At 36.9% G+C, this 72,089-nt stretch overlaps 1 pseudogene; it reads right to left on the reverse strand.

Moving 5' to 3' along the window:
- Positions 1 to 16,836: 16,836 nt before the first annotated feature.
- Positions 16,837 to 16,936, reverse strand: LOC122126674 (annotated as a pseudogene).
- Positions 16,937 to 72,089: the final 55,153 nt, after the last annotated feature.

Here is a 72,089-nt window from a genome sequence, read left to right on the forward strand (position 1 = left end):
CTAGCTTGGGCAAAACAGTCTTTGAGACACTATAATTAACCAGCCAAAAGATGCATTAGAATAATGTGTCAAGTGATGGAATACTAGTTATGAGCAAGATTGCTGAAGAAGAGCTTGAAGTTTTTGCATACATATATACATACAAATACTCACATACACACAGATGCACTTATATGTTCAAACACACATATGGAACAACTCTCAGATTCTGTAGAAAAGTTAGAAAATATGTCCTGAGTAAAAATAAAATCAATTGATAATTTTTAATATTAGAAAGTCCTCAAGTGAAATTTCCCCCAAAAGCTTGAGAATATTACATAGGTGGGAAAAGAGATAGTAAGAAAGTCAAGTCATCATTAATAAAGGGATTGGCTCCAGGGAGGAATGAATCAGAGACCCCTTCAGGTGCATCTGAAAATGTTCATATCCTGTGTCAACTGTTAGAACATCTTTGAAAATAGTACATAAACAGTCTGAGCCATCACTCCAGTGGAAAATATTATTTGAGAAGTTCAGAATTGCTAGTCTGTATGTAGATTAAATAAATCAAAAAACTATTGTAGGACAATGTGATACAAGCCATGAATTCTAGCACTCAGACTAAGACAGGTGATTAGAGAGTGGAATGACATAGTGATACTTTCAGTGGAATAGGTAGTATAATTTTGTCTCAATAAAACAAACCAAGAAAGGAATAAAAAATAAGCCAGAAAGGAATACACAGTTGGAAGTTTGGGCTAATTTTGTCAATATATTTTGAGAAGTCAAGTTTCCTATTGAAATGCAACTCATATATAATCCTCGGTTGTGTTTAAATATCTTCATTACAGAACATTACTAGATGCAAAAGAGCTCATGATTCCCAACCAAGAATTTGAAAAAGCAACCATCATTCTGTTAGATTGCAAACAAATGATGAAGGATTACAAAAGCTTAAGCCTAGAGAAATAAGAAAGTTCATTTACTGTAGGGCTTTGTAGACCTGGCTAAATAAGAATTTAGATTTAAAATAAATATTTTTGTTTGTAACTTAATATTCTATAGGTTACTAAGAAATTGTTTTTAAGTAGAAGATTTAATTTACAAATTCACAAATGATTCTGGCTTTCCATTTGCCTAAAATATTCTTTCAAGTAAGGTATAATTAGAACTTAGTTAAGAGTTAATTTCAACAGTTCATAAGTAACATGATAATGTGAATAATCTAGATAAAGTTGACAACAAATTGATGCTATTAATTTATAAATTTACCAAAAGAGCAACTTTTTGAGACTTTGGTGTAACATGCTATGAAGAGAGTAATTGTGTGACATCTTAACTTCTAGGCCTGGGCACTGTCCCTGACCCTGTTTCTGCTCAAGGCTACTGCTCTACCACTTGAACCTCACTGCCACTTGTGTCAGGCTTTTCGTGAGCAGTTTATTGGAGGTAAGAATCTAATGAACCGTCCTTCCTGGGTGGGATTTGAACCAGAGTCTTCAGATCTTAATATTCAGACATTCAGATCTCCTGAATATCTATGATAGATAAAATGTATAACTATAAATAATATTTGCAAGTGTTCTGATCACAAGGATAACACTGGGTGGAAAATGATGCAGCAAAGTTTAGTGTAGTGTTCTTTCCACAATACGAAGGGCATCACATTAGCAGAAGTGTAGTATTTTTCACAATAGTTATATGCTTGTCATGTTGTAAATTTAAGGAATTTTAAGGTGCACATTACAAGTTGGAAATTGTTGGGCTAGGATGACTTTATGGCATAAAACTTGGGATCGATGGTAAAAGAAATAATGGCTTACTTTGATGAACTCTTGAGGAATTAATATAGATACTTCATAGTTTTACCTTCTACCAGACTGTGGCTATTTTTCCTGTTGAATTTAAATATGTAACTCCCCATTGAAAACTGCACTTATTGCAGAATTAAATAAAATGCAAACAGGTACTTTTTTGAATGTCTCTAGTGTGGCATGTTCAGAATTTGAAAATGAGTAGTTAGTAGTCATAGGAATGTTGAAGAACACATATACTCTGTCCTCTTAACAATTATTCCGTTTTAAAAGTTAGGAGTTTCAACAGAATTGAACTATTTTTGTTTTTGTATGAGACAATACTAAAAAAATGTTTTTTTTTTTCAAAATAATGGCAAATATATTCTGAAAATATTATATAGTTTGATAATATTCAAGTTGATGACCCTCTGATAAAGAGGTAATTAATTCAAATTAGCAGCCAAAATGTTCATTTCTTAGAAAGGTAATACACATAGAATAATATTTACTATACCAATACAGTGAAATTATATTTTATATAGCTCATTTTTAATTTAATTTTATTGTTAAGGTTATATATAGAAGGGGTTGCAGTAATTATAAGGTAGTGAATACATAACATGTGTAACTTTTTACCCGCTCCCTCATTTTTCTCACAGTTTTCCTTCAGCCCAATACCCCTCATAAGTTGTAATGAAAATTTCCAACATGTTGTTTTGTGAGTATTGCTATTGCATTTGGTTTGCCCTTTGTTCTTTGTCTTGCCATTTTGTTGTTCCTCTTCCCTTGCCAAATTAAGATAAATGTATATACAATACACAGGATATTGAAATCAAATATAACAGGGATAAACCAAAGGGAAAACACAAAAGAAAAAAGAAATCACATAGTACATTAAAAACAACAACCACAAACAGAAAACTCTGTTCCCATATCCAGGAGTACATTTTCCTCATCATCATCTTATATGGTCATACATACATAGTTATTGAGCAATTCTGCTCAACTGCTAGGACTATCCTAGACATTTCCTACTTATTACGAATGAGGAAAACACGGAATCTGTTTCTTTGTGTCTTGTTTATTTTATTTCGTGGGATTTTTCCAAGACTTTCCAGTTCCATATGAATTTGAAGTATAGAATTGCACCATGCATCCATAAACCACATTTTGTCAATTCGTTCATCTGCTGAGTGGCATATTGGTATAAACATGACTGCATGTAAGTATCACTTAGGGTCATTCAAAAATGAGAGATGCCACTTCCCCAGACATTGTAAAAGCATGATTTCTAAGTAAGATAGGATTTTATGGTGGTACGAGTTTTGAGAAATCTGGATGAGTCTCATGTACATCTTGCACTGAATTAGTCAGGAAGATATCCAATATCATAGAGGATAAAAATGGTAGTGTCAAAAATATTTCCCTTGAGAAAGATATAGGAGGCTGCCAGAAGTATAAAGTAGTTCAGATAATTTTGAAGACTTTAGAAATGCAAGCTTAAGTATGTCTCTTTAATAATAATTATGTAAGTGGAAGGGTAAAAGAAGGGGACGAGAAGAAAATAACTGACAGCTGATCATTGTCCCAAGATAGAGTAAAAAAGACATAATCTATAACTTTCAAGTTAAAGAGAGACCAATAGAATACATCCCATTTAATTTAGGTACAGGCAAAATAATTACTTGGCTTTTTCCTACTTTAATGGAAGACTTATAAGAAAAGTTATGTGATTGCCATTGCTTCAACCTGAATACTAACTGTGATGAGCCCTTTTTTTCTCACTTTGCATTTGGAAAATATTCCTAGGTAATGATGATATGGCTGATTAGAGTCAGAGTTATGGGTTTGTTCTTGTACATTTATCCCAGAAGAGGTTAAATCAATCCCCCCCCCCCAAGATATCCAAGTACATTGTCTGAATCTGTACTTTGAACACAACCTCACACCTGAGCACATTATTTGAAAATATACTTCAGCATTTCTTGGCACATTCTACTTTGTGCCCTTGTCTTCTTTGCACATTCCTTTTGAGTTCATAGTTGCTCTATTTCCATTTCATCTGTAAAAAATGCTAAGAAAATTGTTCAACTACTACTTCTTCTTTGACATGCCCAGTCTATGTATGAAGGTATATTGTCCATGTTAAGCAATAGGGTAGTGCTCACTCTCTGAGGAAAAAAGTTCCATAATATGACCCTGTTTTCACATTAGAGTGTGTAGAATTTACAGCATTTTAAGACAAACCATGATATTAGAATTGAAAGGCTCCTTATGGACACTTTCTGGGAGCTCATTAGTTTTCCCAAGAGAAATATAAATATCCACAAAATCTGGATTAATATTTTTAATGTTGCCACTGTGCATGCATCCATATTAAAAATTTGCACAAATAAAGAAACAAAAAAACTAAACCATAACAGGTAGATTGACTATGTGCTTATAACAAATTATGGAATAGATTTTGGAAGTATTGCAAATTCCTAACCAGTATGAATTAACTTCCTCTCTCCCCACCACTACACACAAATATTTAAGAGTGTGAACAGAATTATTTCAAATAACATACTGTAAATGTTACTGCAATATCATGTGTATATCTAAAATTCCCTTGAAAGTCATAGATTCTACATTCTATTGAAATATTAGTTATTTTATTCTAGGAAACTTTTGGAACAATAGACTGTATATCTTTGAAATGAAAAAGGTCAAAAATAGTAGCATAAAAGTTTTAGAGGAAGTCTGTCTTCAGCAATATATATATATATATATATAGATATAGATATATAATATGAAGAAAGACATACATTTTAGAGATTATTTGTCATCAGAAATATATACATATATCTGAATTTATGTGTAGAACGATGTACATTATAGTGAAACAAAAATCTTAAAACATAATTAAAATTTAAAAAGTACATCAAACCAAGTGCCAGTGACTCACGCCTATAATTTGAGCTATTCTGGGGAATGAGATCTTAGAATTGAGTTCAAAACTAGCCCAGACAGGAAAGTATTTTTTAGGGGTCTGGGAAGGTGGCTTAGTGGTAGAGCGCTTGCCTTGCATGCCAGAGGCCCTGGGTTCGATTCCTCAGCACCACATAAGCAAAAAGAAAAAAAGCTGGAAGTGGCGCTGTGGCTCATGTGGTCGAGCTCTAGCCTTGAGCTGAAGAGCTGAGGGACAGCGCCCAGGCCAGAGTTCAGACTCCACGACTGGACAACCCCCCCTCGCAAAAAAGTACTTGTTAGATTCTTATCTCCATTTAACCACTAAAAACAGGAGTTACCTCTGTGCCTCAAGTTGTAGAATGCTGGCTTTGAGCATAGAAAGGCTTAGGGATAATGCCCAGTCCTTGCAAACAACAACAATAATATATATATCACATTAATTTCAAGAAAAGCACCTTTTAACTGCTGTGCACATTTCTTAGAAACATGAATACATGATCCTGGAAAATGTTAAGTAAAAACTATAGAATATTTACGTTTATGTTAAAGACAAGACTATTTAATTTAAGATATTTAGGTAATGATTAGGAATTAAGAATAATGATAATATATTGGGACTGGACTTTTATTCTATTTTACTATAGTAATAAAATGATATTTGTAATGATTGTATAAAAATACTCTTGTTTGGTATTTGAGCTATATTAAGTAATTAACATTTTAAATTGATTTCCATAGGAAAACATCATTTTCTTAATGGTATCAATTCTTTTGATTTTTTTTTCTTTTCTTTTCTTTTTTTCCTTTTCCTCACTTTTTTTTAAATTTTATTTTTATTGTGAACATACTGTACAGAGGGGTTAAAATTACATGGGCAAGATAATGAGTATATTTCTTATCAAGCATTGCAGCTTCCTCCTTTGTTTACCCTTCACATCCATTCCCAGGGTATCAATTCTTGAGTAATGTCAAAACAATTAAAAAAATTAGTCCAAGGCTGGTTTGCTCTAAGACTATATTTGTTTTCTTGTTCTAGTTTTTGTATGTTGGTAGAAATTAAAATCCAAAAATTCAATGGATATTGGTATTCAGGAACATATTCATAGGTACTAATATTGGAGTCTCTTAAGAGGAATTGTTTTATTTCATTTGTTATTTTCACAAATAAATTAAGATGATTATGTATTTTGTTTGTTTTTACTGCTATTGGCTCTTACCTTAAGAATAATTTTTTTCCTTGCAACGTAGAGAATACAATTGGATTAAGGAAGTAACATATGACATTCATAGAATGCAGATGCATAGATTTGGGTCATCTGTCATTTGCTAAAAATTTCTTCCAGAAAAGGTTATCAATTACTTATAAGTGATGCATAATTCCTAGATGTTACAGGTATCACATACACTTATTGATTGAGTTATCTCTGTATAAACTCAAAAAAACCGACCAAACAAACTCAAAATACACAGAAATCACTTCTTTTTTTTAAACGCTGTAGTTTACAAAGAATTTTTAGCCAACACTGAAAACATCTTTTTAGGTATTCTGCAATTTGTGTGAAGTGTTTTTAACAATAATTTTCTTTTTTTGCTGACATAAATTCACATCAATATATAATCTCCTTTTATTGTATACATTTTAGTGCTTTGGAAGTAAATTGTACAATAATAGGTTTTCCGAGCCTAATTTTCACAAACTTGCATTTCTTCGAATAGAAATGCTGTAAATTTTAGAACAGACATTAACATAGATATAAAATTCACTTACAGCATACATCCTCTATAGTGTGTCTTTTCAAATTTGTTTTGGGGGATTATTTCCAGGGTCTCACACATATTATTCAAGTGCACTGTCAATGAACTACATTCCCTGTCCAAACAAGTTTTTTACTTCTCTTTAATACATACATAGAAGTGTAATGGCTGGATCATATACAATTCTCTTTGGCCGTTTGAAGACTTGCAATCTTGCTTGCTAAAATGATCGCAGTATTATACAAATCATTCTCCTATGTAGAGTTTATCATTTTCTCCACAAATGCATTACTATATTTTGTGTCATCTTTTTATATTAGGGTCATACTAGTGAGTTTTCTTTGTCTTTTATCTTAGAAACTAAAGAGGAACTTATTTCATATCCTCCTCCTATTGACTATTAATTTATATATGTTCTTCAAAGAAATATCTTATTCATGTAAAAATTTATATAGAATTAGAAGATATAAAAATACTTAAGATTCAGAAATATTGTAGCATTATCATTGTAGCATTAACAAATATGTACCCTGTATCTGTTGGATATGTTTTCACTTCGGTTATAGTATCCTTTGAATTATGAAAAGCTATCACTTGATATAATTCAGTTTTTTTTAAATTTTATTTTATTTTATTTGAAAACATACTGTACAGAGGGGTTACAATTACATGGGCAGGATAATGCATACATTTCTTACCAAGCATTGCAGCCTCCTCCTTTGTTTACCCTTCACCTCCCTTCCCAGCCTCCCCCCTCCCCCCCCACCATATCATACCCCCCCTCTCCCCCCCTCCGACATTGTAAAGCTGGTTTTGACATGACATTTTGTACTTCTCATTGTTGGAACAGGTCCACCTGAATCCTTAAACGACTTGTTTGTCCCCATCTCCTCCACATGTTATACTGACATCAAATATAGTGAAAGCGGGGGTTACAATGTGGGGGAGGGACATACAAAGCAACCAAGAAATAATCTTATAAATGCATTAGAAACACATGCATGAAAGAAACAAAAACATTAAAATACATATTTGAGGGTTCGTTTTCCTAACATCACCTTCTCTGACTTTTTCAGCTTGACTCATACCTATACTAGATATTGCAAATAAGGGAAACCATAATTTAGTTTATACTTACAATTTTTTAGCCACTAATGCTTTCCATGTCAAATTTTTAGAAACCCTTACTGATGCAATGTCATGAAATTTTACATTTATGTTTTATAGGTTTTCACACCTCACATTTAGTTTGATAATCATTTTTTATTTTAAATGTTTGTATAAGGATGGAAGTAGGATGGGTGCCTGAGGCTCATATCTGTAACCCTAGCTACTGAGGAGTCTGAGATCTGAGGATCACAGTTTAAAGCCATCCCGGGCAGAAACGTCCAGAGAATCTTATATCCAATAAACCTCTAGAAAACCAGATCTGATGCTATGACTCAAGCGGTAGGGCACTCACATTGAGCGGAAGCGCACACAGACAGCGCTTAAGCCCAGAGTTGAAGCCCCATGAATGACAAAAATACAAAACAAAACAAAAAAGGATTGAGGTAGTAGTCTAAGATCATTCTTTAAATCTCGAGAGACAATAGTGTCAATACACCCATTTAAGATTTTATTTTTATTTCATAAAGTCATAGGGTAGTTTTCAAAATCTATTTGTCATAAAAGTAAGAATTTATTTTGACAAACCTGTTACATTCTTCTATGTATCTGCTCTTATAGTAGAACTATTTTATCTTCACTACTAAACATGGTAATAAGATTCAAAGCTAGTATGAAGGCGGAAGCTACACCATTTTACAAGATTGTTCTGACTGACCTGTATTCCTTGAATTTACATACGACTTTATGGAGCAGGTGGACCAATATTCTGCAGAGATATCTAGATGTTTGATAGTCACTCATATTTTGTACCTTGGAAAAACACAAGACCCCAGATAGTATACATAGAGAAATGTCTTTAGAGAATACTGGAAACAAATAAAATTTAGGAATGACTTAAGATTTAGATAATGCTGTAGCATAATAAATCTGAATGATAACAACTTGAGCTGTACAACAGAGGAGAGTGAGGGTGAAAGAATGATGGACCACATAGGAGCTATATGTCATTGCTATTGTGTTTCAAAACCAGAAAGACTTCAGAGAAGAGGAGAAAAGTAAAGTGTCCTGAGTCAAGTTTCTTTTTAATCCATCTAATAGTTTGGACCAAAAGTCAGTGAAAAATGGGAAAAAATAAAATAGAAAATAAAGCATTGTATATACCTGTTACAATGTAAGGAAATTTAATAGGAATATGATAATTAATTCCCAAAGAAATAAGTGAAAGAATAGCTAAACTCTAAAGGGAGAAAGAATGAAGAGAGAAAAGAAGCAAAGTAAAACCTTTATCAATAAAAAACAAAAGAGTTTGGAAGTGGAAAGGCAGTGGGAATATTCTAAATAACAATAAAAATTGCTAGCGTGGATAGAATATGGATCACGTTTTATCATATATAATTTTGAAAAAACATACTAGGAATGAGAGTTTCAAAGTCATGATTTAAAACACTATTTCGATTATAACTAGGCAGTATAGCCCAGTGGTAAAATATTGGCCTAGCATATGTGAAGCAATGATGTGATCTCCCAAACATTACAAAGTACACACGAAGCACACACACACACAAACCACATAAACACACACATACACACCACATACACACATTTGGAATATTGATATTATTATATTAAACGCAGGAAATTATCACAAATAGTAGAAGTATGTTAATATATGAAATCTTAATATTGCTCGTACAATTTAAAAGTTTAGTAGAAATAAAATAATCACAATATACTTGGATTTTAATAGATTAAGTAAATTGAAAATTAAGAAAAGACATGAGAATCTTTGCAAATAAGCTTAAATAATAAAAATTTTGAAACATGTGTCCTTTTATTTTGAAAAAAGATTGATGTTACTGGTGTTTTAACTCAAGATTTAGAATATGATAGCGAGGTGCCCTATATAACACTCGTGATGGCTATATCTCTAATCATTTCATTCTGAATTGTTTTATAATAAGGTCATAGAGTTTCTCAGTATCTGTCAAATTACAAACCCTATTTACACTTCCCACCATAGCTAGAAAACCAATGCCACAAATCACAATGCCGAGCTCAAACATTTTTTTTTAATTCAAGTAAAATATTTCCTAAAAGTGGCCAAGTAATGAAGCCTTTCTTAATAAAGTATATGCTTCTTGAAAATACAGTAAGGATTTGTTACCTGGACAAATATGTTTATAACTATAAGAAAATAAATTTATTGAAAATCAATAGCCATGTAAAAATTAAGAAAACAATTTTTAAATAGTCACATGCTAAATATTATAAAAGCAAAATACATGTGTCTGAATAATTTACATGTGTAACATCATGAAAAAATAAATTAACTAATCCTACAACTCTGAAAAAAATGAATTACCCTAAAGAAACAAAAGAAATTATTTAAGCCCAAAATTTGAAAATAAAATGAAGTGTATTCTTTAGTTGACTTAATTAAGTGTAAACCCTCTGTATATCGATTTTATAATAAAAGTGCGTTAACAAAGAAAGCAAAAGTACCCATGGATCAATATCAACAGCAAAAGCATCAGTAGTTCTTCTTTTGAGTGTACAAAAAAATCGATGGAAGAGCTAACAATGTTCCTTCCCTATCCAATGTACTCATTACTTTACCTTATTTATGTCACTGTAACCCCTGTGTACATTACCATTAAAATAAAATTAAATTGAAATGAAAAATAAACCAAATGATATACCAATTAAGAATTCTTAGAAGCCATTGATTAAAATCTGTAAAAAAAAAACTGCCCTAAATACCCAAGGAATATACTTTGATGATACTATTTAAATACTTCAACTTCAGCAGAAAAGCAAAAAGTTTAAAAACTGTTACAAAGGAAAGTAATAAATCAGAATATATTACTATTAATAATAATCATAAGATGAATTTATAGTGGTAGTCATATATGTAAGAAATGATGCAATTTGCCATTAATTTGCACTTAATAAGTGAGAAAGAATTTTTTAGGTCTTTTTAAATTATCATAAGATTAATGAAGAAACTGTTCTGTCACATCATATGAAAGTCAGATGAAGCTGATGTTAGAGCAAAGAACAGATTGTACTAAGTTTTTGAATGTTCATGTATATACTTATTTTGGTTGTGGGAAATTGTGGGTATTTCAACTTGGGGTATATTTTTCTTGCTAGGCTGGCGTCATATCAGTGGTTAATTTTAGGATAGGGGTTTCCTTTCCACAAGAACATGCACCTGATCTGTCCTTTTAGCCTTCTCATCATCAATGGCATCCGAGATGAACACCAATTTGTCCAGCCTGCTACCTTGACTGGCCTGGATCCACAGTCCTTCCAATCGTAGTAACTAGATAGTGAAGGATGGTGGAAATGATCCTATGCACCCAGCTATAGATTGAGAAGGAATTCTATTAAACTTTTGGCCTGGGTTCTGTTCTCAAGCCTCCTGAGTAGTTAAGAGTACAGATAGGAGCCCCTGGTGCCAAGCAGTAACAGTATTTTTAAAGCAAATATATATATATATATTAATATATATATTAATATATATACATATGACTTAGGCTTGTGATTACCTCAGGAAATGAATAAAAGAGCAGTGAATCATAGAGGACAGGCAGAATTTTAACTAGGTACTCAGAGGCTGAATAAGCTTAACTAGCTACTCAGGAGTCTGAAATCTCATGACCACTGTTCAAAGCCAGTCCAATCATGAAAATACAAGCGATTATCTTAAAAAAAAAAAAACAAAACAAAGAAGTGGCTTAGGTGGTAGACCACTATCCTTGGGCACAGAAGCTGAGGAATAGTTCCCAGGCACTATCAAGCCTCAAGAATGATGAATGCATGCATGAGCACATGCACGTGTGTGTTTGCATACTCACATGCGCATGAACACACACACACACACACACAAATGAGTATTTCAATGTGAAGTTCTTTATTTTTTTTACCTTTGCTGTACTTTATTTCCCTGTATTAGCTCACAATTTAACAAAATCAGCTAAGGACATATTTACGTAAAATTCATCATGTTTCTCTAAAATCTACACTCTTTTTGGAAGCCTGCTTTTATTTGACCCAAAAGTAAATTGTTCAGGAAGTCAATTCACTCTCAAGTCTATAGTATTAGATGATTGCTTAGGTTCTTCCTAGCAATATGATTTTGTGAAATCCTGCATCAAGCAATATATTTCTTTCACTAGAAGGGAAGCCTCTGTCAAACAATTAATAATAGGTTTTTCTCCTCCTGGCATGCATCTGTAGTTATATTATCTTTATATATTTCATGATCTGTGTATGACAAAGACTACCGTGAAAGTAAAAACACCCTTCTCAGTGCTTAGCATTTGTATACCATTTATAGATATGAAGGTGTTTAAATGTTACTGAAATTGCTTTGAAATAAATAAAGTTCACCCTGACTATCTTGAGAAAGAAGAATTGGGTTCTCAGCCTTTAGGTAAGAACATCAGGGAAAGAAACAAAAGGAAAAGTGAGGAACAACTCAACACATACATTCAAATGAAAGAAAACAAGACAAGAAAACACAAATTAATTCATTACTCAGGAACCTGCAGGAAATGCAAAGATTTTTTAAAAATCAGCTATGACAAGCTTATGAAAATCCTGACTACATGGGAGTGCACTGATGTGAGAACAGTGGCTAAAGCCCAGACTAGACAGAAAAAACTGTACAGAATACCATGTACTTGTTATTCTAAATTCCAGGAAGAATAACATAAAGTGGACTGAGGCCAAGATCATACACAAGTAGGAAGCCAGTTTCTATCTGAAAAATTATCAGGATAATTTAGGGCTGGGCACATGACAAAGTGGTAAGAACACCCATTCAGGGGGCACAAGACACTGAATTCAAACTGTAATCTTAGGGGTATTAAAGAAAAAAGCTATGATTTTAAATAATTGGAATAATTGTAACACTTGAGTATTTCAGTGGAGAAAAATCCGTTAGAGAGATAGAATGAACCCATGTTCCAATGCTACTTTAGTGATAATGTTTAGTGGTACTTCAGACAAAACAGAGTTACTTTGCAAATGGGTATGGGTGTGCATTTGGGTGATGGAAATACTCTACTTACACAGGCGTAAATTAAATAGATTTTTTTGGGTAGATTGTAGTTCTTGAACTAAGAGCCTGGGTGATGTCCCTGAAATTTTTCTCTCAAGGCTACCACTCTATTACCTTGAGCTACAGTTCCAATTCTTATTTTCTGTTGGTTGTTTGGAGATAAGAGGCTCATGGGCTTTCCTGCCCAGGATGGTTTTAAACCATATTCATCAGATCTCAGCCTCCCGAGTAACCAGGATTCCAGGCATGAACCATCGATGTTTTTAATAATTTAGTAAATTGTATAGTTACAGAAGTTATAAATTATCATTGTAACCTGTGTAATATATGTATGTATATATCAATACATATGGATAGAAATAGTTTAACATATTTTTGTATCTACAGTACATATATGAAATCAACCTTCATTATAAAATAAAATGGAAACAAAAGTTAATGAGGAGCAAAACAAAGGGAATTGTTACAAGTTTCTTTTTGTTGAATGAAATATGTATCAGTTTGGAAAAAAGCCATCTCTATTTTAACAAAATGGATAATTGCTATTAATTCCAATCCATTTATTTGCCCATATTGTGCATCTTCACACATGAGTGTCAAAATCAAACCACAATTTTTGTCTGTATTTAACTCACCTGTTATAATTTAGGGGATAGATGAAGTAATCAAATAAAGATTAAAATATTAGTAAGTGAGGCTATGAGTTAGAGCTGAAAAAGATTTTAAATATGATAATAGCTAATTAAAATGTATATTTCTTACTTTTACTCTGTTGTTATGTCTCTCATTCCCACATTAGGAAAGTACATACAAGGTTCTCACTAAATTTATGTAAGTATTAAAAATATATTGAAAGAATATGGGCATAGTGTGGTTTTAGCTTATTGGGACATGTATGGGAGAGTGTGTTTTTGAAGACTTGCAATACGTTGTGATGGAGATGAAAGGAAGGATGTGCTTATTCTAGAAAACTCGCTAGAGGATTGCTCCCAGAAAGATAGTGATGAATTCTTCCAAAAGGTTACAGTAAAATCACTTTCGCAACCTTGTTCATTACTGCACTATTCACCACAGCCAAGTTATGCAAACAGACAAGATGCCTTTTGGCAGAGGGATGGTTGGAGAAATTGTGTCATATATACAAAATTGGATTGCACCTATCTATTATGAGCATTGATACATTATTTGCAAAGAAAGAGATAGATCTAAAAATATGTTAACTAAACGAAATCAGAGCCAGACACACAAAGGACCCGTGTTCTGTCGCATATTTGGAAGTCAGAATTTTATGCAAGTTAAACAACAGTATTAACCAAAATTTTCATTTTTCAGAGCAGTATTTAAAAGGTGTAATTTCTTATAAAATTGAACTTTTAATCCAACAAAATGAATACCAGGAAACTATCACTTGGAAGATGTGAGGGAAAGTCAAAGGGAAGGAATAAAGAGAGTTATGGAGTAAGAGTGAAGACATTATATTCAATGCAAATAATAAATTCCAGTTCCATCTCTTTTAACAAATAAAAAATAAAATTGTTTGCTCTGTAAATGGATCAGAAGCATGGATTTTTTGGCTAGCTAGGTCATTGCACATCTGTATCTCTCTTCCTCTCTCTCTTTCATGAGTCTCATAGACAATATGGTTGCTCCATAATTATCCTAATTTATTTTGCTTTTATATTTTTGGTTGCATCATTTCACTGTCTGCTCTGCCATTTCCCAAATCAGCACCACATAAACAGAACCACAGAAGTGGTTCTGTGGCTCAAGTGGTAGAGCGCTTGCCTTGATTTGAAGAGCTCAAGGACAGTGCCCAAGCCCAGAGTTCAGGCCCTACAACTAATTTTTTTTAAAAAGACTCTAAATCCTTGATAATTCTAGGAACCGATCTGACTGAAATCAGTTGAATCACAATTTTCCTGCACAATGAAAGAAAAGGTCCAGGCTAGGAAAGCAGCTAGAGAAGGCAAGCAGATTGTATCTGTGACAAAACTTTGTGGAAAATCGTACAGAGGATTACTTACTGGAGATCCACTTGCACTGGAAGCATGATGCTGAACTATTGCTTGCTGATTCTGAACTATTGCTTTGATCATTATATTCTCCAAGAAGAAAAAATGAAATTTAATTGATATCAAAGGACTACTAATACATTTTGACTTCTCATTAAGCATCTTCAATCATCAAAATCACCTGAAGACAATACATAGGCCTAGTTTTTTATTTTTAATTTTGGTCCAGTTGTGGAGCCTGAACTCTGGCCTGGGCGCTGTCCCTCAGCTCTTCAGCTCAAGGCTAGAGCTCGACCACTTGAGCCACAGCGCCACTTCCGGCTTTTTTTCTTTTTGCTTATGTGGTACTGAGGAATCGAACCCAGGGCCTCTGGCATGCAAGGCAAGTGCTCTACCACTGAGCCACCTTCCCAGCCCAGGCCTACTTTTTAGATGAAAACAAGTGTTTTTAAAAAAACAAGGATTTAGGTAGTCATACAAAGGACTTCTATTTAACTACTGCATTGTACATTTTTTTCTAATGTTGGTAACCAATAAATAATGGATCTATTAGAAAGCTCTTAAAGCTCATATATTGAATAGTAACTTCTCTTACACTATATCTTGGTATTTCCCAAATCATTTATGTAGAAGGCATTGTTTCCTATTTTCTCCTTCCTAGAATAAGCTACATATGAAGACACCAATGGTCCTCATTTTCAGTCTGTGCGTTTGCATACGGAGGAAAATCTTTCCTCTGCTCTCTATCAATTCAGTACTCTCCAGTTAGAATGATTTAAAATAGTAAAAATGGAAAAAGAGAAAATAAATCATGGTGAAAAAACATATGCAGAAAATTCACCGGATTTTTCTGACCATTTCAACCAACGTGAACTATTGGGGAAATACATGGATACCTCATTCCCACTGGTACTCAAATTCTCTGGTTAGGCAATTCTCATGAAGACAAGGAACAAGATGAAAACGTGAGGAAGGTATCAATTGCAAGAAAATAATGGAGAAGAATCCATGCAAATTTCTTCTTTCGGATGCCGAAATTAATGGGCTTACTACAGTGACGAGACTACTTTCCAAAAAGGCCATTCATATGTATACTAGAAATGAGGTAAATACACCCCTCTTCATCGGGAAGCCTAGAGTGGACATTTAGACATTGTCCATGAGTTGGTAGCTCAAGGCAGATATTCATGCAAAAATTCTGAATGGCTTGGCACCCCTGCACAGTGCATATATGTGGAATAATACCAGAATGGATTCTTTCATACTTCATCATGATGCAGATACCAATCCCCAAACTGAAGGCCTCTTTACCCCCTTGAATATTGTTGCTGGGGATAGAAATAGCAAAGATATGCTGTATCTCCTTCTGTTGAACCATGACATCAAACCGGGTCTGAAAAACAACTTGGAAGAAACCTCATCTAATATTGCCAAAAGGATAAGTATGTATCACTACCTCTTTGAAGTTGTGGAAGGCTGTACAAATTGTTCTCCTACGTAGTAATGGTTTGGTTAAGTTTCTTAAATTTCAAAAGTGCCAGTCCATCCTTTGTGGCCCTACAAAATATTTTCATAATACAAAACAACAGCAATATCTTAATTTAAAAATTTATGGATTCCATGGTATTCTTCCACGTGAATTGCCTGACTTTGATGTCAAAATGTATTCAAGAGTTGTTTGTATGCATCTATAATGATTTCTGCAGAGTTTGTGATTTTTTAATTTTATCTTATCTGTTGAAATGAATAGTATAGAAATTAAAGATATTCCTGGTGCTTGTCTGAAAAAACTATCTATGATTGTATAAAGTCCATAATCTATTTCATTGTCTTCTAGATATAATACTTTGAAGTCTACATTGTTTTATAATATACAGGTTCATTAATAAATGTGTCCTTTCAAATTACATTCCATATAGAAAAGGTTTAAGATTCCTTTTTACCTAGGTCCTTATATTATTTTATTTCTTTGGGATAAAAAGATAATGTTATCTAATTTCAAGTATTGTAAAGGTTATGCTATGTAAGGACCTTTCGAAGGTGAAGATTTAATACACTGATGTCAAACTAACCTTTAATTCTATGAATTACAGGTTTTGTTACACTTGTATTTTTGTAATCTACTTTTTAATAACTGTTTTTCATTTCTTGCATTTGAAGAATGAAAAATATGGAATACTTCACAAATTTTCATACCATCATTGTGCAAGTGCCATGTTAATCTCTGTATTGTTGTCATTTGTGTAGACCTGCTGCTGAAGCATGGAGTATCCTCTTAATTTAAGTAGTTAACGATGCAATCTTTATACAGGCATATATCCTTGGTTGCCTATTTGTAACAAGGAACCCTTATTGTTACTAAAAATGCTATTGATCTTATTTCTCTAAATTTCTGTGTATTGTTTGGTCGATTGCTCACATTTGAAATTTTTTGTCAATGATTATTTTGTCGTTTTCATTTTAAATTTGATCATATTTTGAAGCCTTTATAGCTAAGTCCAAAGGTAATGGCTTTTCAAGTACTTATTTATCAACTGAGTTAGCTTTGTGGAGCTAATGAATTCAAAGTAAGCCTTGCTTAAGAGCTTCTTCTAAACTTCTGCAGCTTAAAATTTCCTAAATGTGGTCTCAGTGGTACAAATGTCTTTCTAACCCTTTACCCTTCTTCCATGTAGGAACAGACCAACCAGAATATCTTACCCTGACAGCATAGATTGTTTTACTGGAACAAAACTAATCTTAATTACAAGGATTTGTGGAGAGATGAACACTTCAGACCTAATTGTTCAGAATATAAGGTATTTTATCAAAATATAATTGTTTATTATATCTATCATTTCAAAAGTAGCTAAAGCCAAGAAGGTGAAAAAAATGTTCATATTTGTGTTTACCTAATATCCTGGCCTGTCTACCATCCAACCAGGCAGGAACATACACTAGTGACTTTCTATCCCCAAATATTTCCATAGCTCCTGGAGAAATCCGTATGTTTCTCCTCGATATTAGGCCTTAAATTGGTAATGTTTTAATCAAAGTGTTTCCTCTTGCCTCCAGGCTGTAAATTTACAAATGGTAAAGTTTTAGGTCTAAGTCTATCAAAAACTGAGGTAGAGATAATGGAATAATACTTTAGAATAGAGTTGCCTTTGATACCCTAAACACAAAGGAACAATGCATATCAATTTCTTATATTATATATACTTATATATTTTATATTTATATGTGCTGATCTTAAATTTCACACAGTGAATCTTACTAGAATTAATTTATAATTTGACAAATAAATTGAAAATTATTCCCATAAACAGACTGCAACATAAATAATTAGGTTAGAATACATATTAGAATATAAAATGTCTCAATGCAATGTCTTCGGTATAAACTTGTGATACCTTCTAAGTGTTCTTGGTCTTCTGAATTCACATAGTTAAAAAAAAAGTATGTTTTCCTCTAATCAGGAAGAGATTTTACACTGCTGATGTGTTTATTGTGTTAACTCGCTAGTCCCAAAGTGTTTTTTTCCATATTTCTGAAGCATTCTTACTGATTATACCCAAATTTTGCTGATATGATGCCTAAAAGCTATTATTCTTCTGTAGTACCCATGGGTCCGAGGATATCAGGTCCCAGTTACCTGCATCATCAGATAACATGGGCAAGACTTCTCACCTTGGCCTATGCAACATGCTAAGAGAAAATAATTGAAGACCCATCTCAATTTCTCATTTCCTATAATATTTCAGTGCCCCAATTCCTTGCAGGAATTTGCAGTAAGCATTTGTGAAATGTAAGGCAACTTAGAATGAAAGATGAGATCACAAAATATGAGAGAAAGTACTGTAGTTCAAACTTTCAATTTACAGATGACCAGCACATATGAGTAAACAAAATCACAAATGTCACAAGATTATTTTTAATACCCCTCTCCTAATGATGAATGCAAGATTTCAGTCCAGCATAAGTAGGCCAAAAAATAATTCCTGGAATGGTAGATCCATAATTGTTCTACCAAGGCTAGGAAAACTTGATTTAGAGTTCAAATATAATTTCGAAAAACATTAATTGAGAAGACCCTTAGTACTTCAAAACACTGGTACTTCAGTAAAACTTGGTTCTGTAGTCTAAAAATGTTGTCGTTCTCAAACCAATGATATCCTACATTTAATCTCTTGAAAGTATATTCCTTTTCAAATAAACTTTTTAAAATCATATTCACCAAAATAACACTTGACAAGTAGATGATAGTGACATTAAGTTTTTCAAGTGTAGGAATCAAGTTACAATAGAGTTGATTTATTTACCCAGCACTACTGCCAAATAAGTTCATCCATTCATTAAAGTGTATAAATAGTATCTCCCACCATTTGCGTTGTTCAGTAGGTGCCTTCCAGAAATGTGTTAAATAGATCAGCATCCCATAATTCAAACCCAAATATTAGCTAATAAAGTAAATTTCATCACATAAGAAGGTACATTTTAAAAAGTCACTAATAGTTGCCTTATCATGTGTTGCCTTATCATGTATTTTCCCTATCTGTCTAACATAGTAAGAAATATGACTTTAAGTCTTGAATATGGGTACTGATCAGAGATGTGACAAACATAAAATCTGTCTTCTATTTCTATCATATTCCTCAACAGTAGTAAATTTTAGTTTTCTTCTTTTTCCAAAACTTATAGGTAGTAGAAAATATCATCCCATGTAAAATAAAATAATCACACACCATTGTACAAAGCCATTTATAAAAACTGGTAGTTAGCTATAAATTCTAAGTGATTTTTAAACTTTCTTGTTGACTAAAGATTAATCTTCCAAAAAGATGAGAATAAAATCATGTCTAGATGCTTCACGTCTCCAGTCTTGCAAATTGTTATTGCAGATGAATGAATTATGGAAATATAAGCTGACATCATTACAAGTATATGTGGGATTGAAACTCCATGGAATGTACATAAACCTTTCAAAGTATTAACAGACAGTTTAACAGAATGACTATCAGGAAGTTGAAACCAGAAAGGAATAGTAGTAAAGACATAAAATGAATGAAAAATGGAACAAGGGGCAAGTACAGCTGGAATACTCAATGTACACATGTAATAAAGGAAGTCCTAAATCTGAAATAAATCTTGGAGAAAGGGTTGGTTGAGAATGATAGAAGGAGTGACTCTGATCCAGGAGCATTGGACAATTAGGTGGACATATTTAATTGTAACACAATTGCACAACCTTTTGAAATTCAGTTAAATACACAACTACAAACAAAAACACACAAAAATCACATCCAAACAGCAATCCCTAGAGAGTATGTATATGAGCTCACAAAATTTTAAGCAGTTAATGAAGGGCAGTCATGGGAAAAGCAAACAAACTGTTCAAAGAAGGCAGTTTGGGGTAGGGGAGAATTTTGAACAGATTTAAATAGATTGTCAAAGGTTATAAATCACCAACATCTACTGCAAATCTTTTCTTCTGTGAGTATTCTTTTTTTTTGGGGGGGGGGGTCTGGTCGTGGGGCCTGAACTCTGGGCCTGGGCGCTGTCCCTCAGCTCTTCAGCTCAAGGCTAGGGCTCTACCACTTGAGCCACAGCTCCACTTCTGGCTTTTTCTTTTTGCTTATGTGATGTTGAGGAATCGAACCCAGGGCCTCAGGCATGCAAGGCAAGCGCTCTACCACTGAGCCACTTTCCCAGCCCCCATTCTTTGAGTATTCTTTGTCTTAACTGGTTACTCCAGTCCTGAGCTACACTTTATGGCTTGTGAAGATAGAATAGAAGAAACAAGGTCAAGGACCCATTACACCACTGGAGAGAATACAGTCCTCTATGGTTTCTCTCACCTTTCTTCACTACTCTTTTCTCATACTTTTAATAAAGTCAAGTGATTTTGTATTACATTTTCCTTTCTTTTTCAGAGAATTACTGTTTGGTAATTAAATGTCAATTCACAAATTTTGATGTCTTTTTTAAAAAGAACTTTGAATTTAAATTCCATTGCAACCTTGTTTCACACAGTGAGAGTATTTTTTCTGGGTAAGGACAATTCTCAAGGGAACCTACAGGATTTACAGCAAGGTTTGTGAGGATTGTTTGTTTACTGTGAAAATTAGCCATATTCACCCACATTGCTCCCTCTCAGCTAAGTCTCCACGGATATCTTTGCATGAAAGCATATTTTCCCAGACAATTTTAAATTTTCTTAATAGGCTAAGTTGTTAAAAAGTTTGAACAATTAAAATTTACCTGTCACAAATTTTAAAGCTCTTTTGAAATTCCTTTATCAGAATCGTGAATTCACCAATCATAATCCCGCCTTTACCATCAAAAAGAGTTAACATGTTGTTTTCATGATATAGTATCCATGAAACTACTATTTTCCAGTGCCTTTGTTTTGCGTATATATGACCATATATGCTGATGCTGAGCAAAAGGAACTCCAAGATATGGAAAGAGAAATATTTATTTGCGGTGCTGTTTTTGATGTACTATGTGATTTCTATTTTCTTTAGGAATTTCCCCTATGGTTTATCCTCTGCTGTGTTTGATTTTGGTACCCTGTGTATTTTGTATACATTTACCTTAATTAAGGAAGGGAACAGGAACAAAAAAAATGGCAAGGCAAAGGAAAAAGAGCAAACCAATGCAATAGCAATTCTCACAAGACAATAAGTTGGAAATATACATTACAATGTCTGAGGGGTATTGGGGTGAAGGGAAAACTGTGAGAAAAATGAGAGAGGGGAAAACAAGTTTGAAAAGTTATGTATTCAGTACCTTACAATGGCTGTAACCCCAGTGCACATCACTTTCACATTAAAATTAAATTTAAAAAGTAAGCTGATGAAATAAAATTTCACTGTTTTGGTATAGTAACTATTATTCTTTATGTAGTAACTTTTTAAAAATCAGTATTATTTGGCATTAATTTGAATTAATTACCTCTTCTTTATCAGAGGGTCATCAACTTGAATGATATCCAACTAGACATTTTTTTCACAATATACTTGCCAATATTTTGAAAATAGAATAAATTTAGTATTTTCTTATACTAAAACAGAAAACAGTTTATTTCTTTGGAAACCCATAACTTTTAAAAGTAAATAAGTTATTAAGAGGACAGAATGTATGTGTTCTTCAAAATTCCTATGATTAATAACTACTCATTTTCAAATTCTGAACATTCCATACCTGAGAGATTCAAAATATACCTGTTTGCATGTTAGGTAATTCTGCAATAGATGCATTTTCAAATGGGGTGTTACAGACTGATAAGTGAATAGAAAAAGAGCCACATTCTGATCTAGGATAAAACTATGAAGCATGTTATAATTAATTCTTTAAGAGTAAGCAGTTGTTTGTCAGATTAAGCTATTGTTTCATGACCATCAATCACAAGATTTATGCCATAAAGTCATCCTCGCCCACCAGTTTCCAACTTGTAGGATGCACCTCAAAATTCCCTTAATTCACATCAAAATAGCTTATCTCCATTGTGAAAATACACTGCACCTCTGCTAATGTGATACCCTCCATGATCTGAAAAGAACACCACTATAAACTGGGTTGCATCATTTTTCTTCCACTGGTATTCTTGGAAATATTATTTATATTTATACTTTTTTAGCTACCATAGATAATCAGGATGATAAGATTGTAAGATTACAGTTCAAAGCCTGGGAAGACTCAGGGTCTATGTTGAAGGGGCAGAATTATGCAGGCTCTGGCCTCAAGATTATCTGAGGACTGTGTTTGAGTATTAGGAAAGCTCTTGGTATGCCGGGCTAGAGAGGGAAAATGTTCTCTCTCCCTATCTCAAAACACATGTCACAGACTCCTGGGAGCTGAGGAAGTAGCTCTTCTGCTTGCTTAATCATAGATGAACAGCTGGTCAAGCATTTTCCTGAGATTGGAGAAGTGGTGTGAGCTTGCTCTAAAATAGTTTAGATAATAATATACCAAGACAGGGCTGGGAAGGTGGCTCAGTGGTAGAGCGCTTGCCTTGCATGCATGAGGCCCTGGGTTCGATTCCTCAGCACCACATAAGCAAAAAGAAAAAAGCCGGAAGTGGTGATGTCGCTCAAGTGGTAGAGCTCTAGCCTTGAGCTGAAGATCTGAGGGACAACGCCCAGGCCCAGAGTTAAGGCCCCACGATCGGACCCCCCCAAAAATAATAATATACCAAGGCATTGTCTCATAGGTCAAGTAAAAATGTATCTGTTGAAATTTTTGTGTCAATGTCTTCTGACCAAATCTTGGCAAAGATCATGCTTGCTTGTCTTTAAATACCCACTAACAATAAAGCATAGTATGCAGTGGCAATTGCTGTATGCACTCTGCATCCCCAGTGTCCTGGTGATTTCTTTACCCTTACCCAGGGACACCAAGGCACTAGATGATACAACTGGCACCCAAACAGGGACCCTTCATTGTTGAATTCAGGAAAGGATATTCAGGTAAGTACTTTTAATTACAGGGTGATGGGACAAGTTAAATCTACTCCGTACTTACATATGCTTAAACATTGCTTATGGTCTAAATATTTCTTCTTCTGACATAGAAATTTGTATTAATGTAGTTAGGGAATGGAATCCTTGGTTCCCTGATGAAGGAACATTAGATGTTTATAATTGGAAACGAGTAAAGAATAACCTAGAAAGAACTGTTCGAGAAGGGGAAAAGATTCCTATTAGATTTTGGTACATTTGGGCTATTTTACATACCCTTTTTAAAGCTTTGAATGAGGAAAGATTAATAGCAGACTTAAAGAAAGAGGCCACCCCTTCTATTGTAGATTTACAATTGGACTCTGAGGTTAAGGACGCAATAGATAAGGATGCATTGCAATTAATAGGGAAAAACCAAGAGGTAAAAAAGACTGAAAAGGAACAAACTGAAAGTGTAAATAAAATGTCTGAGCAAATGGAATTGATTTTATCAAAATTACAACATATGGAGTTGGAAATTAGCAGAGTGAAAGGAGAACCAGACAAAGTGAAAGTAAAGCAGCCTTGGGCTCCTTCACTGGCTGATGCAATTTTTTTAAAATTTAATTTAATTTTATTTGTGAACATACTGTACAGAGGGGTTACAATTACATGGGCAGGATAATGCATACATTTCTTACCAAGCATTGCAGCCTCCTTTGTTTACCCTTCACATCCCTTCCCAGCTTCCCCCCTCCCAATCCCAATCCCAATCCCAATCCCAATCCCAATCCTTCCCCTCCCCCCCCCATCCCCCCGCACCGACGTTGTAAAGCTCGTTTTGGACATGACAACTTGTACTTCTCATTGTTGCTACAGGTCCACCTGTATCCTTAAACGATTTGTCATTCTTTCTGATGGAGGCATAGAATTCCATTGTGTAAGCTACCAGCACAACTATGTTTATTGCAACCTTATTTACCATAGCTAAGATATGGAACCAACCCAGATGCCCCTCAGCAGATGAATGGCCGATGCAATTTTTACAGCATCACTCCCTCAAAAAACAGAGGGCTCAGACCTTGAGTTTGATGAAGAAATGCCTATTTTTTTCTTATCCTGTAATTCGACCACCCCCTACGAATGGTATATCTCAATCAGCCAGATATGAAGGTGCTGCTGTTGATGACATTGGTAAACTTAAGAAGGCAGTGATGGTGTATGGTCCTTGTAAGGTCCGCTCAGGATGACGAGCAGACTTAACCCTCCTTGCAGCAAAGTCTACACCCAGTACCTGCATTAGCTAGGTAACTGGGACAAATAGAAGTGGTCACATCTGCATCTCCTGAGGTCACATCTGAATTTGATGTGGCCACACCTTTCTCTGCCCATACCCTAGATAAGGCCTAGCCCATGCCCAGAGGCACTCTCTCACTGCTCTTTTCTAGCTCTCTCTGCTCTTTTCTAGCTCTCTCACTGTTCTTTTCTTGCTCTCTCTGCTCGCTCTCTCTGCTCTCTTGCTGCTCTTTTCTAGCTCTCTCTTCTCTCTCTTTCCTCTCTTTCTTTCCTCTCTCTTTCCCAGCTCTCTCTTTCCTAGGCCTTTCCCAGCCACGTGGAGTGCCAACCTTGCCTGGACCCAGCAGGTCTACTGAATAAGCCTATCCCTTACCTGAATACCATGTGCATGGTGCTGTTCTTACTCGGCTACCTTTTTTTAAAAACCCTAACATAAATGATGGCATGACTAGGATAAAGGGCTTAAAGTCAGGATAGCTGGGATTTCTCTGTTTTTTTTTTCCCTCTTTTTTCTTTTTCTGTTTGTTTTTCTCTTTTTGCTCTGAGGAATACCCACAGTTCTGATGGCCTTTTGCGAACCCATTTGTCTGCTGTGGACACAGCGCATTGATACCATTGCTGGCCTTCACATCCACGTCCACACCACTTCTCTACTCAGGTGAGTGAAGCTCCTCTATGGTTCTCTGTGGGGGAAGTCGAGACGCCGCTTATGCCTGGTCGTCTCTCCTTCACTCACCCGACTGACTCTCCTACTCATTTAATGGGGTGCTGCAAATCACACCTGAGCCGTGAAACCCCTTTGAAATGTCTCTTGCACTCCCTGGAAAGCCAGAGCGCCTCATTTTTATGCCATTCTCAGATGTAGACAGTTTTTGCTACTGCAATGGTAAATGGTCAGAATTCTGTTTACTTTTGGGCTCTCTTTGCTCTCTCTCTGCCATTCATGTCCAAGTTTCCCTATCTCTCCCTTTCTTTGTTCTACATTTTGGCTTGTGCCCTGAAGAGTGCAACGCAAGCTGGGTCCCAGGGACCCCCTCTCTCAAAGGCTAGCCAATTGTAGTCTTGGTCTATTTGTTCAGGGTGTCTTTGCATGTTTTTTTCAGAAATTCACCATCTTGTTCGCCATCTGGGCCACATTGTAGCTTAAGGACTTGGCCCCATCTGACCCTTAACCTTCCACCAAGCTTACTACTCCATTCGGCTATTCTAAGTTGCCTTGCTAACAATTTGCTTTTTTCACAGGCCCTGGTAACTGAGGCCCAACCATGTGATGTGTTTTGTTAGCAAAGATGTCTAAACATTGTTGTCAAAATTTTAGGTTTTGAGTTTTGCCTTTTTGGTTTTGTGTTGTGTATTCTACTGACTACATGGTTTTAAAATATTGGGCATAACTATGTTAAAATTCTCATCACATCTAATCACATCTAATGAGTTTTGCCATTTCAGAATATTTGTTGGCAATTCTTGATAAGCCTTTTTGTTTTGTGTTGTGTATTCTACTGACTACATGGTTCTAAAATACTGGGCATATCTGTGCTGAAATTCTCATCACATCTAATGAGTTTTGTCATTTCAGAATAGTTGTCAGTCAATTCTTGATAAGAACCAGGTAAGCTCTACTTATTCTACTTGATCTCCTTGTTGCTTTAATTTGGAAATAATAAAGGGCTTTGGTGGCAATGATTGCAGTTCAAAGTCAGCCCGGACTGAAAAATCCCTAAGACTCCATCTCCCAACTAACCTGCAAAGAGCCCAGCTGCAAGCATCTCTCAAGACTCTTATCTCTAAGCAGCCAAACACTGGAAGTGCTATTGTAACTCAAAGTGGTAGAGCACTAGCCTTGAGCAGAAGTGCTCAGGGAACATGCCCAGGCCTTGAGTTCAAACCTCTTTGAATACCAACTGGGACAAGCCATCCCAGCAATGAGCACCTAGACATAGCCAGTCTGGGGAACAAGGGAAAATGGAGAGGAGTAAGAGGAGCTGACACATCAGCTACTTTGTGCCTGCCCTTTCAAAATTAACCAGAGCCGGGAGGTCAGGGGAAGTAAGGAGCCTGCCCATCCAATGTCTATACCTGTCTACCTATTAACTGAACAGGAATTTATATTCTTGCCTTTGTCACCTGACTTCTCTACCTAGTCACCAGATATCAGAAGTAGCTAGGGACATTTCTACAACATTTTCAACCCCAAGTCCTTCCTCTTGCCATTTATTTGCTCTCTAGTATTTTTTTTTCAGCCCCTCAATGCTCATGAGACTTCTCCAGACTTCATCTAAGGACTCACACCACCAAGGGACCACTGCTGCTCACTGCCTTCTCTGGGAGGGGACCAAATTCCAGCCTTTTACCTCTATTGCTGACACCCCCTTGTCAGCAGGAAGTAGCCATAGAGAATCCACACCCTATTTTATGATTATTAAAAGGCTGGAATGTAAGGTCCGCTCCAGGATGGTGAGCAGACTCCAACCTCCTCGCAGCAAAGTCTCCACCCAGTACCTGCGTTACCTAGGCAACTGGGACACCTGGAAGAGGTCACATCTGCATCCCCTGAGGTCACATCTGCATTTGATGTGGCCACACCTTTCTCTGCCCATTCCCTAGATAAGGCCTAGCCCAGGCCCAGAGGCGCTCTCTTGCTGCTCTTTTCTAGCTCTCAGTGTCGTAACATCAGAAGACAGACAGACAGCTGTCTTTAAACCTTATATTATGGAAGTTCCAGTTAACATAATTGGTAGAGATGTACTGGAACAATGGGGAGCTCATATTCAATTTTAATATTTTTAGATGGAACGCATAAAGATATTATGGAAATCTGAGGAACTTCTTTGGATTCAACAAAGTCCTTTATCTAAAGAAAAATTAGAAGCAGCTCATCAATTAGTTGAAGAACAGTTAACCAAAGGATATATTGAGCCGTTTATGTCACCATGGAATTTTACAATATTTGTTATTAAAAAGAAGTCAGGGAAATGAAGATTGCAGACTGATTTACAAGGAGGTAAGGCATCCATGTACCCTATGGAGGCTTTTCAATCTGGTATACCGTCGCCTGCCATGCTTCCTAAAAATTGGCCAATAGTAGTAGTAGATTTTCAATATTGATTTTTTACCATCCCTGTACATGTTAAAGATTATAAAAGATTTGCCTTTTCTTTACCATAAATAAATCATCAAACCCCTCATCAGCACTTCCAATGGAAGGTGTTGCCCCAAGGAATGATGCATTCTCCATGTGTCAGATATATGTTGATAAGGCCTTAAAACCTGTTAGACAAAAATGGCCTCACATTTATATTTTTTATTATATGGATGATATTTTATTTGCAGAACCAAATGTGACAGAATTAGAAATGGTGTTAGAGTGTTTAGCCTCTATATTTAAAAAATTTAGAATAATAATAGGACTTGAAAAAATACAAAAAGATACGGTGGTAAAATATTTAGAATATTTTTTTTGTTCTTTGTTTTCTTTTATTGTAAAAATACTGTACAGAGGGGTTACAGTTACATGGGCAAGATAGTGAGTACATTTCTTATCAAGCATTGTACCTTCCTCCTTTGTTTATCCTTCCCATCCCTTCCTATTTTCCCTCCCCCCACCATATCCCCCCCCCCAAGTTGTAAAGTTCGTTTTTGACATGACAACTTGTACTTCTCATTGTTGCAACAGGTCCACATGTATCCTTATTTAAATGACTTATTTTTCCCCTTCCCCTCCACAAATTATACCTGGCGCGGACCGGCTCTGTCGGGACAACAGAGGACACCTAGTGGAGGAACTGGAATAGGTGGGGAGATGGCAAACAGACAACTCACACACAAGAGGAGTGGATGCGGAGTGCGATTTAATGCAGAGGACAACAAGCTTTTATAGCAAAAGTCTCCATGAGAAAGGGCAAAAGGTTACACAATCTTGTTGTAAGGCTTTGTTCTTGGGTGGTCACCAGCTGGTCGCCTGATCTTGTTTTTTGGATGACGAGCTATGACGATAGACACTTGTTTTCGGCTTTACCTCTATTTTTAAGAAATACAATGGGTTTCGATGTTTATCACCAATTAACCATTAACCAGAGCATATGGGCAAGGTGCTGAACAGAAAGGCATGAACTCTAGTACTTCATAGTTACTTTTGTTTAGTTTTGTACTTTATACGTTTTAAATCTTTTCTGAGCAATTGTGCTTAGAGGGTTCCCAATTTGTGGCCAAAAATCATGATATTCAGTATACTTAGTTAAATCTGGTCATATTTAAGCTCATAGTGTCTTTTCTGTAACCCTTTCTCATAATCGTTCACTCTTTTCTATAGAGGCCTTAAGTGTCTCATAAGATCTTTCTTATTCCTTCTTTAATAGTAAGCACCAAAGAGACCTAGATCTAGCAAATCTCTCAGGAAATGAAAGAGACTAATAGGAAGTTCTTTCTCCCAAGTAGTTTTCCCAACAATTGCCATCCTTATCATACACACCTCTTAAAGGCTATGGATCTGGGGGAAGTTTTTGGGGTTCTCTAGATAATGGAGGATCCCAGCGTTTTCCTATGATAAGCCATTGCCACCTTTTCATCTACCAACCTTTTAGGAATCTTATTTAGCTTTTGGTCTAAATATCCCTCTACATCTTTCTTATCTACAAGGTATCTATATGGATCTATTGTATATGCTTTAGGATCAAAGGGAAGTCTCCAATAGCCATACACTCTTTTTGCTCTAGCCGTGCCTACAGCTTCTTGTAAATCTCTTACAAAGAATTCCTTCTGCTGAAATGACATCATGAAACCCCCAATACTTTTATATTTACTTATGACTTGTTTACTAGCCTCCATAAGAGGGGCTTTCAGGGTAGCACTTAACTCTGGTGAGTTAGTCATATTCTCAAGACACTCATCAGATGTTGGAGTCATCAACACTTTTAAGAAAGAGCCTTGAATAAGGGAACATTGAGCATGAGTAAGTACAATGAGCAGCAGGAACAGTAAAAGATTAATAGGCTCTCTTCTACAGCGAAGAAAAGAAAAACAGCACCACATCTTTCCCTGAGACTTGCCAGCCTTTTCCAGGGGGTAGCCCTCTTTGAGCCCCATTCTCAGATCTGAAAGCAGGTTTCCCATGCTAAGCAGACTCCACCGGAGTACGCGTGGCATATACGGACATCAAATACAGTGAAAGTAGGGGTTATACTGTTGGGGAGGGACATACAAAACAACAAAGAAATAATCTTATAAATGCGTTAGAAACAAACGCATGAAAGAAAAAAATACATTTAAATACATATCTTAGGGTTCATTTTTCTAACATCACATTATCTGATCTTTTCTGCTTGACTCATACATATACTAGATATTGCAAATAAGGGAAATCATGGGACCTATGTTTCTTTGGGCTTGGCTTACTTCACTTAATATAATTTTTTTCCAAGTCTTTCCATTTCCTAACAAATGGGGCAATGTCATCCTCCGTGCTCCTGGATTGGAAAGATTAACATCGTGAAAATGGCAATACTTCCCAAGGTTATCTACAAATTCAATGTGATACCTATCAAAATTCCAACATCATTCTTCAAGGAAATAGTAGAGGCAATCCAAAAATTCATATGGAACATTAAAAGACCCCGAATAGCAAAAACGCTCCTCAACGGAAAGAACACTGCTGGAGGAATATCAATACCAAATTTCAAACTCTACTATAAAGCGATAGTAATCAAAACAGCTTGGTACTGGCACAAGAACAGATCTCAGGACCAATGGAATAGAATTGAAAACCCAGAAATGAACCTACAGATCTACAGCCATCTAATCTTTGATAAGGGAGCTAAAAAAAAATAGAATGGAAGAAAGACAGCCTCTTCAGTAAATGGTGCTGGCAAAATTGGTTAACTACTTGTAGAAAACTAAAGCTAGATCCTTATATACCACCCTCCACTAGAATCAACTCCAAATGGATCAAAGACCTCGGAGTCAAAGCAGACACTCTGAATACATTACAGAATAGAATAGGAGAAACCTAGGTCTCCTTGGCGCAGGCCGAAATATTCTTAATAGAGACCTGGAAACACAAAAATAATCAAAGAATGGTTGGACAAATGGGATTGCATGAAGTTGCAGAGCTTCTGCATTGCAACGGATATAGCTAGCAAGATCAGTAGAAAGCCCACGGATTGGGAGAAGATCTTCACTAGCCATACAACGGAAAAGGGTCTCATATCTAAAATATACTTGGAACTCAAAAATTAAATCCCCCAACAACAAATCCTCAGAGAAACAACTGCCCAATAAATAAGTGGGCTAATGACTTAAAGAGAAACTTCTCTGAAGAAGAAAGAAGGATGGTCAATAGACACATGAAGAAATGCTCAACATTCCTAGCCATAAAAGAAATGCAAATCCAAACAACATTGAGATACCAACTCACCCCAGTTAGAATGGCTAAAATCAAGAACTCTAATAACAACAGATGCTGGAGGGGATGTGGACAGAAGGGAACTTGTTCAACCACTTTGGAAAGTAATATGGAGGTTCCTCAAAAGACTCCACATAGAGCTCCCCTATGACCCAGCAATCCCACTTTTGGGCATTTATCCAAATGTTTACAAAAAGACCACACTAAAGCAACCAGCACAACTATGTTTATTGAAGCATTATTTACCATAGTTAAGATCTGGCACCAACCCAGATGCCCCTCAGTAGATGAATGGATCAAGAAAATGTGGTATATATACACAATGGAATTCTATGCCTCCATCAGGATATGTTGTTTGTAGACAAACAGTGACACCTCAAAAAATATCTTTACGACGTGATCAATTACATATAGTAAATGATTTTCAAAAGTTACTAGGAGATATTATTTGCATGCGACCAGCCTTAGGAATTCCTACTTATCAATTAAATAATTGGTTTTCATTATTACAAGGGGAGCCTGATTTACATAGCAAAAGAAATTTAACTAAGGAAGCTGAAATAGAAGTACAATTTGTAGAACAGAGAATTTAAAAAATATTTTTAACATCGAGTAACACTAAATCAAAGCATAAATGTATATATTTTAGATACAAGGATATACCAACAGGAATTATACGACAAAATGAGCTACCATTAGAATGGATTTATACACAGCATAGATTTACAAAAAATATTATGCCTTATGAACAACACTTGGCAATTATTATTCAACAGGCCAGGCAACGGGTATTTACCCTATTACGGTATGATTTATTTGAAATTATCTTTCCTTTGCCAAAAGACCAACTAAAATATTTGTTAAACCTGTCTGAAATGCTACAAATAGCATTAGTAAATTTTACTGGGCAATTTTCCTATCATTTTCCCTAAGGTATATTGTGGGATTGCTTGCATAAATAACAACTTGTCATTAATAGTATAATTACCAAGGCCCGTATTTCCACTGCTCTTACCGGTTTTACAGATGGCTCCAAAACAAAAAGTGCTATTGGACAACAAATAAATATTGTGTACAAACAACTACTTAAGCATCAGTTCAACAAAATGAACTTTTTGCTATTATTAAGATGTTACAAGATTTTGTGGGAGATGTTAATATTGTTACTGATTCTGCCTATGCTGTAGGAGTTGTGACTAATATAGTCACTGCAGTTACACATTCATCTGAACCCCAGCTAAACCAACTATTTAAACAATTACAAGCATTACTGCAACAACGTAATGCCAAAGTGTTTGTAACTCACATTAGAGCTCACTCTTCGTTACCTGGGTACCTTGTATATGGCAATAATCAGGTTGATAAATTAGTTAGTTTTGCTTCTGCTAAACAGGATCATGCTCATTTACATACAAATGCTAGCCATTTACATATACATTATAAAATACCTTATTCTCAAGCTAAACAAATTATAAAAAGGTGTCCTATCTGCAGACCAATGCATTTGAGAGTTGTACCTGCTACAGTAAATCCTTGCGGATTACAACCTAAGGAGCTCTGGCAAATGGATATAATCCATGTATAAGCCTTTGGCCATTTTTCCTTTGTACATGTTACAATAGATACGTATTCCAAATTTGTTTGGGCTTCTGCCCTTATGGGAGAAAGTATTAACCATGTAATAGAACACTTATTGGAAACTTTTGCCATTATGGGAGTGCCTGCCAAAATAAAGACTGATAATGGACCAGCCTATAATAGTATCAGATTTAAAAGATTTTGTGAACTTTATGATGTGGTACATATTACAGGAATAGAATATAACCCCCAAGGACAAGCCATTATTGAATGAGTTCATGGCATACTAAAACAACAATAAAAAATTAAAAAGGAGGAAAAGGTTGGATGAGGGTATGGATATTTTGTGGTTTTCCATGCAAAATACTAAAATAATTTTACATCAAGCTCTTTATGTTCTTAATTTTTTAAACTTACCAAAAGGAGATATTTTAACTAGAGCTGAGCTCCATTTTGAACAAATATCAGAAAAACCTTATTTAAATGCTTCCGTATGGATTAAGATTGCATTGAATGCAGAATGGCAACTAGGAACATTATTACATAAGGTGCGAGGATAGGGTTTTGTGTCTACACAGGATGGCAAACAATACTAGCTTCCTGCCTGATGGATACAGATGCGGCCCAGTGAGGACAGGCCTGTATCCTTCAAGGAATCGGCCACCAGTTGAGGAAAAAGAAATCCCCACTGCCCACCTGGGGGCAGGTTAAAAAGTTGACTGGAGAAGGACAAAAGATGTTACAATGCAATGGTAAACCTGTCACGGCTGAGAACTTGTTCCTGGCCATGTGTGCCCTGCTTACTGTAAACTCTGTCCATGCTAATGCTAGTGTAAGTTATTGGGCCTTTGTTCCTAACCCTCCTTTATTGCAACCTGTTGTTTGGGGATATAACCGTCTATACTGTTCCTGCTGTTTTATCTCCTCCTTGGAATAATTTCACATTTTTCAATAAGGATGATGGTAGCTTTTTAAATTTTACTTACTATACTCCTTCCTTGCCTGTTTGTCTGGGGCCTCCTCCATGTTTAGTAATGAATTGGCAACATTGGGTTTTACCTGGGAAACGCACTTCCAATTCTAAAACACAGCTGCAGCGATTAACTACTTGGCCATTAATAGTAGCTGGGAAAGTGTCACTGATGGCGAGTTATCCTTAACTGTGTGCCCTGATTTTACCTATATTGATTTAAAAGATCAGCCTTTTGTGTGGCAAGAGTGTAGAGAAACATTTGGAAAAATGTTCAATAATTTTATTAATTGAGGACCCTTTGGACAGTTTATTAACACATGTTCAGAATGGAATATTACCAGGTGTGATTTATCAAATGTTACTAGGATGCCGGAAGCCATTAATGGATCCCTTACTGGAGCTCAATTGATGGCCTGGGGAGATGGAGGCATTGCAGATGCTCTATAGGCTTTCATGGCTGCACCCACTGCTTTTCAGACTCATCTTCGGAAGGTCGCAGCAGCGCTGAAACCCGTGATGCTATCAAATGGATCGTTTTCAGGGACGGCGAACTCTGCATCCACTTATAATTTTCCTTTGTACAAATCTTATGATCCAACTGCTTGTGTACCTCTGCCTTATGCATTTTCAGTGGGAAATTTTACATTTTCTCCTACTATTTCTTGTTTTAATTGTCGCCTGTGTTCTTGCATTAATTCTTCTCTTAATTTTAATGACAGTATAGTACTATGATATTACAACAAAGAACTCATGTTTGGCTACCTGTTAAATTAGGAAGAGAATGGTCCCAAAATCCTTTGGATAGTGTTGTTATTGAAATTTTTACCAAACTACTAAAATGTACAAAGCATATAATTGGAGCCATTGTAGCTGTGATCTTAAGCTTAATTGCTATTCCCACTGTTGCTTCGGTGTCTGGAATTCCCCTACACACTTCCTTACAAATTAGCACTTTGTGGAAGAATGGCACCGGAATTCACATGAATTGTGGGTCTCACAGGTAGAAATTGATGCTCTATTACAAACACAGATTAATATTCTTAAACAGACAGTGGGATGGTTAGGAAACAAGTGATTGGTTGTGGATAAACAGTTATTGTTAAAATGTAATTGGAATTTTACTACCTTTTGCATTACTAATGTAAAATATAATAAATCTATACATGATTAGAATGTAATACAGCAATATTTATCTGGAAATTCTACTGCTGCTCAATTGATTGCTCAGTTACAATTTAATGTACATGAGATTTTTGGTAAACAATTCACAAATGATGGCGCTTCTAATATTGCTGATGCATTTATTAAACAATTGGAAGGGTTGGATCCGAAAGAAATACTACAAAGCATTTCACATACTGCTAGTGGTATGGAAATTATGATTGTTATTATTTTGTTTGCACTTGTACTGTTATATTTGATTTTTATGAAACCAATGCAAGCATCTATGATAACTCGGTGGAAAGCTTTACTTTTAAAACAAAAGAAAAGAAGGAAATTGTGAAGACTCAGGGTCTATGTTGAAGGGCAGAATGATGCAGGCTCCGGCCTCAGGATAATCTGAAGACTGTGTTTGAGTATTAAGAAAGCTCTTGGCATGCCGGACTAGAGAGGGAAAATGTTCTCTCTCCCTATCTCAAAACACATGTCACAGACTACTGGGAGCTGAGGAAGTAGCTCTTCTTCTTGCTTAATCATAGATGAACAGCTGGTCAAGAATTTTCCTGATTGGTTTGAGCTTGCACTAAAATAGTTTAGATGATAATATACCAAGACATTGTCTCATAAGTCAAGTAAAAATGTATCTGTTGAAATTTTTGTGTCAATGTCTTCTGACCAAATCTTGGCAAAGATCATGCTTGCTTGTCGTTAAATACCACTAACAATAAAGAACAGTATGCAGTGGCAATTGCTGTTTGCATTCTGCATCCCCAGTGTCCTGGTGATTTCGTTACCCTTACCCAGGGACCCCAACGCACTAGATGTTCACAAAAGCCCACCCAGGCAGGAAGGTTCTCTAGATTCTTATCTCCAATAAACTTCTTAGCAAAAGCCAGACACAAGTGAGCTGTGGTTGAAGTGGTAGGGCATGGACCTTGAGTATAAACAGGCTCAGAGACAGTCTCCAGTCCCCGAGTTCAAGCCCTAGGACAAACCAATAAAACAAAAATGAAAATAACACAAATCCCAAACCTAGCATTTTTCTCACTGTATACAGAGGCACGTAATTAAGGAAATTGCTTCCTGTGTTACATACACGTAGAAAAAAGATGTCACACAATTATTCTCTTCATACCATGTTATACCAAAGCCTCAAAAAATCGCCCTTTTTCTAAATTTATAAATTAATATCATCCATTTGTTACCAACTCTGTCTACATTATTCACATTATCATTTTATACATGAAGTGTTGGTATAATCTACTAACTGAGTTCTAATTATAACTCTCATGAAAGAATATTCTAGGCAAATAGCATGCAAGAAATATTTGTAAATTTGTCAATTAAACTCTATAGAATATGAAATTACAAACAAAACCAAAACATTTATTTTAAATCTAAACTTTAATTTAGTAAGATCTACATAGTGCTACATTAGATTAACTTTGCTATTTTTCCAGGCTTAAGCTTTTGTAATCCTTCATCCTTCCCTTGGAATCTATCAGAATGATGATTACTTACTTTTTCAAATTTTGGATGGGAATCATGAGCCATTTTGCATCTAAGAACGTTCTGTAATGAAGAGAACATTTAAAACACAACTGAGGATTAGATATGAGTTGCATTTCAATAGGAAACTTGACTTCTCAAAACATAATGACAAAATTATCCCAAACTTACAACTTTGTATTCCTTTCTTGTTTGGTTTGTTTTATTAAGACAAAATTATACTACCTGGTCCAGGGAAGGTATCACTGTGTAATTCCACTATCTAATCTCCTGTCTTAGTCAGAGTGCTAGAATTCTAGCCTTATATCACATTGCCCCTCCATAGTTTCTTGGTTTATTTAATCTAGATACAGACTAGCAATTCTGAATTTCTCCAGTAATATTATCCACTATACTGCTCAGAGTGTTCATATACTCTTTTCAAAGTTGTTCTAACATTTGACACAGGATATGAACATTTTCAGGTGCACCTGCAGGAGTCTCTGATTCATTCCTCCATAGACCCGATCCCATTAATAATGATTACTTGACTCTCTTAATATCTCTGGTCCCTATCTATGTAATATTCTTAAACTTTTTTGAAGAAGGTTCACTTGAGGACTTTCTAACATTAAAAATTATCACTTGATTCTAGTCTTGCTCAGGACGTATTTTCTATTGTTTTCTAACTTTTCCACATATTCTGAGAGTTACTTCATATGTGTATTTGTGTATTTGTGTGTGTATTTCATATGTGTATTTGTGTGTGCACATATAAGTATCTCTGTATGTCTGTGTATGATTGTATGTATGTATGCAAAAGCGTCAAGATCTTATTCAGCAATCTTGCTCATGACTGGTATTCCAATACTTGAGCCATGCTCCCAGTCCAGCTTTTGGTTGGTTAATTATAGTTTCTCAAAGACTGTTCTGCCCAGGCTGGATGCAAACTGAACTTCCCAGACACCTTTACATTCTTAGGTTTTATTTCTCCAGTAGTATCAACTTTTAAATTACAAACATTTTTGTGAGTGTAAAGGCTAACCTGTATCCTAGATTTTTAACTTAAGAATTCATATAAAGGTAGATGAACACGCACATTATATATGCTGTGTGTACACTGTTAGAAGTGTGATCCTAAGCTGGGTGGTGGTGAGATCTTCGGATAGGCTTCAAAGCCAGGCCGGGCACGAAAGTCATGGAGACTCTTTTTCCAATTAACTACAAGAAAACTGAAAGTGGTACTGTGGCTCAAGTATAGAGCATTAGCCTTGAGCTGAATAGCAGAGGGACAGCTCCCAGGCTCAGTGTTCAAGTGCCAAGATCAGCACCAACAAAAAATACATAAGTAAAGGAAAGAAAATAAATGTGATCTTATCCACCAGTTCATGGCTAGTATAATCCCTGCTCTCTCAGGATGGACTTCTTTTTCCAATTAAGTCCATGCTTTTATATCTGATTTGCATTGGAAACAGAATTATGCTTCCATTCTACTGTCTACAAAGTTGCGTGATTAGCAAGCGTGATTTAGAAAGGGAGTGGCCTCATACTTCCTGTTCCATGTAGTAGTAATGCTTTCTCTATATCACTCTCAAATCTACATACTGGACTTGGCTTTATTGTTTCAACATGGTCTTATTTGGAGAATCTTCTATAGTGTATTGAACCCTTATACTTAAACACAAAACTTGTCTTTCTCCTATTATTGCTATTGTTTCCTTACTGTTAACTCATGAACAGTTGGGAAATAATGGGCAGCACATACACTCACAAAAAAATGATCTGAGAACCTTCCTCCCATTTAAAATTCACCTTAATTTATAGAGAACTTACAAAGTTTGAACTCAATATACTCATGGAAAATGTATTTAAAAGCAATGTAAATTTCATATTTTCTCTTTACTAAGTTGTCTCTGAAACTCGTGTAACCTCAGATCAGGGTGTCCTTGTGTTATTTCGGTGAAGCAAGAAAACATTCATTATACCTCTGGCAACACCGTAGATTGTTTCTGGAAGTAACCGCTACTGGATGTGGAAACTGATCCCAGGAGAGGAATGGAACATAGAGGATTGACAAAGTTCAAGTTAACTTGTGCTTTCCTTTTTACTGTACAAGAAGATCCCAAGGCTGGAAGGAAACTCTGTCTCCGACTTTTTCGTGTGTGTTTTTACTCATATATAACTTTTCTGTAAACTTCTAATTGAGAGTATTACAAAAAGAAATAATGTGCCATTTTAAGGCCAGCATAGAACAAAAAGAAATAACGTTGTTTTAAACATGTTCTACTGCAGGGACTGGGAAGTTGCCTCAGTGGTAGAGCGCTTGCCTTGCATGCATGAGGCCCAGGTTCGATTCGTCAGCACTATATAAGCAAAAATTAAGCCAGAAGTGGTGCTGTGGCTCAAGGTGTAGAGCGCTAGCCTTGAGTTGAAGAGCTGAGGGACAGCGCTCAGGCCCAGAGTTCAGGCCCATGACTGGACTCCCCTAAAACCGTTCTACTGCTAAGAAACAAAGACATGGAGGTTTTAAAGTGTCTTATCGCTGTTGTTTTCACCCCTGAGATAATTCTCTTGTTTCAGGAGTCAGTTATCAATTCCTTTAGTTTGGTCTGGAATTCTCCAGAGCAATAAGGATTCCAAAAAAGCATTCAGTGAGTATGATCAGCAAAAGGAACGTCTTCTCAGACCAGTACTCCTTTAAGGAAATATCTGGCGGTTTGTTTGCTTGTTTTTTTTACTTTGTGTTGGTTATGGGGCTTGAACTTATAGGCTGGATCCTGTCCCTGAACAGTTTTCTTTCCTGCTAACCTGCCACCAAAGCTTAGTACTCTACTGCTTGAACCAAAACTCCACTTGTGGCTTTTTTGCTGTGTAATTACAGGTAAGAGTTTGACAGACTCTCTTGCCAGGGTTGGAGTCGAACTAAGATAATAAAAAAGCCAGGTGACATCAAATGTATAGACGTCTCTCTTCAAAGAAGAAATATTAGATGTTTATTGTAAAGCTAATATTTGACATTTTTTTTCTTTTTTTTATTGTGAGAATACCTTACAGAGGAGTTACAATTACACAGGCAAGATAACGTGTACATTTCTTATCAAGCATTGTTGCTTCTTTGTTGTTTCCTCTTTCCATCCCTTCCCATACTCCCCCTCTCTCCCCATACCATCTTCCCCCCCAACAAAGTTGTAAAGTTCGTTTTTTGACATAAAGACTTGTACATCTCATTGTTGTAATGGGTCCACCTGTATCCCTAAACGATTTGTTTTTAGAGAATTTGTCCAGCACAGATTCCATAACATAACTCACCAAAAGTAGATGCACTGAATCATTTTGGAATTAATTTTTTTGCTTGGGAAGATTATTGATCTTGTCATTCCTTCTGGGGAAACTTAAAGTCATATTTCACCTTTTTTGTTGGTTGGGGGTGTGAATTCTGATCCTGGGCACTGTCCCTCCACCCTTCAGTTCAAGTTGAGAACACTACCACTTTAGGTACAGCACCACTTCCGGGTTTCTGGTGGTTAATTGAAGATTAGGGTCTCATGGACTTTCCTGACAAGGCTGGCTTTGAACCACAATCCTCTGGTCTCAACCTCCTCAGTAGCTAGGATTACAGGTGTAAACCTCCAGCAACCATTTCATATTTGCATTTATGTGCACTGAATGACACTGTGTAGACAAAGAATGGAAATTTTAACCAAATGATGACATTGCAGCTTTTCAGAAAAATTGAGGTAGCAGTAAATATGTCCTCCTTTTCCATTTTGTTACATTAATGACTCATGAGCTATGGGACCCTTACATTAGCATCCTGTGACATCTGTATAGGTGTATTTCGTATCAGGAAATGTTCATAGAGAAATATATAAAGACTGAGATTTTTAGAAAACAAAGGAGATAAGGTATGAAAGAACAGCATAGAAGGAGATACATTTTGTGAGTTTCGGGAAGATGGCGGAGAAGAAGCTGGAGGCAAAACAAGCTCTCGCATAGAAAGCAGTTTTAGAGTTCCAGTGAACAGGCCTAAGCCAGAGAATCACACCAAGTGTGCCATCACAGGACAGAGAGTTAGGCCAGAGAGGGAAAATCCAGGCAAGGAGACAGATCTGAGCTCTTGCCAGCAGTTTCTGCTGCGGCGGCAGCAGCGGTGGCGGTGGCGGTGGCGGCAGTACCCCCATACCTGAAACAGAGAGTCTAGGGATGAAAGAGCCAGACGCGGTGGGTGAGCGGATTCTACTCAACACCAGCAAGAACCGACAAGGAGCAGACATCTTCATCCTGCAGTTCACAGACCAGAGATGACCCAGGAATCAAGACTTGGGATGAGTAGAAGCCTGACATCCTCACTCTTTCTCAGGGAGCAGAGGAGGGAAGGCCACCCCTACCCCCCAAGTACCGGAGATCTCCATCTTGGATACCGACAAAGCTTGGCGGAGCTGCTAGCTCCAACTCAAGCCTTGGAATAAAACTAGGGTCATTTAGCAGGTCACAAGAACTTAACAGTGTGACCTGCCAGACTCAGCTCCACCCAGGAAAAAGTCACCCAGTTCGGGCGCCAGCCCTAGGAGTGGCTTTCTTCAATGGGTAATCAGAGCCAGAGGCTGCCCCTCCCTTTAGAAGCCTCAACATCAGTAAACAGAAACCCTGAGAGTGGCTCCAGGCTGGGCTCTGTGAGTTTCTCACAAATTAGACCCCGGGAAAAGCTACTGTTTGCTGAAAGGCCTCAACTGAACCCAGAACCTAGCCTCATCACAGCATCTCCAATTTGAGGAAAAAGCCATCTCCCTCTTTTGTGATACTCAAAGCACACCCCCCTCCCATTGAACTAACTTGGGAGGAGGATCAAAAAATCCTGGGTAAATCCTGCCTGCCCAAACAAACTGACTTAAGAAACCAACCAAGCCACAGGACCACGAGCAGGCCAGAGACTCCAACCAGAGGCTGATTACAGACACAAGGGAGATACATGGTATTTCCCAACCCTAATAAAAAAATCAAAGAACTTTTTTTTCTCTTCTTCTTTTTTTTATACCTTTTACGAAAAAAAAATTTTTTCTTTTCTATAAATTTTTAATCTTTAATTTTTACCTCTTTTGAAAATAAATATTTTCTAGTTACTTTTTTCCCCCTTATAATCTTTATTTTAGGTATACATGCGTGTGTGCGTTTTTGTTTCTTTTTTTTTTCTTCTTTTTATTTTTATTTTTTTTAATTTTAATTTTTTTTTGTGAACATACTGTACAGAGGGATTACAACTACATAGGCAAGATAATGAGTACATTTCTTATCAAGCATTGCAGCCTCCTCCTTTCTTTACCCTTCACATCCCTTCCCAGCTTCCCCTGCCCCCTGCCCAATCCCCCCCCCCCCCCCGCACTAAAGTTGTAAAGTTCGTTTTTGACATGACAACTTGTACTTCTCATAGTTGCATTGGGTCTACCTGTATCCTTAAACGACTTGTTTTTCCCCATCTCCTCAACAAATTATACCAACATCAAATATAGTGAAAGCAGGGGTTATACTGTGGGGGAGGGACAGAAAGAATGACATTTTCCCCTTTGTTAGGAAATGGAAAGGCTTGGAAAAAATTTTATTCAGTGAAGTAAGCCAAGCCCAAAGAAACATAGGTCCCATGGTTTCCCTTATTTGCAATATCTAGTATAAGTATGAGTCAAGCAGGAAAGGTCAGATAATGTGATAATAGGAAAATGAACCCTTAAGTATGCATTTAAAAGTTTTTTTTCTTTCATGCATTTGTTTCTAACTCATTTATAAGATTATTTCTTTGTAGCATTCTTTTTTTCTTCTTTTAAAAAAATTTTCTTTTTGTTTTTTGCTTAGCTCGACTGAATTTCTGATCTTTTTTTCTTTCTTCCTTATCCTTCTCACCTTTTCCTATCTTTTGTTCTTCTTTATGGAACTTAATTGTTGTTCTGCACATCCTCAGATAAGCCCGTAGTTGACTATTAGACCCTTTCCCCCATTGTGTATACACTTAATCCACAAATTTATTACTGAATTCAAAACTTCTGAGACTTAAATTCCTTAATAGCAGTACTACATCTTTATACCTATATAAAATTTTAAGTATTTTTATTTTTAAGTTTTTCACATCTCCTTTATATCCCTCCTCTTCTCTCAATATATTCACGTTCTTTGAATAGTTTGATATCGAATCTGCATATTATTAATTTTTATTTTTCTATTTTTTCTGGTCTCTTTTTTTCCCTTTCTCTTTCTTCTTGTTTTCTCTCACTCTACTTCCATCCTATCCAACCTATTTCCTGCTTTGAGACTAGGAATTAGTTAAGTTAACTCTCCCTTACCTTCCCACATAACTCTATTCCTATTTTTTAAGCACATCTCTCCATAAGCCTAATAATTTCTAGTTTACCAAATTCTTCTTTGTGGTTTGTAGCCCATTAATATATAGTTGGTTGATGTTGAATAGAGGTATCTGTTGAGCTAGATTGTATCTGCAGACTATTGACTATGCAAATTCAGACTTTGGTTGATGCTTGCCTTAAGCTAGTGTTCTAGCACAAAACAGTGTTACTTTCATCCCAAATGGTCAGAATAAGCCGGAAAACCACAAGAAAAATGGCAAATCCGGGTATCTCCACTCCCACTCATGATAATCAGGGGACAGAACAGATAATGAATAATACAGGGGAGTGTTCCCAAATAGCTCTACAAGCAGTGCTGGCAAACATGATAAATGAAAAGACTGAAAACATACAAAGAACTCTGTATGAGCATGATAGTGAGAGAGAGGAGGCAAACAAAATGTCAATGCAGGAAAAGATTGAAAACCTACAAAGGACTCTATGAGCGTGAGAGGGAGAGAGAGGAGGCAATTCAAAAGTTCATACAGGAATATCATGAGCGTGAGGAAGCTACTCAAAACTGATACAGGATTTGTGTGAGCACCTTGAGAATACTCAAAGAGAAAGGCAGGAATGCCTTGAACAGGCTGAGAACACTCTAAGAGAACTACAGGAATGGCATGAATGGGAGGAAGCTAAGCAAAGAGTAATACAGGAAATGAGAGAGCAGGATGAGAATACACAAAGATCACTAAAGGCATTCATGGGATCCATTAACAAAGAGCTGAAGGAAGTCAGGGAGACCAAAAAGGGAATGCAGAATGGACCCAACAGAAGGAATGGGAGTCCAAGGACACCATAATCAATCAACTAAGTGATTTGAGAATAAACACTGAACACCAACTTAAGGAAGTAAAGAAGATAATACGAGATCTAAAACAAAGTGTCAACAAAGAATTTGAAGCCATGAAAGCTGACCAATTAGAAGGAAAAGAAATAAAAAACAAAGTAGAAAGTCTTGACAGCAGGTTAGACCATGCAGAAGATCGAACCTCGGGGATTGAAGATAGCATAGATATTATAGAGAAAGAACATAAAACCATCCAAGACAAGTCCAAGAAATATGAGAGGTCTATCCAACACTTGGAAGACACCATCAGAAGGCCTAATCTAAGGATAATGGGTGTAGAGGAGCACCTAGAAACAGAAGTTAATGGTCTAGGAAATTTGTTTAACAAGATCCTAGCAAAGAACTTCCCAAACATGCAAAAAGATAGGCCTATTCAGATACAAGAAGCTTTTAGAACTCCAAATAGACCAAATCAGAATAGGACATCCCACCGTCACATTATAATCCACACAGGATCAACTCAGACCAAGGAAAAGATGCTTAAAGCTGTGAAGGTGAAAAGATTAGTCACCGATAATGAGAAACCAATTAGAAAAACCTCAGATTTCTCAGCAGAGACAATCAAACAAGAAGAGCCTGGAATGATGTATGCCAAGCATTAAAAACAAACAACTATCAACCAAATTTACTGTACCCAGCTAAACTCTCCTTCTTAACTGAAGGCCAAATAAATACCTTCCATAGCAAAGAAAAATTGAAACAATACATCTCCACCAAACCGGCCCTACAAAAGATTCTTAAAGATGTCCTACACATAGAAAACCAACAAGACCACAATAAAGGCCAAGAAACTGCACCCAAACTGAGAATCCAAGAACCATAGGAAAAAACACAGTTTTCCCAACCCCCAAAAAGGTGGATAATATGGCAGGAACTGTCAAATACCTCGGAGTCCTATCTCTTAACATTAACGGCCTGAACTCTCCAATTAAGCGACATAGACTGTCTAGTTGGATTAGAAAACAAGATCTTTCTATCTGCTGCATTCAGGAGTCACATCTTGCCCATAAAAACAAACACATTTTCAATGTTAAAAGCTGGAGCAATATCTACCAAGCAAACGGCCACCATAAACAGGTGGGGGTTGCAATCCTAATATCAGATAAAATAGACTTCAAATTAAAATTCGTGAGAAGAGATAAAGAAGGTCGCTATGTACTAATTAAGGGATCTCTCCTTCAGGAGGATATTACAACTCTAAATATCTATTCGCCAAACAATGGAGCACCCAAATTTATTCAAGAAACACTACTTTCCATCAAATCCCACATAGATCCAAAGACATTAATTGTTGGGGATTTTAACACACCAGTCTCCCCTTTAGATAGATCAACTCAGCAAAAACTCAACAGAGAAACCGCAGATCTAAACATCTGCATAGATCAAATAGATTAAACAGACATCGACCGAATATTTTACCCAACAGCATGAGCATACACGTTTTTCTCAGCAGCACATGGAACATTTTCTAAAATAGACTACATTTTAGGCCACAAAACAAACTTTTCCAAATTCAGAAACATTGAAGTTATACCTTGCATTCGCTCACACAACAAGGGAATAAAATTAGAACTCAAGTCCAAAAGCCATCAAAGAAAGTCCGGTAAAACATGGAGGCTGAACAACACACTGCTGAATCACGAGTGGGTCATGGAAGAGATTAGAAAGGAAAATCAAATGTTCATGCTATTCAACAATAATGAGCACACAAATTACCAGCTCCTCTGGGACACAGCAAAGGCAGTACTCAGAGGCAAGTTTATAGCTCTGAGTCCTACATCAACAAATTGGAGAGATATGAAACCAACAATTTAATGAGACATCTGAACCTCCTTGAAAAAGAGCAGCAAGATAAACCCCAATCCAGTAGATGGAAATAAATAATTAAAATTAAATCAGAATTAAATGAATTAGAATCCAAAAAAACTAAAGAAAGAATCAACAAAACAAAGAGTTGGATCTTCGAAAAAATTAAAAAAATTAACAGACCCTTAGCAAATCTTATCAGAAAAGGAAGAGAACACACCCAAATAAATAAACTCAGAGATGAAAATGGAAGCATCACCACGGAAACAACCAAGATTCAGAACATTATAAGGGAATACTTCTCAAAACTTTATGCTAATAAGTTTGAGAACTTGGCAGAAATGGACCTTTTCCTAGCAAGTATTGGCATGCCAAAACTAAACCAAGATGAGTTAAACCATCTTAACAGGCCCATATCAAGCATTGAAATAGAAACAGCAGTAAGAGACCTCCCAGCTAAGAAAAGTACAGGACCAGATGGTTTACAGTGGAATTTTACAAGGTCTTCAAAGCAGAGCTCACACCAATACTCCTCCAACACTTCAATGAAATTGAAAGAGAAAGTTCACTACCAAAGACATTCTATGAAAACATCATAACCTTCATCCCAAAACCAGGCAGGGACTCATCAAAGAAAGAGAACTATAGACCCATTTTTTTGATGAACATTGATGCAAAACTTCTCAACAAAATTTTGGCCAATCGACTTCAACAATTCATCCAAAAAATCATACACCACGATCAAACAGGATTCAGTTCAGGGATGCAAAGCTGGTTCAAAATACGCAAATCAATTAATATAATTCATCATATCAACAGGAGCAAGGATAAGAACCACATGGTTATCTCAATAGATGCAGAAAAAGCATTCGACAAGATCCACCACCCCTTTATGATGAAGGGTTTGGAAAAATTAGGAATCCATGGAACATTCCTCAGTACAATAAAGGCTGTATATGACAAACCTACAGCCAGCATTATACTTAATGGTGAAAAACTAAAGCCATTTCCTCTTAACTCAGCAATAAGACAAGGATGTCCACTCTCTCCACTTCTCTTCATTGTAGTATTAGAATGCCTAGCTACAGCAATAAGACAAGATGCAAATATAAATGGGATCCAAATAGAGAAAGTAGAAATAAAATTCTCCCTCTTTGCAGATGACATGGTCTTGTATTTAAAGAATCCCATAGAGTCCACTCCCAAATTACTCAAGCTGATTCAAAACTTTGGCAAAGTAGCAGGGTATAAAATTAACCCCACAAAATCAATGGCTTTTCTGTGTGCCAATAATGAGAAAAGTATGGCTGAAATTAGGAATGCAACTCCATTTGTAATAGCCTCACAAAAAATAAAATACCTAGGAATTAACTTAACCAAAGAACTAAAGGACCTTTATGATGAAAACTTTAAAGTCTTGAAAAAGGAATCAAAACAGAACTTAGAAAATGGCAAAACCTCCCATGCGCCTGGATTGGAAAGATTAACATCATGAAAATGGCAATACTTCCCAAGGCTATCTTCAAATTCAATGCGATACCTATCAAAATTCCAACCTCATTGTCCAAGGATATAGAAGAGACAATCCAAATATTCATATGGAACAATAAAAGACCCCGAATAACAAAAACGCTGCTCAATGGAAAGAATACTGCTGGTGGAATATCAATACCAAATTTCAGACTCTACTATGAAGCCATAGTAATCCAAACAGCTTGGTACTGGCATCAGAACAGACCTCAGGACCAATGGAATAGAATTGAAAACCCAGAAATGAACCTACAGACCTATAGCCAATTAATCTTCGATAAGGGAGCTAAAATAATAGAATGGAAGGAAGATAGCCTCTTCAGTAAATGGTGCTGGCAAAATTGGTTAAAGACTTGTAGAAATCTAAAACTAGATCCTTATATATCACCCTGCACCAGAATCAACTCCAAATGGATCAAAGACCTCGGAGTCAAAGGAGACACTCTAAAAACATGACAGGATGGAATAGGAGAAACCCTAGGCCTCCTTGGATCAGGCTGAAATTTTCTTAATAGAGACCCGGAAATACAACAAATCAAAGAAAGATTGGACAAATCTGATTGCATGAGGTTGCAGAGCCTCTGCATGGCAAAGGACATAGCTAGCAAGATCAATAGAAAGCCCACAGATTGGGAGAAGATCTTCACTAGCCATACAAGGGACAAGGGTCTCATATCTAAAATATACTTGGAACTCAAAAATTAAATCGCCCAACAACAAATCCTCAAAGAAACAACTGCCCAATAATAAGTGAGCTAAAGACTTGAGGAGAAACTTCTCTGAAGAAGAAAGAAGGATGGCCAATAAACACATGAAGAAATGCTCAACCTCCCTAGCCATAAAAGAATGCAAATAAAAACAACATTGAGATACCACCTCACCCCAATTAGAATGGCTATAATCAAGAACTCTAATAACAACAGATGCTGGAGGGGATGTGGACAGAAGGGAACCTTACCTCATTGTTTGTTGGAGTATAAACTTGTTCAACCACTTTGGAAAGCAGCATGGAGGTTCCTGAAACGATTTCACATAGAGCTCCCCTATGATCCAGTAATCCCACTTTTGGGCATTTACCCAAATGTTTACAAACAAGACCACAGTAAAGCTACCAGCACAACTATGTTTATTGAAACATTCTTTACCATAGTTAAGATCTGGCACCAACCCAGATGCTCCTCAGTAGATGAATGGATCAAGAAAATGTGGTATATATACAGAATGGAATTCTATGCCTCCATAAGAAAGAATGACATTTCCCTATTTTTAAGGAAATGGAAAGGCTTGGAAAAAATTATATTAAGTGAAGTAAGCTAAGCCCAAAGAAACATAGGTCCCATCGTTTCCCAGATTTGCAATGTCTAGTATATGTATGAGTCAAGCAGGAAAGGTCAGATAATGTGATGTTAGGAATATGAACCCTTAAATATGTATTTAAATGTTTTTTTTTCTTTCATGCGTTTGTTTCTAACTCATTTATAAGATTATTTCTTTGTTGCTTTGTTTGTCCTACCCCCACAATATAACCCCTGCTTTCACTATATTTGATGTCAGTAGAATTTGTGGAGGAGAGAGGGGAAAACAAGTCGTTTAAGGATTCAGGTGGACCCGATGCAACTATAAGAAATACAAGTTGTCATGTCAAAAACGAGCTTTACAACTTTGGTGCGTGGGGGGAGGGGGGGGCGGGGATTTGGTTGGGGGACCGGGGGAGGCTGGGAAGGGATGTGAAGGGTAAAAAAAGGAGGAGGTTGCAATGCTTGATAAGAATGGGCTGGGAAGGTGGCTCAGTGCTAGAGCACTTGCCTCGCATGCCAAAGGCCCTGGGTTCGATTCCTCAGCACCATATAAGTAAAAAGAAAAAAGCCGGAAGTGGCACTGTGGATCAAGTGGTAGAGTGCTACCCTTGAGTTGAAGAGCTAAAGAATAGCGCCCTGGCCCAGAGTTCAGACCCCATGACCGGACCCCCCTCCAAAAAAAAATAAAAGAAATGTACTCATTATCTTGCCATGTAAGTGTAACCCCTCTGTACAGTATGTTCACAACAAATAAAAATTAAAATTAAAAAATATAAAAAAATTTAAAAAAGGAAAAAGAAAAATATGCACACAAGTATAAAAAAAAGGATATACATTTATCACACAGAGATTAAGAACTAGCCTAAGAGATTTAGAATGCTAAATGCAATGAGGAAATCCTAGTTGACAACTAGTTCTTCAATAACCAAAAATGGTTCTCTAGACCAGTTTCTGGTATACCTTTTTTACTATCATTTTTTCCTTCCATCTGGATTTACTCCTTATTTTCTGTCACAACTATTAACTAGCTTCTGCCTTTTTGATGCCAAAACTGATCAAAAAGCACATTCCTGGCATTAATTGCTGTGACTTAATGAACAAAACTTTTTTCAATACAGTATCCTAACGTAATTAAAATACATGTATTAGGGGCTATTATCAGGTGTCCGTATGGAAGTAGCAATTATATATTTCAAGTATGGGTTCTTTATTTTCCATTTACTAATTTTTTTTGCCAGTTTAGGGACTTAAACTCAGGGTTTTTTTTTCCTCAAGGCTAGCACTCTACCACTTGAGGCACAACATTCCTTCCAGTGTTTTTCTTTTTTATGTGTTACTGAGGAATTGAACCCAGGGTTTCATGCATGCTAGGCAATCAACATACCATGAAGCCACATTCCCAGAGCCCTAAATGACTTTCTTAAGAAGGCATTACATTTTCATTCCGTAACTATGTATCATAAGTTTGGTCAGGTGCTAGAAAATGATGTAGAAAGCAATACAATACAATAAGTCCAGTAATGCTGGATGGACAATGAATTTCAGAGTCTAGCCAGGGCACAGTGGGGCTTACCTCAGGGAGCTGTTTCAACAGGCTGAGCGAGACAGCTCCTGACCCACAGCCCACCTCCCGAATGAGAGGGTCACCTTGTATTCCAGCTATGTGGGGATGCTTGACCCCCTCCTCCAGCACCTATTCAACCAGCTTTTGTAAAAGAGAGAGAGAGAGAAATCAGAATTAAAATTAAGTTGGGTGCCAGTGGCTCAGAACTCTAATCCTAACTACAATGGAGGCTGACATATGAGGATCATGGTTCATAGCCAGCCCCCGCAGGAACGTTTTTGAGACTTTTATTTCCAAAGAACCCCCAGAAAACCAGCAGTGGTGCTGTGGGCTCAAGTTGTAGAACACTAGCCTTTTGCTGAGGAGCTCAGGAACAGTGCCGATGCCTAGGGTTCAAACCCCACAACTGACAAGAAGTGGACTTCCTACCACAAGAAGTGGATTGAATAGCACCCATTCTCCTAGGGAGCAAGGTAGTGAAGTCAGGCCGAGCTTCCTGTGAAGTTGAAGTCATAAGGAGGTCACCTGACTTCTCTGTGCCTCGGTTTCTCCAGATGCAAAATTCAACACAGTGAAGGATCCCCTTCCTCACGGGGATAGGATAATGATGAAAGAGAGCCATGTTTTGTTTCAAAATCCCCAGCTGTTACATGATTAATAACTGGCCCCACCTGAGCCCTTTGTGGGTATCTTCCTGTCATTTGCTCACAGAATTGCAGAGAACCTTCTCTGAATGCCACTCCCTTCTTGCCAAGCCATGCTCCAGAGATTCCCTCTGTATAATTCCCTTGTTTCCTCAAAACTGTCCAGTGAGGAGAATGAAGTCTGATGGTTGCGGCCCTACCCAGAGCTTCACCTGTGGTCAAAAATCGGCTGCTGTGGACTAAAAGTTTGGGATAATCCATCTAAATCGATGACTGAGCATGGAGCTACATGTTTACCATCCCAACTACAGAGAACCAGGCCTGGTGGAGCATACCTGTCCCAGATAGGAGGCCCTCGATCCAGTCCAACCAGAGCATATATTGAGTCTCTGTTTCAGAAATGCCCAAGACAGAAAGGTGGCTCCTCAGAGCCAGGATGAGGAAACAAGCAGGGGGGCATGGTGCTCCCAGAGAGGTGTCTGATTCCCAAGTAGTGGTGATTTGGGGGCAGCCACTCACCTGTGCTGCTGCGAAAAGCTGCTGGAGGCTGCTCCAGGTGGGTCAAGCAGCAATGGCAGCGGCATTGCAAACACATGGGCCAAGAGCAGAGAACCAGGGCCAGGGACCAGGTCAGGGCTTTAGGTGGGCTGGCAGTGCCCCATTGCCTGAGGTTGGAAATCCTGCAACTTGGGAAGTTGGGGAGGGAGCTGGGGTGCGGGCAGGCATCTCAATTTCCTACTATACTCCAAAGTTGCTTGAGTCTCTTCCTCACCATTCAGCCACATCTACCTTCCTCAACTGCTGGTAGTGTTGTAAACTAACAGAGGGAATCCCGGGTGCTACTAGGCAGCATGGAATGTGGGCGTGGTCACCATTCTTGTATCCCATTGGTCAGAAATAACCATGAAAGAATGGTGGTGTGGCCGGAATTCTGTGATGCAAGCAGCATAGACGGAGTCAAGAAGATAGCAGCTCCCCCAGCCCATTTCCCAGGGAACAATGTCCAATTCAGTTGGAGACCTGCTTTAGCTGGATGGCTGCACAGATTGTTCTGTATGTCTATTTGTTGCCAGACCCGGACCTTGAACTCAGGATCTGTGCACAGTCTGTGCAATGCTTTTGCTCAAGGCTCGCCCTTCACACTGGAGCCCTGGGCTTCTGGCTTTGTTGGCATTGAAGTTGGAGAGAGGTCTCAAGGACTTCCCTGAGTAGGATGACTTTGACCATGATCCTCCCATCACAGCCTTGTAAGTATCAAGGACTGCTGAGAGCCACTGGTGCCTGTCTAATCATTGGTCTTGCTGATATTCTTGGACAGACCGGTGAGTATCCTATCCCCAGGTTGAAGTGGTGGGAGCTGGAGCTCACAGTGGGAATCCTGGTCCTGCCACCTCCAAATGGCTGGAGATCCTAAGGAACTCATTCCTATCCATATGAATACCAATGGAATGTGATGTATGCCATGATTGAATGGGCAGTTCTTGAATGATTCTAGGATAAAATTATACACAATTATATTATAGGACAATGATCAATTTTAGCTAATTCTTTATTAAGCAATTAAACAATCACATTCATAAAATGGAGGCATAATGAAATGCTTAAGAATTGGGCCTCACATACTGCAAAGGTACCATTTTTCTGCCAGGACTGGGATTGAAACTCAATATCTTGGTAACTCGGTTGCACTGTGTGGGAATGGGAAGCTGGCCTCCTTAGAGTCAAGAAATTCAGGTCTGTTCCTTATGCCTAAAATAGATCTCCAACACTAGAAAACATCCTATTCATGTACAATTTACATATATGATTTATATTTATATACATATGTTGACTCCATATTGCATTCAGTGTAGTTATTTTATTTTTTTGTTTTATTCATGTATTGACCATTTATTTTATTGATTATTATGGAACATAAAACATTGATTACATTGATTACACAGGATATAGGTCTGCATATGTATTCCACTACATACCTGACACCCAGGACTTTCACAGAAAAGGAAAACATGTGTCACCATCATCTTCTTACTCCACGATTCATTTTTGGGAGTGCTTGCATTTTGGAGTGCTTGAACTCAAGACCTACAAGCCTTCAAGGCCCAATTCATGAATGGGTGAGTGTTAGCATGTCATCCTGGGGCAAATTGAGCTGACAGGCTATTCCCAGGACCTCAGATCAAGCCACAGGGGTGACCAAAATAAGAAAAGATTGACATGCAGATGGCAGTACGCTAATAAATATATATCTTTATAGAGTGTCAGAGATGTCTATACATTATTCAGCTATACAGACTACATTCCTTCCAATTCCTGGGTATTAATTTTGCCTCCATGTTATTAATGTAATTAATGTAATGAAATTAATTGTTTTCATCCTTAAACTATTAATGAAATCATGTCCTGAAATTATTGCGTTCCTTTAAGTAATAATATTCTTTCAATGCTTCATAAATATTAAATAAAATGAATCAGCCCCCTGAAATGATGCTGTCTAATTTTATAGGAGCATCATTCATGATCAATTCATTCAACCATCACATTGACAACATTCCATTGTTAATCCTGTGGATGGGAACCATTTTCGTAGTAGCTCCTGCCATTGGTTGGTGTCAGGACAGGGATTCAAAATCAGGGCCTATGTTGCCACGTGGGCCTATGGCATCCCTGATAGTCTGGCAGCCTTCAGCAATGCAAGGTGAAGTACCCTATGCAACAGTGTCATTCAGACCCATGAGGGTCACCATGCAAAGGAAGAAAACATAAAATGGCCATATTTTTTCTGTGCATTGCTTTCCCTGCAAGGCCTGGGGGTCTAGGATCCCAGGAGGAGCTGTAGATCTAGTGGCTGCAACCCAGCCTAGGGTGATCAAAGCTGAGGTAGAGTTGCCAAGACCTGAGTTCAAGCGACATATTGAGAAAAGTAAAATAAAAATAATTTAGCTCCCTGGCTTGCAATTCACGCTGTTTATTCTTCCAGGCTTTGGATTTGAACTCAGGATGTGGGTAAATCTGCTGCAATGTGGATGAAGGGGAAGATCACCGTTTTTGAAGGTAAGAAAGTTAGGCCTGTTCACTAGTCCTGAATTCAAGCCCCAGCCCTGGAAACATACTATTTATATACATTGTAAAGATAGGATTTATATTTACCTATAGATGTTCAGTCCATACATGTTTGGTGTGGTTGTTCTTGTATTTTTTGTTTTATGCATTTATTTGCCATTGATTGTACTAAGATGAAACTCCTTAAATTTATTACATTGATGACATCCTGTCACAGAGCATCTAGATTTATAGAAATGTTCTCCAACATGCCAGGATTCTCAGGATCACCCAGGCTATTCAGAGAAAAGGAAAATAAGGTTCACACTTGGCTTCTTACTCCACGATCCACTTGTTGGTAGTGCTGGGATCTTAACTCAGGTCCTAGTAGGACCAATTGGCCAATAAGTCAAGGTGAACACACTAACCTGTGAGCAACTAACGAGCTAGGCCATTCCCAGGATCTGACATTGATTGCCAGGTTGGTCCACTATAGTTATGAATTCGTACTTTAAACATACGATCTATATTGACATACATGTTTGTACAGCATCTTGTGTTCGGTGAACTTCTCCTTATTTTGTCTCTATTTCATGGAGGTATTGTGTATTTTACTAAATATGGTGACAGGTATAACTTTGTTGACATGGATGACTACCTGTTCCTATGGTTATAGGGTTGCTTATGAATTCCTCTTGTTGGTTGATACTCAGGACTTTCACAGGAGAGGAAAACGTGTGCAACAACTGGCTTCTGACAGCAGGATGAATCTTTTGTGAGCCCTGGGATTTGAATTCAGGTTTGGATAGTTCTGTTGCACTGAGGGGGAAGGGGAAGCTCACCATCCTTGAAGACCAAACTGTCAGGCCTGGTTTAGGGCCTGATTTGAAGCCCCAGCACTGACAAAACAGCAAGCCCAACTTTTTTAAACATAGGATCTCTATTTACCTATAGGTGTGGTATGCATCTTGCACTCAGTGTAGTTACACTTTTTATTAATTTTGTATTTATCTTATTCATGGATGTATTGTGCATTTTATTGAATATGGTGACAGATATAATTGTGCTTACATGGATGACACCCTATTCCCATGGCTATTGAGTTGCTTATATAGCATTTTCCATCCTCAATGAGACTCAGGACATTCACAGAACAGGCTTTTCACATTAGAATGAATCTTTTGGCAGTGCTGGAATTTGAACTCAAGGCCTAGCAGGCCCAATTGGTGAATGGGTCATGGTGAGCATACCAGTCTGTGAACCACTAAGGAGGTAGGCCATTCCTGGGACCTGAGATGGAGTCCTGGTAGGGGCCAATATAGTCATAAATTCATAATTAAACAAAGGATCTACATTTCCAAACATGAGTGGGTGACATCTTGCGTTTGGTGTAGTCATTCTCTTTATTTTGTGTCTTAGTCATTGATGTATTATGTATTTTCTTTTTTTTTGGGGGGGGGGTCCGGTCGTGGGTCCTGAACTCTGGGCCTGGGCGCTGTCCCTCAGCTCTTCAGCTCAAGGCTAGCGCTCTACCACTTGATCCACAGTGCCCACTTCTGGCTTTTTTTTTGCTTATGTGGTAATGAGGAATCAAACCCAGGGCCTTGAGCATGCAAGGCAAACGCTCTACAACTGAGCCACGTTCCCAGCCCTTGTGTATTTTCTTGAGTATAGGTTGACAGATATAACTGTGGTGAACTGGATGACAACCTATTCCCATGAGTATAGAGTTGTCTATACCTTCTCTATTCTAGCTGAGACCCAGAATTTGCACAGCACATGAAATCAGGTGCAATGACTGGCTTCTCACATCAGGGTGAATTTTGGGCAGTGCTGGGATTCGAACTCGAGGCCTAGGAAGCCCAACTGCCCGTTGGGTCCACATGATCACACCAGACTGTGAGCCAGTAAGGAGCTGGGCTATTCCCAGGAACTGAGATTGAGCCCCAGGGAGGCCAAAATAGTCCTCAATGCATCATTGAAACATGGGATGTATATTCACATCCGTGTGTGGACTGCATCGTATATTAAGTGTAGTTATTGTCTTTATTTTGTATGCTATTCATGGATGTATTGTGTATTTTCTTGAGTATATGATGACAGGTACAACTCGGCTGAAATGTATAACAACTTACTCCCATGACCACAGGGTGGCCCATGCATTCTCCATCCTAGCTGAAACCCAGGAGTTGCACAGGAAAGGAAAACAGGGCAACGATTTGCTTCTGACATCAAGATGAATCTTTTGGCAGGGCTGGCATCTGAATTTGGGGCCTAGCAGGCCTAATTGGTGAATGGGTCCACAGGAGCACACCAGCCTGTGATCCATGAAGAAGCTAGGTGTTCCCAGTACAAAGAAATAATCTTATAAATATGTTAGAGACAATTGCAAGCAAGAAAAAAAAAAACATTTCAATACTTATCCTAGGGTTCATTTCACCTATTATATTGATCTGGCTTAATCAATTCTCTGCTTTCACTACCAGATTATTTGAGGAATACATAAGATAATTGCACTGAGAAGTGATTTAGAGAATTAATTAATATTGTTTATTTTTAATTTTTTGAGGTATGTACTTGGATTCAAATTCAGAGCCTTGCTTTGCCAGGCAGGCATCTGACCATTTGAACAATGTCACATCCAGCAATTTTTGCTTTGTTTGTGTTTGAGATAGAATCTTGTATTTGTTTATTCCTAGGCTACCTGGATAGTGAACTTCCTAGTTTTATGTTCAGCATAGGTAGGATGACAGCCACACCTTGGCACACCCAGCTTTTATTGATTGAGCTGGAGGTCTCTTGTATGTTTTACAGCTTGACCTTGAACTGCAACTATCGATATTTCCATTTTCAGAGTAGCTAGAATTATAGGTATAAAACACCTCATTTGACTTATTATGTATGTTTACGAAAATTCTGAAAGTATGAGAAAATCCTCTAGAGTTACTAATCATATCCAGATTCTAGGTGATACACTAATGATTATTCTGTCAAAAACTTTTTGACATTATTCTGACAAACGTTTTTTAATTTTTTTTTTGCAAAATGCCGTACATAGGGGTTACAATTACGTGGGTAAGGTAAGGAGTGCAATTCTTATCAAGCATTGTTGCCTCCTCCTGTTTCCACTTCTCATCCCTTCCGATCTTCCCTCTCCAACCCCCCAACACCCCGCCCCTGGCAAAAGTTGTAAAGTTCGTTATTGTACATAATGACTTGTATAGCTCAAAGTAAAAAAAACGTATCCCTATTTAAAGGTTGGTTTTTGCCCATTCCCTCCACAAATTATACCAATATCAAATAAAATGGAAGCAGGGGTTATATCATGGGGGAGGGACATACAAAGCAACAAAGAAATAATCTTATAAATATGTTAGAAACAATTGCAAGAAAAAAAAACATTTAAATTTCAGATAAACTTCAATATTCCAATACATAGAAGAAATATAATTTAAAAATTCACTGATCAAAGCAAACCCTGGCAGGAATGTCTGAAAGACGCTTATCTGAAAACAGGAATTGGCACTGTGGCTGAAATGCTAGAGGGCTCCACTTGAGTTGAAGAACTCAGGGATATGTTAACACCCTGAGATTAAACCCCAGGACTGACAAAAATAAAATTTAAAGAATTGAAGCATTAAGGCTGGGAAGGAGACTCAGTGCTAGAGTGCTTTTCCTGAATGCATGAGGTCCTGGGTTCAATTCCTCAGCACCACATAAGAAGAAAAATGTGGAAATGATTCTGAGGCTCAAGTGGTAGAAGACTAGCCTTGAGCTGAAAAGCTCATCAGGTACAGCAACCAGACCCAGAGTTCAGGCCCTCCTACCACCACCACCAACAACAACAAATTAAAGCATCAAACAACCTGAAGTTGTTGTACAGAATAATGAGTGCGCCATTATCCGTTTACATGACTTAGTGACTTTAAACCTAGTTTAAAAGGGGAGGTGGTAGGCAATTTGTGAGTTTGCCAAAACCTGTAAAATTATTTTGTACTTTACCAAGGAGGAAGAAAGGAGGGAATGGGGAAGAAGGGGAGGTGTTTGGTGACCTTGCCTTTTGGTTCAGTGATTGTTTTCTGGAGTCAAATTCAGAGAAATTCTGCTTGCAATCCTAGTTGCATGGGGAGGGGGGAGGGAAATGAAGAAGCCATGCCCTGGAAGTGGTTTTGTCCTGTCCTTAGCCTAGTTCCAACTATCCCTAGATAATCCAAGTCCCACTTCATTACCAAGAAGCCTTGAAGACTACTGATCCACTAGGCAGATGGACCTAACCACAGCCAGAAAAGTCAAAAAATGCAATGCAGAGGGCAGCACTGGAATTCTATACCAGGAAAAGAGTTTTATATTTTTTATTGTAAAAATACTATACAGAGGGTTTACAGTTACATGAGTAGGGTAATGAGTACATTTCCTATTGAGCATTGTTACCTCCTCCTTTTTTTTCCCCGTACTACCCCATTCCCTCCCCAACTCTCCAACTCCTCCCTCCTTGACCCCTACCTGACATTGTAAATTCATTTTCGACACAGTGTCCTGTACATCTCATCATCACAATGGGTCAACCTGCATCCCCATTTCAGCATTCTGCTATAACCTTTCCACTCCCCAAATTACAAAAATGTATATAAAAATGCAGAACGCTGGAATCAAATACAATGAAAACAGGGATTATACCATGGAGGGATGAACCTACAAAAGAATCACATAGCGCATTATAAGTATATTAAAAACAAAAACAAGAAAGAAAAAACCACTTGTGTGTCTGACTTGGGATACCTTTCACTTAATGTCATCTTATATGGTTATACGTCCATAGCCTTTGATCTTCTATGCTTGTCCTAGACATGTACTAGCCCTTGCAAACAAGGGAAACCATGGGATGTATGTTTCTTTGGGCCTGGCTTACTTCACTTAATATAATATTTACCAAGTCTTTCCATTTCCTAACAAATGTGACAATTTCATTCTTTCTAATGGAGGCATAGAATTCCATTGTGTGTGTGTGTGTGTGTGTGTGTGTGTGTGTGTGTGTGTATCACATTTTCTTGATCCATCCATGAACTGAGGAGCATCGAGGTTGGTTCCATATCTTAGCTATGGTGAATAATACTGCAATAAACATGGTTGGACAGGGAACTTTGGTATGACCTTGTTTGTGATCATTTGGGAAAATGCCTAAATGCCCAAAAAGTGGGATTGCTGGGACATAGGGGAACTTTACATGGAGTTTTTTGAAGACCTTCCATACTGCATTCCAAAGTGGTTAAACAAGTTTACACTCCCACCATCAATGAAATAGGGTTCCTTTTTAGCCACATACCCTCCAACATGTTATTATTAAATTTCTTGATTAGTGACCGGGAAGGTGGCTCAATAGTAGAGTGTTTTACCTTGTATGAATGAGGCACTGGGTTCGATTCCTCAGTGCCACATCAACAGAAAAAAATAAATTTCTTGATTATAGACATTCTAACTAGAGTAAGGCGCAATCACAATGTTGTCTTGATTTGCATTTCTTTTGTGGCTAGAATAGTTGAGCATTTCTTCATGTGTCTAATGGCCATTTTTATTTCCTCTTCAGAGAAGTCTCTCTTTAATAGCCCACTTAATTATCGAGCAGTTGTTTCTTTGAGGATTTGCTGTTGGGGATTTAATTTTTTGAGTCCTAAGTACATTTTAGATATAAGACCTTGTCCGTTTTATACCTCATGAAGATCTTCTCCCAGAACGTGTGCTTTCTATTGATATTGCTAGCTATGACCTTTGCCTTGCAGAAGCTCTTATGATTCATGCAATCCCATTTGTCCAACCTTTCTTTGATTTCTTTCTTTTACTATTGTAATATGTTTATTACATACAGACTGTATCAGCACTTGGAATTTATAATTCCATCTCATCTTGTAATAGTAAATTACTTGTTTTATAAAGAGATGAATTAAGGAATGAATTTCTTAACTTATTTTTTTTAACTCTTTGTTTCTGGCTCTCTATTAAGAAAATTTCGGTATGTGCTAATAAGCCCTAGAGTTTATCCTATTCCTTCATGTAATGTTTTCATGGTGTTCTCTTTTATTTTGAGGTCTTTGATCCATTTGGAGTTGAATCTTGTGCAGGATGATATACACAGATGCAGCTTTAGTTTAACAGGTGTTTAACCAATTTTGCCCACACCATTTACTCAAAAGGCTGTCTTTCTTCCATTCTCTGTTTTTTAGCTCCCTTGTTAATGATTAGGTAGCTATCGGTCAGGGGGTTCATTTCTGAGTCTTCAGTCCTACTCCATTGGTCCTCAGGTCTGTTCTTGTGATAGAACCAAGCTCTTCTTATTACTATGGCTTTTTAGTAGCAGTTGAAATTTGGAACTGATATTGCTCTAGTGCTGTTCTTTCTGCTAAGAATTGACAAACCTACAGCCTGCATTATATTAATAGTGAGAAGTTAAACCCATTTCTTATAAATTCAGGAATAAGATAAGGATGTCTGCTCTCTCCACTCCTTTTCAACTTAGTATTAGAATGCTAGCTGGGGCAATAATATAAGATGGAATCTTAAAGGGATCCAAATAGCAAAAGATGAAGTAAAACTCTCCCTCTTTGCAGATGACATGGTCTTGTATTTAATGAAACCCATGGACTCCATTCCCAAGTTACTTGAGCAGATCAGAAACTTTGGCAAACTAGCAGAGTATAAAATTAACCCTCAGAAAATAAAGGCTTTCCTGTATTCCAATAACGATAAGAGTGAAGCTGAAATTAGGAAAGCAACCCCTTTTTACTAGCCGCACAAAAAATAAAATACCTAGGAGTTAACTTAAGAGGTGAAGGACCTCTATGATGGGAACTTTAAAAACCTGAAAAAGAAAATTAAAGCAGTGTTATGGAAGTGGGAAACTTCCCATTCTCCTGGAATGGGAGGAATAACATCATGAAAATGGCAATACTGCCAAAGGCTATATCCAAATTCAATGTGATACCTACCAATATCTCAATGTCACTCTTCAATGAAAAAGAAGAAGCAATCCAAAAGTTCATATGGAACAATAAAAGACCCCGAATAGCAAAGAAGTTTCTTGTAATTCTCATTTTGTATTTCCACCTTGATTCTACATAGTCAATTATGAATTTTAACTTTCTTCCCTCCCTTTGGATAAAGCTCACAAACACCCTGCCTCTAGCTCCCAGACACTTAAATCTTAGCTCTGGACAATTGTTCCTAGATAGTGAGTTACTTAATTGTATTTTGAGTGCATAAAACATGCATAAAAACTAGCAAATTTTGATCTTATGAGAAAGCAGCCATTTTTCCCCTCTCAAATTTACTTCCTAATAGGCATTTTTATAGAGAATCTGTTCTCATTTTTAAATGAAAGACTGGTAGGAAACTATGTTCATAATCTGGCTCCTTCTCTCGCACCTCAACACCTAAAACACAAATTTCACAAAGCATTTACTAGAAACAATGCAAAAACCAAACATTGGGAATGCTCAGATGCAGAACCTTTTACAAAACCCAGAAAAACTCTGCTGTCTGAGGGAGGGGCTGTCTGTATAAATTAACAAACAAACCCAAAAGAGCAGCCAAGAGTACCAGACTTGAGTGTGCCTGGCTGCTACTTCATAGACAAGGAGCATAGAATGACTTCCTGAGTCTGCTGGAGAGTGCATGGAGGAAAGTTTCCTTGCTAGCCTGAGTACAAAAGTTGGCTTCACCCTCCTGGGTGTGTCTTTCTTGTTTTCTCCCCACAGCAGAGCAGAATTTTCCCCTGCTCTAAGGAGAATAAATACTGTACCAGCCAATCTGAAGAGTAGCTTCTATTTGGTCTGCACACCTTCCTAGGTAGGCGTCCCTTGCCCTCGGTGTGTGTGCTCCCAGGGGCTGATCCTCAGGGCCCAAGCCCATGGGGCAAGCATGTGTTAGATGTGAGTCAGTGACACTGTGTCATTCACACAGCAACTGCCGAGTTGCTGCCGTAGCCGAACAGCAGGTGTACCCTGATCTTCTCCCACAGTTCCAGGAAAGTGCCCACAATGGCCCTATATGGGCAGGCTGCCATTAGGATCCTACTTCACCAGACAGACGAGCATGCCAGATGAAGGGGGTGCCACCTGAATTATTAATTACTTTATGGAGCAGTATTACACAAAGTGATACACATTACTGTATGATATGTAATACTATATCCTTGATTCTCTAGTCCAAAATCATTGAACTTTATATTAGCAAGAATGGATCTTGTTGTTTGTATTCATAAGGCCATAATGGAAAACTAAAATAAAAGTACAACAAAACACTTATCCATAAACACGTGATTGAATCTCAGAATTTGAAAAAAATTGTATGTAAGAAGTACAAATGAAATTATACTAGAATAGTAAAATACACACAAAATACATTACATTAGTTACATTCAAATGTAAAGTAAGTAATTACAAACATAATTCCTATTAGATTAAAATATTACAATGATTTAGAAGGTTGAAGTGATATAGATTATATATTTTGTTTTTATAAAACTTATTTATATCTCCAAGTTCTGTTTATCTCAGTGAAGGAAAATGTTAGAAAGTAGATATTATATGTGGCACCTCTTGCTTGCAGTACCACGAAGGGGAGTGGCACTTCCTAATGGGAGTCCTGAGATGAAACCCACACCCAGCCCAAATAGACCCATCAGAGGTCCATGTGGTGACCCTAAGGGGATCCAGGACACCGCATTTCTGCTGCAGCAGGTGCAGGACCTTTGAGGTGGGCTGTAGCCAACAAGGTTCCATTAGTGACCAAACCATGCAACCCAGACTCAGGTGCCAAAGCCAGGGGGGAAGGCAGGGCAGATGCCAAGTCCTGCATTCCATCTGTGCAGCCTACATTGCCAAAGCCAAGCCCTTTCCCCTGCTTTGGAGAACTACGAGGGTAGGGGGTGAGGCCATTGCCCCCAAATGGAGTATCCCTGGAATGGCACCCAGAGCTGGGCCCACGTGGGCCAGAAGGGCGATGGAGGAGGCTACACAGCAAAGCAAGGGGGGCTTCATTCCCTCGGTGCTGCAGCTGGCGTGCTGCAAGTCCAGACTTCTCTGGCACTGATTGGCATATGTAGGTTTGGCCCTGTACCAGAGTCCACAAGGACCAGAAAATAGAGGTCCACAGAGATGCTGAAGGGGCTCCAGGTTGCTGAACTTTTGCAGCTCTCACAAGCCAGCTGGCAGAGAGGCCAACACATGGCTCCAGTACCCAGACCCCTTTAAAGACTCATGAGGTGAACCATGGCTGGGCCGCCTGGCCCCAAGGGGGCAGGCTGCATCCCCAGCCTTCCTATACCCATGGACTATGCAGTGTACAAACATGGTGTCCCCCACCCCGCACTCACGATGGCAGGCAGTGACCCCAGAATAGAATCTCCCAAGGATGGGCCACGCACTCAGGAGCACAGAAGACCAGTACGAGCACAGCTGGAGGAGGAGAAGGCAGCAGTAGCCTCAACTCTAGACCCATGGCTGCCAGCTCCTGGGTGAAATGGAGCAACTGAGACAGGGAATTTAGGTGGGAAGGGTGGGCGTGACTCATCTGGCAATGCTGGGGAGCATGCACACACATCCACTCACTGCACATCCACCGAAAAAGGAGTTGGACACACATCTCAACCGGTGACCTAAGGACACACGCACACCCACAGGGACTACAGAAATGGAGTTTCACGTGGTGACTTGGAAAGGTCTCCAGGGCACAGCCTTGGAGCAATGAACAACTGGCAAAAACAAAAACAAAAACAAATGACAAGCTATTATACATTAAAAACAGTTTTACTTTCCTCTTGTATTATATTTTTGCATGGGGCCCTCTGAATTATTTATTTCTTTCCATTGTTTGATTCATGAAAAAGAAATCCTGAAGTAAACACCGAACCAAACTCAGTATATCTTCTGAACTCCTCACTGAAGAAAGAGAATAAAATGACAGCAACAGGTATCACCCATATTGTCACTGTGCTAGCTGTCTCTGATTAGAAAATAATCCTGCCATGCACATGCAAATCACTTATGCAAAATGTTTTCCAACAATTCTTGCTGTTATATCGCATTTATCTTCCTCCTCCTGTCTCCTCTCCTGCTCCTCTTCCCCTGGGTCCTGTTTCCCTCTTCCTTCTCTCCTACCTCTACTTTCTCCCTGTCCCCTCCTCTTCTCCCTCCTGCTATGCCCTTCCTCCTCTCTTAACCCTTCTGCCTCCTTTCCTTTCCTCTTTCTCTTACACTTTCTCTTTTACTTCTTTATGGTCCTGGGGGTTTGACACACACTAAGCATATGCTCTCCTGCTCGCTACAGGCCTCCAGTCTGGACTTCATTTCAATGACACTCTATTTCTTTGGTGCAAACCCAACAAAGTCTTTTGATTCAGGATTTAATTCATTGTACATATTTTACACCATGAATATGTGCTACTTCATACAGTGTGGCTAATAGGCTTGGGCTATGCTTTGGGCTTCAGTTAAACTCATCAGAAATAATGTGTTTTAAGGCAATCAAATGTGATCCTGTTACTCCCACATTAATGAACTGGTTACTTCATATCTTGCAAAAGTACTTCCATATTGCTCCCAGTTTAATGAACTGTCACTTTGTGGTAGCACCCACAGTAACACTAACCCAAGGATTGCTGGGGATCAGAAGATTAAGTCCAGACAGAAAAATCCATGAGATATTTATCTCAAAATAACTACTAAAAAGCCAGAAGAAAGCCTGTGGCTACGTGGTTTAGTGCCATACTTCCACAAAATAAGCTGACGACAGGGCCCAGGCCTGATTTGAACACCTGTGGTGGGTGCATACACACACACACACACACACACACACACACACATAATTTCCCAGCTAGAGCAAGTATCTGTTTTCCCAATAACATATCTGAGTTCCAATCTTATGTGTTTGGATATTTTGAAAGTTTTATCATCAACTTACCTAATTTTAATAAATGACACCCTGTTCACTATTATTTAATCCTGGTTGGAAAATATTTTAAGACACATTTTCATGTAGAAAATTGTTTTTTCACCAACTTGTGACGGTCTTGGTTTGTAAGAAAGAAAGAATTGTGCCTTTAATTTATTAGTTCATAAATTAGAAAAGTAACCCTAACCCTAGAACCAATTGCCTTTGGATTCTAAAAGCCACAAAAGTACATTAAAATTACACATCCTGTCTTTGATTCAACTCATCTTGGTTAAAATAGCTTCTAGTTTTACTCAATACCTTGTCATTTTTCTAACACAGCATTCAGGCTAACCCTCACACTAATCATCCCCTAATCTTAATATTATTAGAAGTTCATATTTCATATTCATCCTAATTCGATCTTGACTTGTTATTCAAAATTTACTTGCAGTTTAACCAAAAATTTTCCATTTCCCTGATGCTAACACTAAGCCCAGCTGGAACTGAAATCCAATTTTCAACCTAATAATAGCCCAAAATTAATATTAAAAAATACTCTAGTTTTTATTCATTGGAATGAATATTCCAGTTTGCACTCTGGAATTGAGTTTCAATTTGCCCTAATCCAACAAATTTCCTGGCTCTACCTGTTAAGTTATCTTCTTCCCTAACATGAACCATTATATTACTTGTCCTCAAATTCTCTTACCAGGAAAAATACTGTAGTTTTCATTAATCCTACATTTTCCTGAACCACTGTATCCTAAAACAATTTCAGATTTACATATCATCTAGTCTTTTACTTAACGCTAACTCTCAACCTAAACCTGACTGGAAAACTCTCATTAATCATTACAAAAATGATCACTGAGAAATCAATATAGTGATAATACTCTAGTTATTATTCTGGCTCACATTTTTGCTTCTACTTGTTAGTGAAAACTGAATTTTATAGTAAAACTTTCCTATTCATAACACTAATCATAATCAGAACAAAATACTGACCCTGATTTTAATCCAAATTATATGTCAATACTAACAATAACTAGTTAGTGTTACACTAGTTTTCATTCATCCTAACTTGATTCAAATAAGCCTTTCATACATAGGTTTCATTTTTTTCCAATATCTTAGTCATTTTCTAACCTTAAACTTAATCTTAACTGGAACATTGAGAATAAATATAAGCCTAATTGCAAGCAGATTCTAATATTAATAACAATACTCTAGGTCACATTCATTCTAATTCTTACCAGGCTTATATTACAATGTACCTTCAATTTGACCCTCATTTTTTTTTCTCCGTCACTCTAACCTTAACCATGGCTGGAATCCTAACCATAACCTTAATACTAAAGGTATTCCAATTCTAAAATTTATGAAAAATGCTCATTTTGTGCAATCTTACCTGAAATTCCACTGTAATCCTCGAAATAAATTGCAGGTTTTCCTAAACCCTACAGATTTTCTCACTCTTATCTCTGAACCTATCTTGTTCCATAAGAGGAATCATTATACCCATTGATCTCACATCCTGATATTATGAAATACATTGTACTTCCATTATCCTAGATTTTCCTGAATTCCTAGAACCTAAAAAAGTTCAGCTTTTCTTAACATTTAACACATTTATTTCTTTTTCTTTATGTCAGTCGTGGGGCTTGAACTCTGTTCCTGGGCACAATCCCTGAGTTCTTTAGCTCAAGGTGTGCGCTTGTACCACTTGAGCCACAGTACCACTTTCTGGTTTCCTGGTAGTTAATTGGAGATAAAATTCTCACAGACTTTCTTGCCTGGGCTGGCTTTGAACTGCGGTCCTCAGAAATCAGCTTCCTGAGTAGGTAATGAGGCTGACAGAGGGATTACAGTTAAATGTGTAAGGTAAAGAGTACATTTCTTGTTGACCATTGTTACTCACTTCTTTGTTGTTGTCCAACTATCCCTTCCCTCTCTGATCTCCATTACTCTTCTCTCCCCATGGTGTAAAGTTCATTTTTAGTACAGTGTGCTGTGACTATTATTATTGCAATAGGTCATCCTCTGTTGAACCTAAATTTGCTATTTCTCTAACCCTAATTATAATTCTGTCTGATATCCTAACCCTAACCATAATAACAATGATAGTTCAATTCCAAAGTTAATAAAAAATACTCGTTTTTGTTCATCCTGTTAATCTTCTGTACATCTTGAATTAAGTTGCAATTTAGCTTAAATCTACCAAAAGAGTTTATACGTGCCTATATAACGATATAATTTTATGTAAAAAACAAAATCTTTGGAGGAAGGAGTAACAAAAAGGAAATAGAGGGAGTATAATCAAATGTTTTAAATATATTATGGAAAGAGAATAATGAAACTGTCACATCTGAAAATTAATAACCACTAATAAATAAATAAATAACACACAACCTTCCAGTGTTCTTGAAGAGAATCATGATATGTCTTGTGAAAGAAATACTTGTTCTAAACTTTGTTCATGCATAATTTGTATTGTTATTGGACAATTATTTAACGTAATAAATAAAATTTATCAAATAGGATTCCATGACAAAAAATATAAAACAGTTACCTAGTAATTGTTTGAGAAAAAGTAATAGTCATGAGTTTTAAGAATCTTTCTATTTCCCTACAAAGCAATGATTTAGGTTTCCTAGTCTAGTATTTGTAGTAAGTTTAGAGAACATAATAGGCATGAAAAACAATGAACTGTACATCTTGTGTCTTGGATGAGTGATATTTTAAACATTGTCTTTTATTTAAATGAATACTTAGGTTTACTTTTCAAAATAAATGCAATTTTATCTCTTTTCAGAACAAGAACTTACTCTGAAATTAAATGTATTAGTATATTCAGATATTTAAAACCAAATTTTCTAAGTTTGTTATGTAGCTCTACATATTCAGAATGATATGATTTTTCTATTCGTAAATGTCTAAACTCTGGGATTTTTGCTTCATCAATATAAACTGTCTCATGAGGTTTTTGTGAAGGCTCCAGTAACCAGTGTGATAAAAAAACATTTCCTGAAATCTAAATTTTAAATCTAATCATTTTTAGTCTTTGATTATATAAGTTATTATCTCTTCAGAGCAACTAAAATAAATACTACTTTTTAAACATTTCACTCACATTGTAAATAATATTAACATGGGTCAAACAGAGACTAATCATTTCAAACTCACCATATATGATGATCTCAGTGTGAATAATGTAGAGAGTATAAGAATCTTATACTCAATAATATTTTTGGTTAAATTAAATTAAATTATATATCTTGATTTCTAAATTGCAGGTAAATCACTTGGAAATAGGAAAATAATAAAAAATGATTACTTTGGGATCATTTTCTTCTTAATTTTTTATTGTGAAAATATCATACAGAGGGGTTACAATTATATGGACAAAGTAATTGAGTTCATTTCTTATCAAGCATTGTTTCCTCTTCCTTTGTTTCCCCTTCCCATCCTTACCCATCTCCACTTCCTCGCAGGCCAAGGCTGTAAAGTTCGTCTTTCAACATAACGTCTTGTACATCTCATTATTACAATGGGTCCAATGGTATCCCTAAAATTATGAAGCAAAAATATCTCCAGGAAATATATTTTTCAATAAAATGTTTCAATCCTTAGGTAAAGTGCATTATACTTCAATATAAATTTTATCTCAAAATAGAAATTCTGCAACTAATCTAATATATGTTTTCATGCAGAAAATTCTGTGACTTCTAGTCTTATTAAGTGATTTTAATTATATTTTTATTGTGAAATGATACCTACTTATATTTATTACAAAGTTCTGTAATTATACAAATAATGCCTGTACATGCTAATTTACATAATTTAATACAGAAACAAAATTATCTTTTTTCTTGTCTCCCACAGAGAAGGATGAGGTGCTGAAGTATTTTAAATGAAAACACTCTAACAGAGAGTCTATAGGGAATGGAAATTTGCAACGTGAGGATGGGAACATGAGCAGTTTCTACTTGGCTGAACAAGAATTATTATTTCTACAGTACTTTCTTGCCATTTAATCACACAGGGAAAGCCACAAAATTTGAAGTTCATATGAAAGAATTACATTCCTAAAAGTTGTGGCAACCCTGCTCAAAAGCTCAATCTTATCACAAATTCTTTGTGCTTGCTGGCTGATTTATTTCTCTATCACATATTCCATATTATTAAGCATATTAGTAATTCAACTGGAAGTACATGGCAGGAGACGACTGAAATCACATCTATTGCAGTGTAATATTTAGAAGAGAGGAAAAAGTTTATATTGATCTCCAATTCCTCCCTTTGGCCTTCAATATACTAATCAATTGTCAAACAATCGTGTAAGATGTTAGTTTATTTTCCCTATTTAATTAGAGATTAAGCAAGTCTTTGTTTTGTAGTAAAGTGATGACAGTTATATCACAGCTCTGATATGAGCACCTCCTCCCTAACAAATAATGCTCTATGGACTGTAAATGTGGAAGCCACACTAAATTCTCCCTCTGTCTGTCTCTCTTTCTCTCTCTGTACTGACACACACACACACACACACATACAAACACATAGAGCTGCCACCCAGACACATCAGAAATCAGTTCCATTCTTTGTAATTATAGTTGACTGAGGTTTGCGCTCCCTTGCTTTTCTTTGCTTCAGGATCTTGCCTGGATCTGTATGTTTCCCTGAGATCAAGTCCCTTGTTCTTAGTATACTGTGTATCTTTGTATGCTTCAGGCCAATTAAGAGTACCCTGAATACAAAATCTTCATACTTGACATTCAAGTAAAACTCCATGAATTCATACTACTGTTCCAAGATATTAGAATGTATTAAATCTAGAGACAAAAAAACGCCCACCTTGTTATTTTAGAAGGAATTGAAATCATGAAATAGAAGAATATCGATCAGGAACTGAGCTAAGAGAACGGAAGTATGTGGGAAAATGTAGAATGCTGTATGTGTGTTAGAGATACAGAATAATAGGCTCATTTATTGAAAACTTGTCATCCTATATTGATACATACAGTTTTCCAGTTACTTTGCTTACCTATCACTTCTGATCACAACTTCTTTGATGAGTGTGTATAGTATCTTTGAATAAATCACATGATTTGCAGGTACTTAACATCTTACGGAAAGACAGTCTGCTTCTACATTTTTAATTCTATGTGACAAACCCTTATTTTTGTTTCCTTGTTTGCTGAATAAATGCATTCCTAGAAACAGGATATTGACAGCAAATCTGAGTGTAATTTTCATTTTGTAAATTTCAAATATAATATAGACTTTGTATTGAGTAGTCATTTTTAAAAAATGAGTGATATTCATGAACACAATATTTTGATGCCTTTATATTCATTGAGAATTGCTATGTTAGTTCATGTGACTAATTGTCTTAATCATTATATTATTCATGTATAAACATTGCATTGCACTTTTTTATTTTTATATATAAAATAATCCCCAAGGGTTTACTTTAAAGTGATAATAGGGGAGTTGTCTTCATGTTCCAAACTTTATATTTACTTCAGTAAAAGTACTATAAACACATGATGTTTACTGGAGCAATTTAAAAGCTGAGAACGCATTTCTAAAGAGAAAGGATTTATTGATTACAACAAAGAATAGAGTAAAAAAAAGTCAGGTTTCTTGCTTGCGACTGCATAAATTTCATATGAATGTAGCTCAAGATGAGACTCAAAGATAAATTCATATTTATATTACTGAGATTTACATCGCAATATAAGCAATATAGGTATTTTAAGGAATTGGTCATTCAAAGCCCTAGATAAATAATGGATGAAGAATGGAATTGAAAATATCAAATGGAAAACTATTCAACATGCAACTATTATGATTTTATAATACTAATATGGAAGTAATGGAGCTTTTCCCTTTCTGAAGAAGAGCATTTAGCCAGTAATTTCAATGTAAGTCATCAATTGTAATGAGTCTAAAGCCTTTCCTCTGAGATACCCAAGAGGACTATACTCATCCTCTGAAGAGTAAATAAGTAATTATTTTCATTAGCTTTGCTTAATATTAATTTACTTGTAATAAATAGGTTTAAATGTCTTCTCTTTCTCTCAATTTAATAACATATATTTCTGTCTCTTTCTGTTTCTTCTTACAAGCCTGAAATCAATATTTCAAAGTAGCATAAGCAGGAAAACAAAATAACCTGATACAACAATCACAAATCCTAAATTATGTGAAAAAATCCACAATATAAAAAATAAATCTGAGGAAGAGGAAAAACATTGACAGAATAACAACAGAAAATTATCCTAGCAATCTCTAATGAAACAGAGATTTAGAGTCCTAGCAGGTCCTCAACATCTAGAGGGTCACATCAAATCAGCTATAATTATAGATATGCAGCTATAAATATAGATATAATTATAGACATACAATTCATAAGAAGATTTTATACCGTCTTCACAAGAAAACAGAAATCTATGAAAAGGTGCCAGCCAGGAATACATTGGGCAACACATTCAAAAGCAAATGTGCAGAGTGGAAATAAAAGGACAACATTGAAAAAAGCAGGGACAGAATTGTACATCAGAGAAAGCCACATCCACACACATAGACAATTCACCATACCATTGGACAGTCCAAATGGTCACTGGAACCACAAATATTAACATCACCACATATCACCACAACTGATTTCTATTCCTAAACTTAATGAACTTGACAAAAATACAATTCCAGAAAAACACATCACAACAGGAAACCAAACCAAGACCCTATGTAAATCAACCAAGAACATAGAGAGTCACCTATTAATATCATAGATTCCCCCCAAAGAAACCTCCAAATGGACAGAACAAATCAGAAAAATACAAGAAAAGTGATGTCAAAGTAGTATAATTCACACAGTAAACAACCAGGCATTAGAACAGACAATCAAGGATGTAGAAGATAGTTATTAAAATATATTACAGATACTGCTGAAAAATGTGATTAATGGAAAGATAGAAAACCTCTACAAGCAAATTTGTGAACAAGATGAGACCAACCAGTCATTAGTAAAATAATTCATGGAGATTTCAAACAGAAAGATAAATAAATTCTGAGAGGGCAAGGGAGTCCAAGAAAAAATGGATGCCTTGTTAAAAGATATGAGAGAAGACACAGCTAAGTAAACAACCCTTACATCTCCCCCAACCAAAGAAAAAATGTACGGAAAGTCCATACAAGACCTAAAACAAAGCCTTTATAAAGAGACAGAACCCCTAAAAAATGACCAATTAGAAGACAGGGAAATCAAAAACAAAGTAGAAAGTCTCCACAGCAAATAGATAACATAGAAGGTAATCTCAGAGTCAATGACAGAATAGATCTAACAGGAAAGAGGAACTAATCATTTAGAACAAATCCAAGAAATAAGAAATGATCTTGCCAGAACTTCAAGACTCAGTTAGAAGATAAAATTTCGGGGAGATAGATATCAGGAAGGAGAAGAGCAAGAAACTAAATGGATGGGAAGCACATTACAGAATTCTAGCAGAGAACATGCCAAACATCCAAAGAGATAGGCTTATTCAGAGAAGAAAAGCCTTTAAAAACCAATCAGAATTCTAGAACTGAACAATCCACCATGATATCATAATCCATTAGAGGATTATTAAAGAGCAAGGAAAGGATTGTTAAAGATGCCATAGAGAAAAGATTGATTATTTATAAAGGATTTACAGTCAGAATAAATACAGATTTCTTAGCTAATATGGTAAAAAGGAAAGCCTGGCATTATATATGACAAACATTAAAGGTAAGCAACTACCAACCATGAATATGGTCCCAAGCCAAACTCCTTTACATTTAAAGGATATATAAACATATTTCATGACAAAGATAACTTGAAACAACCTATGTCCACCAAATTACCAGAATAGAATATAATCAAATATATCCTACATAGAGAAGATTAAGAAGTGGAACTGGTTATATAAAATGCTCCCTACCAGAGAACAAGGTAAATATGTTAAGAGTAGATGAGGCACAGCTCCTAACAACAGGTGTATAACATAGCAGGACTTATCAGATATTTCT

Source organism: Dipodomys spectabilis, unplaced genomic scaffold, assembly GCF_019054845.1.
Source record: "Dipodomys spectabilis isolate Male_0828 unplaced genomic scaffold, ASM1905484v1 ptg000287l, whole genome shotgun sequence".
Lineage (NCBI taxonomy): Eukaryota > Metazoa > Chordata > Mammalia > Rodentia > Heteromyidae > Dipodomys > Dipodomys spectabilis.